Here is a 72,089-nt window from a genome sequence, read left to right as displayed (position 1 = left end):
AACATTCTCGACCTTTCTCGCCCTGCTCCTATTGTGCATATCCTACAACCAATGCATTCCCATACTTTGCATCCCTTGAAAATAGCCTAGATATTTTTGGAGATGTTGCTCTTGCACACATCTTGCAATCATTGCATTTCAAGAGACAACATTCTGGATAGGAAGCTCCTTGAGCATTTTTTGTGCTTTCTCAACTGCACAACATTTGGCATACATCTTGACCAAAACAGTCACAAGCATGACATCTTTGCTCAGCAGCCTCTGGAGCTTCTCTTCTTGCGCACATCCCGCAATCAATGTTGGAAGACAACAAGCTCATCAAGCACTTTTTGTGCTTTCTCAAGCGGCATACGTACTGACGAAGAGAGTGTTAAGCACGACATCTTTTTTCAATAGCCTCTGACTATTAACAATATAATTGTGAATTTTGTGCCCGTATCAGCATCTTGCGTAGATCCACATGCCTTCAAGATGCATGTGTAGGTGATTGCAGCTGTGGAGAGGCCCTCGCTTCACATACATATCAACCAAGGCAGTTCCAAGCCCAACATCTCTTTTCAAGAGCCTCTCACTAACAATATAATTGTGAATTTTTGTGCCAATATCAGAATCTTGTGTAGAACCGCATGCCTTCAAGATGCATGTTAAGGTGATTGCATATGGAGAAAGGACCTCACTTCACATACATATCAACCAAGACAGTGCCAAGCATGACATCTCTTTTCAAGAGCCTTTTACTACCAATATAGTTGTGAATTCTTGTGCCCATATCAACATCTTGCATAGAGCCACATCTTTCAAGATGCATGCTTATGTGATTCCATTTGCAGAGTGTCCCTTGATCCTTCGCTTCACATACATATCAACCAAGACAATGGCAAGCACGACAGCTTTTCTCAACAGCCTCTAGTGTTTCTCTTGTTGCGCACCTTCCACAATCAGTGCATTCCAAGAGGCGACAATGCTGAAAATAGACAAGAGCTTTTTGGCCATGACATTGTGGGGAAAATCTTGCAATCAGCGCATTCCAAGAGTCCATACTCCGTACAAGAAGCTCCTACAGCACTTGTGAGAGCCACATGCCCAAAATGTAAGCATGGCCTTGAAGACAAAAGTATAGGTGATTGAATTTATGGAGATACACTTGCTTTGCATCCGCTAAAAAAATCTCGAGATTTCTGGCCCTGCTCTTGTTGTGCACGTCCCGCAATCAGTGCATTTCAAGAGGCAACATTTAGCATTCATATCGACCAAGACAATGCCAAAGACGACATCTTTTTTTAATAGACTCTAACTAACAATATAATTGTGATTTTTTTGTCCATACCATCATCTTGCATAGAGCCACATGCCTTCAAGATGAATACGTAGGTGATTGCATGTGGCGAAAACAAATTGGAGCTTTCTCCTATGGGGCAAATCCCACAATCAGTACATTCCAAGAGTCCACACTCCAGATAGGAAGCTGAAAATAGCCTAGAGCTTTTTGGCACTGCTCATGTTGTGTGTATCCTAGGACCATAGCAATCCAATGCTTTGTATCCATTGAAAACATCCTAGAGCTTTTTGGCCCTGCTCCTATTGCACACATCCCACAATCAGGGATTTCCAAGAGGTGACATTTTGTGACAATGCCACATTTGGCATACATATCAACCAAGCACTACCAAGCATGACATCCCTTACCAACAACGTCAGACTAGGTATCTTCTCATTGATTATCTCACCCATGTCAACAACTTGCATAAGGTCACTAGCCTTCAAGGTGCAAGCATAGGTGAATGCATTTGTAGAAACGCCTTCCACTTGCATCTGCTTCATGTTGTGTGTAGTATGGGACAAGTGCATTCCAATGCTTTGCATCCACTAAAAATATCCTAGCGTTTTTTGGCCTTGATCTTGTTGCACACATCCCACAATCAGTGCATTTAAAGAGGCGAAATTCCTGGCAAGAAGCTCCTCAAGGACTTTTTGTGCTTTCTCAAGCGCACCACATCTAGCATACATATCGCCCAAGGCATTGCCAAGCACCACATGACTAACAATATCAGTCTCAATTTTTGTGTTCATAAGAGCATCTTGGGTAGAGCTACATGCCTTCAAGATGCACGCATAGGTAATTGCATAGGTGATCAACAACCCGTGACTAACAATATCAATCTCAATTTTTGTGTCCATAAGAGCATCTTGCGTAGAGCTACATGCCTTCAAGATGCACGCGTACGCGATTGCAATTGGTGTAAAAACACTAGAGTTTTCTCCTGTGGAAAATACTACAATCAGTGGATTCCAGAGTCCACACTATGCGTAGGAAGTGGAAAACATTCTAGAGCTTTCTGGACCTGCAACCAATGCATTTCAATGCTTTTCTTTTGTTGAAAAGAGCAGCCTAGAGATTTTTGGCACTGCTCTTCTTGCGCACACCCCACAATCAATGCATTCCAAGAGACAAATTTAGGACAGGAAGTTGCTCAAGCACTTTTTGTACTTTCTCAAGCACATCACATTTGGCATACATCTCGACCAAGAAACTGCCAAGCATGAGAGCCTATGGGGCTGCTCTTCTTGCACACATCCCACAATCAGTGCTGGACAGGAATCTCATCAAACACTTTTTGTGCTTTCTCAAGTGCTTCACATTTGGCATACATATTGACCAAGATAGTGCCAAGCACGACATCATTTTTCAATAGCCTCTGAATAACAATTTTGTTGTGAATTCTTGTGCCCATATCAGCATCTTGCGTAGAGCCACATGCCAAGGTTCATGCATAGGTGATATGAACCAAGATAGTGATAAGCATGACATCTCTTTTCAACAGAATTGTTAGCAACGGCTAACAGTTGCACCAAGTAGGGGATATGCTATGGATGTACACAATATTTTCTATTCACATTGTATAAGGTCTTGGGCTTACTTGGGAGTTCCAAAGTTGTATATGCTAGCCACAAAGCTCAACTTAATCCCATAATAGGAGGGTTTGTGGTGCATGCCTTTATAAGGAACCCTCTTATGCAAAGAGGTCATTCTGGAGTGGTCCTTTTGAGAACTCTCTTCATAGAGTAGGTCTTGATGGCCTAGCCTTTGAGCTTAATGTCCATGCTTGGAAGGCTAGTGCTAGTCACATGTAATTAGTTTTATCCTCTCTTAATTAATCTAGTTTTCATTATGTTGTCAATCATGTTTCTCTACTTTCCGTCATTGTTTTCAAGTGTTGATCTTTTCTAATCTAACTCTTACTTATGCTAAGCTACTCCGATTAGTGGAGTCCTTATCTAACTCTCTCGATTAAGTAGAGTGGGCGTACTCATGGTTGAGGGATTAGAGTTGTCCTCTAATGGTGTGCTTGTGTGTGTGTAGGTTTAAGAAGACTTGAGCTTAATTTGATTATGTGTGACTTGATTTGGACACCATGATTGGCATGGTTGGGGTGGCCGACTTGAATGTGATCTTGTGTGCTTAATCGTCAATGCATGTAATTAGAGTTGTGCTTGAGAGACTCCAAGATTAGTGTGTTTCACTTCGTTGCTTGATGTGTGTAGATGATTGCTTGTATTGATGCTTGATGTGTGATTAGCATTAGTTGATTTGAGATGATTTCTATTTGAATTGGAGGATGCACGCTCTTGAATCCTTTCAACCTTTGCATCCAATGATGCTCTCGCACATTCTTTGTGTGATGCCTCCAAGCCCTAGCCGGGTCATACTCTCTCTCTCCGGATTGATAGATTTTATGGGAGATTGCATATGCTATGGCGAGCCTCCAACATTGGCGCCGTTGCCGGGGAACGGGTTGCCTATGCTAGTGTAGTTGAGGTTGCAAAAGATAAGAGTAATTTGATTACCGATTTCTTGTAATTAGGTAGGATTTGATTTGTGTGTAGTGTAATTAGGTTAAATTAGATGTGTATAGAGTCATTTCACTCCAAAAACCCCTAAATTCTCTTTTGATTTTGCTAATTTTTCACTAACCTTCACTAATTTTGCATCCCATTCATGCTAAATTCGTGCTAATTGTACTAATTTCATGCTAATTATGATAACCTAACCACTAATTTTGATTTGAAATGTATGCTAAATCCCCTTAATTGAGGAGGATCATCACTCTTAATTGCTCTAATCTATGCCTAATCATGTGATTGAGTGTTGATTTTGGTCAATTTTTTGATCAATTTTGGACCGAATAGGAGTTGCACACATGTGTGTGCAATGGAGTGTCTACACGAGGAGCAAGGACTAAGCGAGCAAGCAATCAATTGTAAGTGGATTGACCTACTCCGTTCAATTTTTGATTGATTAAGTTGATCCCATTGAGTTGCTAAATCATTGCTAAAATTAGGTGTGTGTGCCTAATTGATGGAATTTATGCCTAATTTGATGAAATTGTAATCAAATTGAACACCTAAATGCTTGTAGATTGATGATTTTGCAAGAAATGTGTGTGCAAACATTAAGAATTGTCTTATTTTCGTTGCTAATTGAGCAAAAAATTGGATTTGTGCACCTAATTTTTTGTGTGTGCAATGCCAAATTGAATTAAAATTTGATCAATTTTTGATTAAAATTGAGTTAATTTAGCATGTATATACTCATTGTGTGATCAAGTGTGCAATTGATGAAATGCAAGGAGTGTTTAATGACATTTTTGCACAAATCGACGGCTTAAATTTAGGTGTGTGTGCCTAATTAATGGCCAATTATGCCTAAATTGTGAATGATTAATTGGTATTTTACTATTTATGATGAATAATTTGGCCAAATAGTTAATGTACCCATCACAAATTGGCTTCGAGAATTGAGATTCATCACTTAATTAATGCTCAATTGTAGATATTTTTCACTCATGAGTAGCCATACAAGCCAAATGAAAAATTCAATTGAACTTGAATGATATGGGATATTGGAATTGAGCAACCCAAGTTGCAATGATGATAATAGGGGATGGGTTGGCAAACGAGAGAATGTATCGACTTGTACACTTAATTTGTGTATGTACATTGCATTGGTTTCAAATTGGAAATTGGGTAGTTGTACATTCGATTTCACATAAGTGATCAAGCTGGGCATAAAAGTGCATTGAAATTGAATACATGACCATGATCTGTAGAGTTTTCAAATCAATTTTTAACCAAAAATATGAAAACAGTTGGGCTTAGTCTGTTTCTTACCAATCGTTTATGTATATGGAGAACAAAATTGCAAAAATCCATGTTGGTTTCGTGATTTCCTAATGTAAGCAAGGGTTACATATTGTCTAGGGAGCAAATTCCGTAGCCTTGTATACCTCTCCATCGAAGATTCTCTTTCTTACTCTCCCACTAGATGGCCACGCTTGCCCCTCGATCTCCATCTCTTGCGGTAATCCCAAAGGCTCAAGATCAAACACACAAACACAATCTTGAGTTCCACCGCGGGAATTCCTCCTAAGTGAGTCTTTTTTCAAACAAAAAAAAAGACAAAAAGGTTAAGTCTTTCCCGCCTCTCTGTCGTGTAAGGTTTAAGCCCAGTCAAATCTCCCACTCACTATCCATTTGCTCGACTTCTCCGGCCCGTTATTCACTGACCTGCTCACCACTTTCAGCTTGAACTACACACACACACACACACGGGCATTGGGCCCTCGAGGCCCTCGTTTAATGAAACTAATGGCGGGAACGATCTGCTTCTTCTACCAACCTACCGAATATGGCGGTTTCTTAAAAGTACACATGCCTACCGGCTCCCTCAGGTCATGCTGATTCGCTGAATCCTATTCATGCACACGCACTGCCTTCGAGCAAGAATCCCGCTTATCTGAGCCAGGCACAAGCACACCTTTTCTCTCCTATTCATTGCTGATCCACGCATCTCCTACAGCCTACTGCAGTACAAGACAAAATGGCATGTGATACACTGCTTTGGCTCGTACTCCACACACACACAGTGCCCTGTTGACCTGGAGCCGACCCATGCACCCGCTTTGGCTTGACCCCAGCACAAGCACACACACTCCTTTTTCTATAAAGGCAAACACAACACACACACACACACACACTCGCGGACCCCGCCAACCTTGGCTCGCGCTAGCAGCGCTACTGACCCACTTGACATGCTTGGCGGTTTTCGCCACACACACACACACACACACACACACACACACACACACACTTTTCTGCAGGCCTGCAATGCCCTCCGTGATTGACCATGGCTCATCACCCAGCAACAATCTCTTCAGCTTCCTGCATGCTTCTTCCTGGATCATAATTTATGTGTAGATATAATTTTTTCTTAGTGGAGGTGATTCCCACACGATCATCCGCTTTTCCCTAAAAACTTGAGTCATGAACACTCATTGTCGTCGAGTAAATCCTACTCTCCAGAAATGTGCTCAAAGGGACTTAGGAATTGATCAAAAAGTCATAAATCTCCTCTTACATAAAAGAAGCAATATGAAATTTTTACAAATGATTAACAATTTGACTGCCTAACAATCTTGCATTAAAGGGATCTGCCTGCACTTGATGGAGTTTATTTTTTGTCGTTACGGCTAGCATTTGCAAGCATCGATAGCCATATGAGGCTTGATTGGCCATTGATGACGAGATACAATTGTGAAGATCTTCTTTGATGACATTATCTATTTTTCAGGTATCATAAAATTGATTCATGAGTGCAAACATACTCATCTTGTGAGAATTCCTTGAACAATGTTGTTTTCTCACTTCGGCTTTGTATGTCAAATTTAACTAAGAGAGCAAGCAAGCAAAGCATCAATTGTGCGTGTTAATTTTGAAAATTTTCCATGCATAATAAGTGTCATTGCACAAATATTCCTGGCTTATGCATGACCTAATGAAGAAAATGAAAAGATTCTTTTGGGCATTACATGTGAGCTTTGTTTGAGAGGTTACATTGATAGTGCAAGGTCGAGACAAGAACTTCAAATTGGAGTTTAATGTTACATTTTTAAGTGCTTGAATTGATTGCAAATTATTTCATAGCACTCTAATTGAAATTCTGTGAATGACCAGAGGATAGTAAAATTTCGGGCTTGTGATTGAGCATACTTTTAGTGCTTGTACTGGATGTTTATGCTAAAAAGCACTAATAATTGAGCTTCATTTTGAAGGATGTGACAGGTGTGTGATTCAAAATGATCCAAAAATGGGTCATCATTGCAATGTATTGCAAAATGTGGCTAATTAGAGCCATTCCAATTGTTTGGATTAAAGTTGTAACGCTAGCTCGTAGCTTGGCCTAAAAATGCAAGTTTTTTCATTGTGAGCTAGTATTTACCCAACTTTTTTGAAGCTTTCAAGTAAAAATTTGGCTATTGAGAGCCATTCATTTCATTACATCAAGTTGCAGTCATCTCTAGCTCATAGATTGCTCTAAAGAATTGAAAATTTCATGTGAGATAGTTGTTAGCCAACTTTTTGGAAAGCTTTTATGTAAAATTCTACTTTAAAGAGCCACTTCATTTCATTCAAAAGTTGCATTATTTTTAGCTCTTAGCTTGTTTTTCCATATTTCAAGTTGGGCTAGAAATTAATCAAACTTTTGAATCATGCATGAGAGGACTTTAAATTGCAAAATTTGCTTATTTAGAAGTATTTTATCTCTCTCATTGTTGCTATGTATGGATAAATTTGCTACTTAAGAGCATCATGTACATAACCAAAGGCATTTTATTTCCCTTGGGTTTTTTTCCCTTTGGCAAGTTCGAGTATGCAAGACCCTAGCTTTAGGTTTTCATTAATTTTTTTTGTGTGCTTTTGGCTTTCAATAATTGCCTTTTGAAGCTTGTGGTCACACTTAGCTTCAAGTCAGCTTCTTTTGCAAATAAAAAGATCAAGAGACTTCTCTACACAAAAGATGCTTGTTCAAGGATGCTCAAAGAGCATGAATAGTTGTAATCCTTCCATGATTTTTCTCTTTTTATCTCTTCATTCTCTTGCTTGGTTTAAGTGAAATTTTGCTTCTAAGCTATGGTTTTTTCATGTTAGAAAGCTAGGCATTTTAAAGTTTCAACACTTTGCTTTGTGAAAATTAACTCATAAAAAAAAATAGGTTTTATGTGTGCTAATCATAGGTAATTGGCCTTGACTTTAGGTTAATGTAGGTTCATTTCTTGCTAGTCCTAGATTCTTAGTGATAGTCTTAATACTCCACTCATTTTTGTCATGACCTAGGGCTATGATTAGGCTTTAGAATTTTTTAGTCCACTTGCCATTAGTATCTCATAAAGGAAGCAATAAAAATGTGCTAAAAAATGAACCATGAAGCAAAGAAGTGTCCAAAAAAGTAGCAAAAATGCTACTAAAGCACATGAAAATAAAAATTCTATGTTATGTTGTGTCTATGTGAGGCCTAGCGCCTTATTGGCACTTGGTAGGTGAGGGGAATCACCTTGGCTCACTTGGTCAAGGCCCTAAACCGATGCCTTGGGTTGATAGGGGTTAGCCATCACCTTGGTAAGCTAGTAGGATTTTGGAACACCTTCTTGAGGGTTCAAGGAGCTGAGAGTTGCACCTAGACTTTCCTTGGGGTGGTAGACTTGTGATTGTGCTTTAATTTTTCAATGAATGACTAAATCAAAACTTCCATGAGCTTCAAAAAACTTTGACAATGTACTAATAGATTAGGAGTTTTTTTATAGCCCATAGACATGATAGACTTGAATGATTTATTAAGATTGTTCACATAGTTCTTAGGCTAGTAGGTTTATTAACTTTCATTAGCCTAGGGTCATAATTGATTGCTTGTGTTTCATGCATAAGCTGAAATTTCAAGTGGTTTAATCTTCACAATAGTTTGAGTATTTTTTTGCTTTATGTTGTCTAGTTTTTGACTATGATTGACCCATCTTTTAGAAGCAAAAAATCACTTTGCATGAGTGTTCATTTATGCTTCAATTTTTATTCATTCTTGGTGGCCTTTGATGCTCATTACTTGTTTTTATGTTTTGCAGCTCAACATTTCTTCCATGGACTTGCTTTCTACCATGTCACCGTGTCTTGCTTCATCGGCACACGAGGACGTGCACCAAATTAGGAAGGGGGGAGTGTTAGCAGCGGCTAACAGTTGCACCAAGCATGCACCCAGCAGGGGATATGCTATGGATGTACACAATATTTTCTATTCACATTGTATAAGATCTTGGGATCATTTGGGAGTTCCAAAGTTGTATATGCTAGCCACAAAGCTCAACTTAATCCCATAATAGGAGGATTTGTGGTGCATGCCTTTATAAAGAACCCTTTTATGCAAAGAGGTCATTCTGGAGTGGTCCTTTTGAGAACTCTCTTCCTAGAGTAGGTCTTGATGGCCTAGCCTTTGAGCTTAATGCCCATGCTTGGAAGGCTAGTGCTAATCACATGTAATTAGTGTAATCCCCTTTAAATAATATAGTTTTCATTATGTTGTCAATCATGTTTCTCTACTTTCCGTCATTGTTTTCAAGTGTGGATCTTTTCTAATCTAACTCTTACTTATGCTAAGCTACTCCGATTAGTGGAGTCCTTATCTAACTCTCTCGATTAAGTGGAGTGGGTGTACGCGTGATTGAGGGATTAGAGTTGTCCTCTAATGGTGTGCTTGTGTGTGTGTAGGTTTAAGAAGCCTTGAGCTTAATTTGATTATGTGTGAACACCATGATTGGCATGGTTGGGGTGGCCGACTTGAATGCGATCTTGTGTGCTTAATCGTCAATGCATGTAATTAGAGTTGTGCTTGAGAGACTCCAAGATTAGTGTGTTTCACTTCGTTGCTTGATGTGTGTAGATGATTGCTTGTATTGATGCTTGATGTGCGATTAGCATTAGTTGATTTGGGATGATTTCTATTTGCATTGAGGATGCACGCTCTTGAATCCTCTCAATCTTTGCATCCGATGACGCTCTCGCACATTCTTTGTGTGATGCCTCCAAGCCCTAGCCGGGTCATTCTCTCTCTCTCTCTCCGGATTGATAGATTTTGTGGGAGATTGCCTATGCTATGGCGAGCCTCCAACAAGAATGTGACTAACAATATAATTGTGAATTTTTGTTCCCCATATCAGCATCTTGCATAGAGCCACATGCCTTCAAGATGCATGCGTAGGGGATTACATCTGAAGAAAAAACCTCTATTTGCATACATATCGATGAAGACAGTGCCAATCATGACACCTTTTATCAAGATCCTTTGACTAACAACATAGTTGTGAATTCTTGTGAAACTGGAAAGAGACCCTCGTGTCGCATCAACCAAAAACAACCTAGAGCTTTTTGGCATGCTCTCGTTTACGCACATGCATACCGCAATTAGTGCATTCCAATTGTTTGTGAACTGCTTGTGGAGAAGATCAATTGCTTGTGGGAACCTGCGAACTGCTTGTGGCTGCTTCTGGGAACCTGCAAACTGCTTGTGGAGAAGATCGAATTGCTTGTGGGAACTTGCGAACTGCTTGTGGAGAAGATCGAATTGCTGCTGAGAGAGATGCAGAATGCTTTTTTTATTTTATTCACTTGGCGTAGTTTTTTTTGAGCTTTTCATCGCAGTGGTTTTTGTTTAAAACAGAGCAGCCACATGGGTTAACGAGAGGCTAGGGATTAAAAATTTGCTTCTATGCTAACGAAGTAATCAATGCTCAATGGCATCAGCAATCACTACCCTATCCATTGATAAAGGTGGAGCTATTGAACATTAAGAAAATAATTTATAAGGACATGCAAGCAAAAGGCTTCGATGATATCCACCCCAAATGGAGAAAGAACTGGTTGAACAAGAACTCTAGATACCTAACAAGAGAACCTGTAGCCATGCAAAAGGGCCCTACATTTTGTCTTGTACCAAGGGTAAGGACATGGCAAGCACGTGATGCATTAAAGAAGAGACACCAACATGGCTAAATTACCCAAGACTACCATCTCCAGAGTAGGGACCAGCAACGGAAGAATACATGGTGAAAACACTAACGGGTGCCATGACCTTCTTCAAGAGCCTCCTTGACCTCTCATGTGCAATGCTTTGTAAGATCTGCAGAATGCTGCATACCTGCATTCAAACTTTTCACGAGCCTGAGCAAGCAAGAGCACCATGGATGTCTTTCCTCTAAGGCAACAAAGGTCTATGCTATGATTTAAGTAGATAGCCTTCAGAAGAAGTCCTCTAAGGCTTTTATGTCAAATGTCTGTTTCTACCATCTAGCAATATGTTGTCATTTTAAGAGGCATTCTATACAGGTTTCTTCACATGGTGGACGAAGATATTTGGGCCAGTGATCAACAACCTTACATTAAGGTTTGTTGTCTATTCAATCATTGAACTTAAAAACAGAGTCACCATGTGTGTTTGCAAGTCCCTGACAAACAAAGACAAATCAGATATGAAAGAGCCCTACATGTGCTTAAAGACCGCGTCGCTAGCCGTCAACCCAAAGACTACTTCAATCCATGAAGCTATTGTTAAGGTATGCCCACGCTTGTGGCACCACGTGGGAAAAGCCCCTAGCACGTGCATGGCCATTAAGCTACCACACCTCTTCACAAAGAGCATTCCACCTAGCCAGCTATGTGGCACACTCCCATGGCTTATTCTACTTCTATATCTATAGCCTTCTTGTACACAATTTCAAAAAATCGCCTTTTTTTGAATTCTACTCTAGTATCACTTTTGTACAAGCTCGTGTCTATTGTCTATATCCTAATTAAGTGACTATTAGCATAATCATATAATTATGAATGCTACTAATGTACATCCTCCAGAGCTATTAACCTTACAACTGGTACCAGAGCTTAATGTAGGGGTTTATTTATTACCATTAATTAGGATTATTAATAAAGATATCTATTTTCTTCTTTTATTGTAAATATCTTTTTGCCTTTTTAGGTGTCTCGTTGCACTCCTGATAAGTGTCAAAGGGAAGTCAGAAAGTTTTAGCCAAGTGTCAAGACTCATTCAATGACTGAGCCTTGAATTTGAAAGCCCGGGAAAAAAACTTGCATCTGCGAATTTCTCTTTGGTGGCACCATCTTCAACTTTACACAGAACCGCTAGGTGCTCTCACTTGTCTCTTTTAGTTCAAACAAGTCTCTTTTGGGCTTGCCTCGTTTGTGAGCTGACGGCTATAGTTTATCTTTGAGATCCAAGTGCTACCACAACTTTACATCATCGACTCGCCATCAGCATACAACTCGGTTTTTGGGGTCTGTTGTCATCAACGACCTCATGCTGCAACCTCAAGGTGCCTTGCTACGTCTGCTTCCTACCTTCAACTTCACACATACACCGTTTCCTGTAGCACACAACCTTGCAAGCCCATGCCATTATACAAGTTGCCTGGCTCATCTCAATCTAGTCACGCCCGCTGTGCTACCTGCTCAAAAACTCACCTATCAAGGACGTACAAGCCCTGCTACTCGTTTTTCCATCGGCCACCAGCCCCTGCCAACTTTGAGAGCTCGTCAACAGAAGCCGGTCGTCATCAGCTGCTGGAAACCCACTCGTCTTGCAGTTCCCTGGTCGACGACCTGACCGGTGATGGTGCAACCCACTTGCTTTGCCTGGTATTCAACCTCGCACAGAGGCGTGCTTCCCTCGGCGGTCACTCGCTCTACACGCGGCTCCAGAGACCCTACTTGGTCGTCGATGCTCTACACGTGCAATCTCATTGTTCATTGAAATTTTGGCATTGTTCCCACAAAACCTCGCAGTCAGCAGTGCTCCAACGGTTAAGGACACTTTCCCACTACCTACAAATCTCGTCCACCAAAAGCTTCAAGGCAAGGTCACTTTTTCATTGCACACATAGGCACGACACCAAGCACTTGTATGTATCAAAAATTTCAGAGCCTTTCTCACAATAAACATTATGTATCGAACATAAGTGCACCAAGGCACACGGGTTCTAGACATTGCCTATATATGATGTATACGATAAGACTGTCCGTCAACATAAGCACACACAAAAGCATATTCCTTGGAATGTATGTGTACTTCATGATGTTAGCCATGAAGGCCACATCCTCAACAAGATGGACCAATGAAGATCAAGATCTATATCAACATGATGATCATGAAGAAGCCATTGACACATGACGAAGCTCTCGACATGAAGACAAAGACGGTGAAGGGGGCGATATTGACAATCCTTCAAACTAAAACCCATGAATAAATTTTGTATCACCCTAGGTCATTAGAGAACCTATCTTAAGTCTCTTTTGAACCATAGTGATGAATCCAGTAGAGAACCTCTATGATGTGTCATGAGGCATTGAACCATGGTTGTTGAATCCACAGCGAATCGCCACGATGTATCTAGTTGGGAACCGTGAAGTGTTAAATCCAATTAGAACCAACATGATGAATCAAGGTAGCTGAATCCTATAAACCTAGGAGTGTTTTATGAGAAAAACAAAACTACTTGTATTTTGTCCCAAGCTTTGGCTTAAGGGGGTGATTTTTAGGGTAAGCCCACGCTTGTGGCACCACGCGGGAAAAGCCCCTAGCACTTGCATGGCTATTAAGCTGCCACACCTCTTCACAAAGAGCATTCCACCTAGCAGGCTGTGTGGCACACTCCCATGGCTTATTCTACTTCTATATCTAAAGCCTTCTTGTACACAATTTCAAAAAATCACCTTTTTTTGAATGCTACTCTATCACTTTTGTACAAACTCTTGTCTATTGTCTATATCCTAATTAAGTGACTATTAACAGAATCATATAATTATGAATGCTACTAACGTACATCCTCCATAGCTATTAACCTTACAGCTATGTCAAGGGATGACACAGTCGAGGAGGGGGGAATGTTAGCAACAAGCTAACTCGGATAACATTTTTCGGACTTTTTATTGTAAAAACACTTATTACTTTGATAAATTGGGAATGTTGTAACTCCTACTTTTTAGATAAACGGTGTAATTGATGATTTGGGGCTACAAGCTTTCAGATTGTATCAACCTGTCTTTAGTTAGAGCTCCCAAATTATTAGTTTTGACCATAGAAACCTTGGCTAAGGTATAAAAGCAAATTTTTGTAAGTTTTGGATAATAGAAACACAACGTGAGCTAACGGCACTCACTTGTCCCCTTCTTGGGCTTCCTACTCCCTCCTCGGTTATCACATTGTAGTGTCGTCTGTTGTGTTGCAACCGCAGGTAAGAGCTCTACACGTTGACGTAAGCATTTCATGGTAATCCGTAGCCTTTGGTGTCACCGATGCACGGTTTAATTTCATCATAAGTAAGAATTTAAGCTAGAAAGTCATAAAATAAGTATAGGCGGGGTATTGGGACATCATTGCTAAGCATTTAGATGCATTCTGAGTCGAAAATGACTAAGTGTAAAACTTACTGCTGTTAATAATCGCGAATTTTTCACGTGACCTAAAGTGAGATTTGAAATCATAAGAATGTGTGCTTCGGTCTTATAAACATGTCCGAGAAGTTTCGTAACGTTTGGATGTCATTTGATGTTATAACGGTTATGATTTGTTTGCCGATTAGTGACTAGCTTTTGGTGATTTCTTTCATTTGAGTGTAGCTTGAGTTAGATACGAGTTGTCTGTTGTTTTCCAAGAGATTGACAACCTCTTGTAACCTCTATGCACTAGTTGAGTCAGCTTCGTCCCATGGATTGACAATGATATTCGTGGTTCTCACGCTATGTCTGCAATAAGATAGGAGTGAGGTTAGACACCTGTCCCATAATATGTGTGTGATGAATTGGTGTATGCATGTCCGGAAAATACAAAAGAAGAAGTACACCAAGGGGATGTTTTCTCAGAGAAAAGAATCACTTTGCAAAGAAGTGAGTTTGAAGGGAGGGCCCAATTCTCCTAAAGAGGGAAATGTAGCATGATAAGGCTAAAGGACTTTCAAGTTAGATTTAGAGTTTGAAGAGACATTTGCAAAAGAAGAAGAGAGTACAATAATCCTAACAGAGGAGTCATTTTGCTAGCAAAGCAAAAACCAGTGGGGATGTATAAAACCTGAACATGAGAAGTGCTTAGCAATTCATGCAAATTAAATTTTTGGAGATTTATGGCGTTCAATTTTTCACACGTAAGCCATGTTTTAAATATTGCATATCAATTCTCAATTTTAGCAATATAATATGTGTAAGCAACTAGATGTTGGGTTTGATGTGGATCCAGGCATTGTATCCTATGCATTCCACTTCAAGTAAAATCAAGTTTGGTGTTTTTGACTACTCTGATTTCCAAAACTCATTTCTATTTGGAAGTTTTCTCCATGCTACATTGCAAGAAGGAAGAAAGAAGAATAATGAAGACAAAAATGTTGATTTGTTTCAAATTGAAGATTAGACTGTTGTTTTTTTTTAATATCTAAAAGTTAATTTTGAAGAAATAGAAGCTATTTTAGAGTTTTCTGAAGCTTTGATGGAGTTGTAGAGGTTTGAAAATGGTTCAAAAGATGTTCAATTGGGAGAAAATTTCTCTAACATGATTATTTTACAGGTGAAAGCATGCTTTTGTGATGATTTTGAGAAGAAGCATGAGAAACCTAATGTTTTCCAAGATGATTAAGATTTTTCTAAAGTATTTATGAAATTCTTAGAGGTTGAATATGATTCAAACTTAAAGAATTTCTTTGTCATAAAATCTAGTATCTAATATCTAACCAACCCAAATGATTTTCTCATATTAATTTGGTCACTTAATGTGGGAGAATAAACGGGAACAAGTGTTAAGATATGGACATGTGCTTATAGATCTATCTCAACACGGGGCCAATGGTAAAGGGGCCCAAATGAGAGATGGTCTATCAAGGAGAAAGGCTAAAAAATGGAGCATAATACCTTAGGGTTAGCTTCATTGAAGACCTCCAATAATGTGTGTGAAAGTCCTTTGACCTTAGGTAAGCTACGGCTGAGCTTGAGGCGCGGGAACCCGACCCAGCTCGAGGTGCTTGTCCTGCTTGATGGCTAAGGTTCTTGAGGTGCTTGATGATTGAGGTGCTTGAGATGCTTGAGGTGCTTGACATGCTTGAGATGCTAGGGTTGCACTTGAGGTGAGAACCCAACCCAAGCTTAAAGTGCTTATGAGCCAAGCTTGTGGTAGGAACTAGGCCTATGCATGAGGGGCTTGAGGTGTCAAAAAGTCAAATATTCAATCCCTACAAGGAGGGGACGAGCCCTACATGAGGGGGGATGAGAGAGAACACCCACACACTCACACAAGGCATGCATGGTACAAAGAAAGCAAAAGAGATACTTGTCAAGTTCCTCCTCATGTTGCGCTCATGGTGTGCCTGAAGCCTATTGGTTGGCCACCCAAGGGGTCCAATGATAATTTAGGAGATTTAATTAATTGATTTAGCATTTATCTAGCCCTCTCTCTCAAAGGGGAAAGGGGGACACTTGTCTCAAGGATACCCTTGCTGCTTGTAATGCCTCCTGCGTGCTTATGATTGGCTTGGCCTGGAGGTCCAATGAGCTTCAAACATGAGCTACGGCCGGGGGGGGGGTCGACCCAAGCAAGCTAGGGGGTTGCTTAGGGGGTATACTCACCCACACACACTCACAAAAACTCTCATTGTGTGCTATGCAAAGTGCAAGAGCTCCCTCTCCTTCTCCAAGCAAGTAGAGGTTGAGAGCCTACACCAACACTCTTGGATATGGAGTGCAAATCCAACCAAGAGCCATGCTTCAATACTTAAGCTTGACATCTCCTTCTTCTTCATTACTATGCTATTATGTATGCTAGCAACAAGAGTTATGATAAGTGACAAACTAATTTTTTCTCCTACGAAATGTTTCTTCTTCCACTTCCCTACCCTCATTCCCTGCTAGCTCTCTCCACCTTCGAAGGTGTTTGAGGTCTTGGGACTGAGGCTTGGGATAGTTAAATATTTCTTCAAGTTTATGTTATGTTTGTGATGCATGAAGCTTTCCATCTTCATTGCATCACCTCGGTCACAAGGAACACAAAGATTGTATTGTAACAAGTCTCTCTTAATGGGAGAAATCATAATACAAATGCCTATTGGAGGGGGGACTGGCTCCACATAAATCCAGTCCTCAACTGTTGTCATGTTCTCTAAATTCTCTCTCTGGCAAAAGTATTGTTCATACCAAGTTAACTAATTGCTATGATTATGTTGATATCTTCAATTATGTTCACCTGCTATGCTCATAAAGTCATTTCTTAAAAGTACTCTCGATCATTAATTTTGTCTACTCTCAAATTAAATAGGCCAATTCCATTACATTAGTATCAGAGCATTTGGTTTCCTTCTCTTGCTTAAGAAGAGAGGTCCTTAAGTAGCCTATAAATGGTTGATGTTGTTAATTATATTAGGATAAGTCATTAGGAAAATTATGAACCCTCTAGGGGCCCTTTGGGATTAAGGTTGATTAGAGGCCAGCCAATAGAAAGAGGGTGGTGGACACACTCTATATCCTCAAAAAATTAAAGTAGGGGGACAAGGTAGCCTTACACCTCTTAATGGCCTCTTACCTAGTGAGAAGGTAAGAGAGGTGGCTAGGGGAAAGGGAGGGAGGGGACCACTTTTACCTCTTTTCCATCACTTTTTCGCCCGGACTTAAAAATACACTAAAAATTTCAAATTTTCAAAAAATTTCAAATTTCAAGTTTTCCCTCCTTAAAAATTTCATGGTCAAAAAAGTATTTTTGACCTCCAAAAGTAAAAAACGTGCACTAAAAAATTCCAAAAAATTATTTTTTTTCCAAAAAAATTCAAAACATCATTTTCCATCCTTCAAAGTCTTTCCAAACCTATTCTATAGCTAAAAAGTGGTTTTCTCTCTCTACAAACCCTTTTCCAAGCTCTCCATGGCTGCAACAACTACATGCACCCCCTATAGTCCAGCATTATCTCTCTACTAGCTTTCTCCCATCTCCATTGTAGCACCAAGCAAGCTTCTCTCCCATCTCTTCCCCTTGCCCATCACATAGTTCCACACCAAGCTAGCTCCTCTCCCTTCTCTCACCTCCATTACAACATGAAACAAGATTATTCTCCTTCTACTTTCATTCACTCGCACTACATGGAAACCTCTACTCTCGAAGGTGGAAAAAGCATCAACTCACATGACTTGCATACCACAAGAATAGGAGGTGTGAATAGTGCATGGGCATTGCAAGGATTCATCTCCAACATAAAGATAGAATGGTGAGAAAACTACCCTTGTAGCTTACATTCAGAGCTTAAGATCATCTCCATCTTTAAGTTTATCATGCTGGAGGGAATTAACCTCTTTATGGCTTTCAATGTTTAGGCTTCACACCTCATAAGATTGGGTGGTGCTATTTTGTTGATGACTTTGGTGCGCCATCTATAGTTTTGTAGCATGTGATTGAGTCTCACAATGTAAGTAAGTTGTGTTATCTATGGAGAGTCATCAAAGATTTTTCTTATAATTTATTCTTTGTATAGTTGTCATTAGATTATTAGAATGATATCATTTTGTACTTTATAACTTTGTGCTCACATAATCTGTTGTTTACCTACAGAGTCAACTTGTTTTGAGAGGACATGAGCAAGCAACTATGTGTAGAGATGGAAAATCACCCTATTTTTGTTCCGTGAGGAACCTTTCACTACCATGTTAAAAGATTTTGATAAGAATAGTAGGATTTTTGTAGAATCTTGAACCAATAGGTACTCTCTAGGAGCTCTTAGAAAAGCCATCCCTATAGTACTACTATCTTCCCTAGTGTCATAGACACACAAATACTCGTGTATATGAATCTCTAGATGAGAAAGACAAATACTTGTAAGAGAAGCCTAACAGCAACAACATTGTCTCCGTTTGTAATTATTTTTATGAGGCTGGATTCCTCTGTAAATGCAATATAAATATTTCTTTTTGTTAAATGGTATCGCACTGAGTGAGAGTATTTAATTTAGATTACTGGAGTTTCATATAGATTTGAGAAATATTGTTGATTTTTATGGATATTCTAATTTGCCTATAAGATGTTTGAAGTCTCAAGTCTTAATCATTCCACCATGAAGAAATTCATACAATATTTTGATTTCACTTTAATCACTAATGGTTATTCTTATTAAAGTGGATCATAACCTTTGTCAAGATGTCCTCATTTGGGGATATTGAATATATATCAATAGCAACATTTCAAAAGTTGATAAAGCTAAATTCTTGCTTTCCAAAATGTTATTGTTTCCATACTATGCCTATGCCAAGCTTGACTTAGAGAAATGACAACTTGAGATGGAAGTGTAGATATATAGGGGTGACTTATTATTAATTCTTGTTTCATCATATATATTATAAAGCCTTTGAGTTTCCACCTTTTTGAGTAGTGTTGACAAGTTTTTGGTATCAAATCTTCTTAAATATCCCTATTCATTCGCCATTGGTAGCTATTTATTCGGTATTGCTAAAGATCATATCAATAGCTATCACCTTGTGAACTTAATTGTTGAATTGCGGATTTGATTTTTACTATGTAGCTCATTTGGATAGAGAAAGTGTAAACATAAATTATAGATACATGCATTGTTAACATAGAAGATATGTATCACTCGAACCTATATAACTGCTAATCAAGAAACCTTTGGTTGGATACTATAATAATAGGGGTCACATGTGGTTTCAAATACCAAAGAAATGGCTTAACCAAAACATTCCCAAGAACACGAGGTGAACACAAGGAAGTAAAAATTGGCTCCTTGTTAATTGGTTGATTTCTAGTGCTAAATGTTCTGAGTGCACAAAGTTTGTGAGGCCTTTGACCTTGGGAGTTCACTAAAGTATATGTAACATAGCACATGTGTTCAACGGAAGGGAATTTATATTCTTGTAAAGTTACAGAAACATGTGTAGGTAAGGCCTATAAGGGATACTTTCAATCCATTGTGGTGAACGCACATGATATAGGAAAATTTTACATAGTGAATACTCCGGACATCAAACACTACACCTCTATCTCATGGCCATACATTAAAACAAAGTCCCTATTTGTCATTTTGAAGCCCCAGGGACCCTCAACAAGAGGGACCACAAGGGCCCACAAGATGGCCATCCAGGGACAAATAGGGACCAAGATATTTCCAAGAATAGGGGATGGACACAAAGAAGTAAAAAATGGTTGATAAGCATGATACAAGGTTTAGGTATCTGCCATTTGGGGGGGGGAGTTTGCTATGAATACATTAAATTGCCCAGTTGTATCTCATGGCCATGCATTAAAAAAATCATATACTTGTCATTTTAGGGCCCCAAGGACCCTCAGCAAGAGGGGCCACAAGGGCGCGCAAACTGGCCATCCAAAAATTTTGGATGGCCAGTTTGCGCGCCCTTGTGGCCCCTCTTGCTGAGGGTCCCTGGGGCCTTAAAATGGCAAGTACAAGCTTTTTGTTAATGCATGGCATGATACAAGGTTTAGCTATTTACCATTGGGGGCGGGGGGGGGGGGGAGTTTGCTATGAATACATTAAACTGCCTAGTTCTATCTCATGGCCATGCATAAGAAAAAGCCTATACTTGTCATTTTAGGGCCCCATGGACCCTCAACATGAGGAGCCACAAGGGCGCGCAAATTGACCATCCAAAATTACAAGATTTTTTTTGATGCATGGCCATAATTAGAGTAATCAATTTTTATTTTTTTTGTAAGTGTTGAACTTTTAGGCTATTTTCAAGAGCTTCTAGTGTTCAATTGGCTCTGAATCTGTCTGGGCTTGTCTCACATAAATTTTTTCATCTCGTCGCGCTCTTCGACCATCGTGTGATGCAAAAAAATCATTTCCTACATGGCTTCTCCAAAAATCAACGTGCAAGTTGGCAATTTCTTTAAAAATGATGTAAAACAGGCATTTCTTACTTTTTCCTTAATCTACGGGCTCGAGCGAGCATTAAAACCATGGAATCTGAAAATACTCAAAGAATCAATGTTTTTTATTGTGTTAAGGACTGTATTTCTTAGATACAAAACTTTCTAAAAATCTCACCCTAACACCGTTAAAAGTGGCTTCCAAGGAGTGCCCTCGATAAAAAATTGAAACTGAAGGAAAACAATCAGAATGAACTCCTAGACTGTGTACAAACTTTAAAATAACCAAAATTTCCTTTTAAAGAAATTTATTGCTAAAAATATGAAAATAGACCACCCTTGGACTTCCCACAACGATAGAAATCAAAGGGTTCAAGGAGAGGTTTGGTGTCACAAGTGCATGGTAGGAATCTAATTGAGGTTTATTCCGTCAAGATCTCTTATACTTTATCATGTCTTCTCATGTACAATCTTACCAAACAAAAACAAACTTACACTTTAAATGACTACAAATCTTATTTAACTTATCAAACAATCTAAAATATGGTAGACCTAGAGTGCTCTTACACATCAACAAACAAAAAAGTCCAAATTTCTTCTCATTAACTTTGATAAACATACATCTATGAACAACTTCCAAGGAGTAGTGCGGTCATAGTTCTTACATCCATTCCGTGACATGGTATGCTCATGGGGTGACCTATCACATAAAAATATCTTTGGTAGGAGTGCCCTCGTGTTAGGAAAGGGTGTGTTGCTGCTGATGAAAAGTTTTTGCATTGTCCTACTAGGGATCTCTCCATGTTAGCATTGCCACTGAGAAGAGCTTTGTGCCACCATAAAAGCTTCATGTTATGCCAGTTCCTTGAGCCATTCTTGCAAACAACACCACTCAACTAGCATAGCAAGAGGTCACCTTGTAACAAAAACATGTGTTGATTCAACATTTGCAAGTTAATAATAAAGACACTTGTTAAGTATATGTTGTATAAATTTGCAAGTATTTCTATCTAACTGGAAATAAACAATCCTAAAATATACATTAGGATGAGATTACCACCCCTAATAAGCATGGATTGAAGCACCTACCTGCAAGATGTAACAAAGAAGATTGTTTTAGAGGAAAAGTGGTGACACTTGGCCTCTCTAACCTGCAGTCTTTCACTATTTGTGCATAAAAGCAACCTTTGTGCCAAGCACTACAAAACAAGTAGAGGCAACACCTTAGACTTCAAAGTTTATGATAAGAAGAACACACTCAAAAGTAAGAAGTATATTGTTACCTTGCATAAAGGGGTGTTTTATTCAAATATGTGATGGTATTGGCAAGATATTGAACAACCATCAACATTCATCTCATTGATGGTATGAAGATCCTGGGATGACCTCTGCTCATCCTCACATGCGGCCTTCCGTGCAAATGTTGCGAACAAACAAATATGTATGCATACGATTTGTGATTTCCTTGAGCACCATGGTAGCTGTTGCGTGAGGAAGCAAAGGATGAAAAGAGAGAGGGAGGAGGGAGAGAGAGGAACATGGGAGGAGACAAGGGGGTAGTGGGGGGGGGGGGGGGGGGGGGGAGAGAGAGAGAGAGAGAGAGAGAGAGAGAGTGAGTGGAGAAGGAGGAGAGAAGGGGGCAGGGAGAGAGAGGGAGGAACATGGGAGAAGAAAAGGGGACAGTGGGGGAGAGGGAGAGAGAGGGGAGGAGGAGGAGAGAAGGGGGCAGGGAGGGAGAGGAGAGGGAGAAAGGAGGGAGGAGGAAGAGAGAACAAAGGTTTTTTTTTGGGGGGAGTTTTTTTTTAAAAAAATTGGACTTTTAGTGCTTGTAAGTTTAAAAAAAGGTCAAAAACTACTTTTTTGACATGGATATATGTTGGGGGGAGTTTTAAGTCAACAATAAGTAAATTTTTTAAAAGTCAAATTTTGGCTCTTAGTGATCCACGTTTTTGATGATGTGGACACACCTCTTTACTCCCTTCACTTTCAAAAAGCTAGAGAGAGAAGACCTCCTAGGTTCACATCCTACATGTGTCTAAAAAAAAGGCTAGAAAAGCCTACTCAAAACTAGCTTCTTGAATGCCCTTGTCCCCTTAACCCTACACACCATTAGACTTAATCCCTAAAAATTAGGATTTCTTACAAGGCCCATGCAAGGTCCATATTTCTCCTAATGTGGAACTGGGATCTATCATCGGTTTTGTTGAGCCCACTATGTGGGGGATGGCGCACACCTCGGGAGCTTTGGACTTAATAATGGAGTCTTTTTAGACTTGCCTACGGCTTTACCATTATTGAGCCATAAGAAGTCCGAAAGGAGCTAGCCCTCGGCAACTCTGCTATGTTAGACCTACTCCTCTACTCTCTATAATTAACCACTTTGAGCCATGGGTGTAGATACTTAAGAGACGATTTTCAAAGGCTAAGAGGAGTGGCAACTAAGGTTTTGAATTACCAAAGCATACACTAAGTACATACATAAATTTTGTTAACATGGCTGACAATAATCAAGAGAGTAGAATGAACATTGATAGCTTTGATTTTGCACATGAAGGTGCTAATGATGATGCTACCATGTTTGTGAATTATCTCGCCACTAGGTTGCAGCAAGCTATGGGCAGCCCTGCTTTGCAAGCCGAAGTTACTCAACAACTTCGTGCTTATGGAATTTCCCTTCCTCTCCAAGAGGAGAGAGAGCTTAGGAGGCCTCTTGAAAAAAAGACTCTCTCCCATACGAGATGAGGAATCCAAAGAGCAAGAAAGCAATGAAAGTTTAAGTTCCTCTGAAGATGTGGCTCCACGAAGACGACGGTCTAGACGATCGCCCACTCCTCCCAAGAGGAAAAGATCAACACATAGTCCTTCTCCTCATCACTCTGAAAGACAAGAGAGGAAACAAAGGAAGAAAAGGGCTATGAAGAGGTCACCCTCTTCTCCTTCTTCTTCACCTTCCTCCTCTTCCGACAAAAGTTATGGATATTCTCCTAGAGAATACAAGAGAGGAGGACATCACAAATCATATCCTGCATGGCGAACGTCACAAAAGCTATAGAAGTTCAAGGAGGGAGGAAAGAGTATCTCTTTTCTCACCTATGATGGCACCTTTGGTGCTACCGACAAAGTGTTGGCCTTCATCCAGCGATTTGATGCGGCCTTTGGAGACGAGGTCTTCACAAAGTCCTCCAAGCTACGCCATGTAGCTATGCACTTCCAAAAATCAGCTCGTCAATGGTGGGCTAGCCTTCATGGCAATGGTGAAGCCCCAAAGACATGGAAAACTCTACGAGTTTCCATCATGAAGAAATTCCTTGCAAGCGATGAAAAAGACAAAGTGCTTACTGAATGGCGCAGCTTGAAGCTTCTCTCTCATGAGTCTATCCACAAGTACGTAGTTTTGGGATTTACATCTCAAGGCTAGTGTCTTTGAAAAGATAGACTTTGTCGAGCAAAGGCAGCAATTCTGTGTGGGATTACCTGAAGAGATGGCCGAATACATCAACTCTCAATGGCCTAGCACTATTAGCAAAGTAATTCATCACACCATGGTTGCTTCACGCATCAATTTCCATCAAGGGGCTAGACGTAATGTCAAGCCCATGGCAATCAAAGACAAAAATGATGCAAAGGGGAAAACCAATGTTCAAAATACTTCCCAAGTCACTTCCAACAACAACAACAATCGGTCCAAGGAGAAGGGAGTTTGCAAAGGTGAAAAAAAACTCTCTCCTAAAGAGCTTGAAGCTTTTCGTAAGGACCATAAGTGTTTCAAGTGTGGGGAGAAAGGACATGGCTATCGTTCTTGCCCCAAGAAGGATACTCGCAATGAGACTCCTAGGGCTTCCACCATCGAAGCTTCAAAAGAGGATGCTCATTGCAAAGGATCATCACTTTCCTATGCTTGGGGAAAGGTAAGAGAGCATGATGCCTTCATCTTGTTTGACCCTGTCTCTACTTTGAACTTCATATCAATGGATTTGGCCACCAAGTTGGGCATTCAAGCTTTTGAGATGGGAGATATGGTAATGGCTAACGCAACTTTCAAGGGACAACAAGCTTCTATTACTCCCTTGATTGGGAAGTTGAGGCTTCATGTCCAAAGCTATGTCGACAAAGAAGACTTCTTCATCTCTCCTCTCGAGCGTGACGATGCTGGCTGCCAACATGAAGTTCCCTGAAAGGAGAATCTACTTCACCTCCCTACCGGGGAAAGAACATGTATATAGATGCTAGTGAGCGTGGTTACCTCCAACACGAGGGGATGATGACCATCGCATTGAGCTCCTTCCAGGAAGCTCACCGCCTAACAAACCTCCTTATCGAGTCTCACAAGCTCAACAAGAGGAGATCATGAGGCAAGTACAGGAATTGGTAGACAAAGGGATGGTGAGGCCTAGTTCCTCTCCCTTTTGTTCTCCAGTCCTTTTAGTGCAAAAGAAAGATGGTACATACCGTATGTGTGTGGACTATCAAGCACTAAACCATATCACTATCGAAAACAGATTTTCCGTGCCTCGGGTAAAAGATCTGTTTGATAAGATACAAGGCTCTACCTACTTTAGTAGGATATCATCAAATAAGGCTAGTGGATGAAGATATCTTGAAGACCGTGTTTTGCACAACGTTTGGTCTTTATGAATATCTAATCATGCCTTTTGGCTTGACTAATGCACCAGTGAGGTTCAATCGTCTGATGGAGAAAATTTTTAGACCATACCACAAATTCACTGGAGTGTTCTTTGATGATATCATCATCTACTCCAAGTCTTTGGAGGAACATAAGCAACATCTCTAAGTGATTTTCCAAGCATTGAGGGAGAACAAGCTTTTTCTCAACAAAAAGAAAATAACACATATTAAGGAAAAATAGGAAAAAATGCACAAATTTGGGACAATTCTTTGATCCACATGGACTTGAGGTGAGATTTCCTTGTGCTAGGTTGTTGCACAGAATATAGCTATGGTATAATGTTTAGTAAATGCTAATGACTCTATACAAGATCTAATATTGTGTGTTGTCAACAACCATACTATACACTAGGGTGTGTCCGCACACGATAGTTCATTGCCAAAACAATTGAAATATACATTGCAAGAGAGGCTTGGGCGATTAAATTGAAAAGTATACCATTCATATTGATGAGATTTCTTGAAGATTATAATGTTGATAATGAGTCTAACTACGAGTCTACTAACTTGAAACATTGTCAGAAGATTACAAAACTACAATGTCAATGCTAAGCAACCATTCCTCCTCATTTGCGTTTAAATTTGGTGCCTTAGCTCATCAAGTTCCATCTGATTGTATTTTGGTCTTGAGGATTATTGCCTTTGGCATCTTAATTTTTTCAAGGATGATTCCTCGACCATTGGTCTTCAATGCCCAAGTGATGCACTCACTTTCTTCCCCACAATAAGGATCATTTATTTTCTCACATCAGTACTTGTTCCAAAAAATCCTTGTAAACCTTCATATCACTTTCATTTTTGTTCTTTGAAATTGGTACCTAGTATTATACCTTGACTTGTAGGTAGTTTTTTGACTCGTTGTTCTTATAAAAAACTATTGTTGTCACTCCTAACCAAGTTTGATAATTTTCATCACAAGGTTACACAGTCTCCCTTTGCCACATCAAGAGTGGGGTTGAGCTCCTCAATAGGTTTTTTGTGCATTAGACCATGACAGTGGCCATCAATTACATTAAGGCCTGCATCTTGATTATCTTTCAATGGAAGGTTAAAAGAATGAGCTTGTTTACATATACTTACTAATTCTTTAGCAAAATTCATCAAAGAAAGTGTATTCTCTTGCATCAGATGTTTGCATAGCTTGCATAAGATTCTTCTAGTACATGAGTACCAGGTTGAATCACCTACGAGACCACCTAGCATACTCACTTTTGTCTACTTCCTCTTGCTACTAGGAATCTTTCCACCAACTAACATACTTCTTTAATCCCTCCACAAATTTCTCATTGTGTTTAACGTAGTCAAAGGGTGATAATACTTTTGAAACGCCTTCATGAATCTTGGGTTTTCTTGGGTGATTTCGTTTATATAACTCTATACAACTTTTGGGTAACCAATCAATATTTTTACAATGAACTTTGTACTATATAAAAGATGTGCCATCACTTATACATAACTTAAATTGCAATGGCTTTGAATGGCCCACTAAGCTATCTAGTTTCAAACTACCTAATGTCACGATCTTGGCCTTGTCTAGGTAGATATAGGGATGGAGCTCAAGATGTCAAAATGGTTTTGAATGACACACTGAGCCATCTAATGTCAAACTACCTAATGTCAGAATCTAGTAATTAAAATCATTAGATTTTTTCATAATATTTGACATAGAGCTCAAATTTCTAGGTAGATATAGGGTCGATGGAGCTCAATATGCTAGGAGAAAAAGGCATGGAGCTCAACTTAGCTGCTAGGTTTGACCTCCATGTCAATATCTACCATAGAGTTCAAAATTGGGTTTGAGCTTCAAGTCTTTATCTACCTAATAGCTCGAACTTAAGTTTGACCTCCATGACTCAATCTACCTATAGCAGCTCAATCGAGCTCCATGCCTCCTCAATATACCTTAATTTGCATAGGATTTGAATGACCTACTAAGCTATCTCACTTCAAACTAACTAATGTCAAAACCTACTAAGACAAGTCATCCATTTATTTCAAAATATTTGATATGAGGTTCAAATTTCTAGGTAGATGTCTGGATTGAGCTCAAGCTGGTAGGAGGAAAATCCATAGAACTTGGGCTTCATGGTGGATTGAGGTGTGGAGGTCTACTGAGCTGCTAGGTAGATATAGGCATGGAGCTCAAACTTAAGTTCAAACCTAGGCCTTTATCTACCTAACAACTCGAACTTAAGATTGAGCTCCATGACTCAATCTACCTAGCAGCTCAGCCGAGCTCCATGACTCCTCTTAAATTGCAATGGCTTTGAATGACCCTTTAAGCTATCTAATGTCAAACTCAATAATGTCAAAATCTACTAATAAAATTCATTAATTCATTTCAAAACATTTGACATGGAGCTCAATTTTTTAGGTAGATACAGGGATGGAGATTAAGCTGCTAGGTGGAAAAGACATGGAGATTGGGTTTGAAGGTAGATTGAGGTAAGGAGCTCAATTGAGTTGCTAGGTAGATATAGAAATGGAGCTCAAAGTTAAGATCAAGCTACATGTCAATATCTACCTCAGAGCTCAAACTTACGTTTGAGCTATAGGCGTTTATCTACCTAACAGCTCGAACTTAAGTTTTAGCTCCATGACTCAATCTACCTACCAGCTCAGCCGAGGTGCATGCCTCCTTAATCTACCTTAAATTGCAATGGATTTGAATGAACTACCAAGCTATATATCGAATGTCAAAATCTACTAATAAAATTCATTCATTTATTCAAAATATCTGACATGGTGCTCAAATTTCTAGGTAGATATGGGAATGGAGCTCAAGTTGCTAGGAGGAAAAGGCATGGAGCTTGGGCTTCAAGCAAGATTGAGGCATGGAGCTAAACTGAGCTGATAGATAGATATAGACATGGAGCTCAAACTTAAGTTTAAAATGCTAGATAGATTAGGTAGATAAAGGCCTCGAGCTCAAACATAAGTTCGAGCTCCTAGGTAGATATTGACATGGAGCTCGAACTTAAGTTTGAGCTTCTAGCTTGATAAAGACATGGAGCTCTAACTTCAGTTCTAGTTGCTAGAGAGAGAGAGAGAGAGAGAGAGAGAGAGAGAGAGAGAGAGAGAGAGAGAGAGCTCTAAATCCAAGGGACATGTGCCACTTAGAACACGTGTGCACGTAGGAGATGGCAACAAGGCCAGAAAACAAGGCTGACAAAGAGCTTCAGCCAACAAAAACTTGACGAGAAGCTTCACCCTGATTAGAGATCTTGTGCATGGTACGAGTGCTCTTAGACAGCTATCAGAGTCCTGCACGGCACCCACAAGCACATTTGGTCTTCAATGAACCCTCCTCCCGATCTAGTCTCCACTGCCAAGATTGTATTATCAAGCTGCCCCGTCATACTACTGACGTGAACGACGGTAGGTCTAATGCAGTAGCTCCCCCTCCCCGTCTAGATTTGAGAGTCCCTTCCTTCATGTTAATGATAACGTGGATGTCTGTACATGTAGATAAGCTCCTTCTCCCCGTCCAACTTCGACAATCCCAACTCCCTTTGTGTGCGCGCTGGCAAACAACGGCAAGATAGAGGAAACCTGCGTTGGGGCATTGCACAAGTGCAAGCACTGGGGTGAACCTCTATTCTCGTGTGTCATGTGGTCCATGCAGACAATCTGCCAAGATTTTCCGACTGCACGGTTCAAGGGTGAAAAGGGTCCAAGGTAAGCTAAGGCGGTAGATTGAGCAAAGGAAGCAGCTTGTCCAAGATCAGTATGCCCTCTACGTATGGTTGTCTCCCAGCAAAGCAAACAAACAAAAAATTCTTTCTGCTTCTGCTTGCACATCCCATTCCTAGATTTTACAGTTGTCGTGGTTTTATGCATGCGCCGCCCTCCTCGTGGCTCTGTTTAAGAAGGAGAAGAAAAAACCCACCCTTACTGCAGACAGGTATGGAAAAGAGTAGAGCGTTTTTGAAAAAGAGAGAAGGTTGCCAACACTTGCGCATGAGGGAGACTGAAGGAGGAGATCATGGCTATGAGGGAGCCTTGCCCATTAGGAGTTGTAGACTCATGGATCGACGAACGGCATGCCCCATTCCCCTGCCGTCTTCTTTGACATCCGTTATGTTTGAATTTCAAATTAAAGTGCACTTTTTGTAGCGTGACGTGTGCTATTCCATTAATACAATTTGTTTTATGTTTTCTTTAGGTTAGGATCAGGGCTAAAAAAATACATTTTTCCTAACCGACAAAAATAAGCGGAAACTTGAAATTCTCCCGGTTTTTAGGTCAAAATTTGAAGCTTTAGCTGTAATTACACTAAAACTTGTGTAAATTTGCCGGTTTTCTTAAAGGCAAACTCAAAATCTAACCGGGACTTTATAATTTTAGTTGGTTAAAATACACTAGACCCCGATTTTTTTCTAACACTGGTTAGGATAGAAGTCATTTGAAAACACGCTTGGCCTTTGCTTTGGACTCTCGCTTAAAGCGTTCAAACATGACAGTTGGACGTCAACGTCAAGTTCGAGCTTGAGTCAAGTTTACGTAACTCAACATTGAGTTCAAGATAAAGTATGCATGCTTTAGGACTTGGACCTCAACTTTCAACCTCGAGCTCAAGCTGGAGAACCAAAATTTGGACGTCAAGGCCGTCATGGATGCAGATGTCTACAAACGTATGGCCTCATTTGTAAGTCTTGTGTAAACTTTTTTTATTGTTTTTGTAGAACGAAAAGGCTAGCCACATGGTGGGAAAATATGCATGCAAGCACAATGTTTCGAGAGAAGAATGCTTGACATCCAAGGGTAGGTGAAATGTTTAGTTCCTATATGCAAACAACTACCCTCAAGAATTCATAGTATAGAACAATATATGGCATCGAAAATAATGAATGAAGCTTGAAATACATTTGCTCATCATTGATGCACATACATTCAAGACAATAAGCTTTTAGCCAAAAATATGCATACATCATTCAACCATCAACCTTCTTGCATAAGCGTACATCATTCAAACACCAACCTTCATGCATGTGGCTACATCATGCAAAAAAGAACCTTCATTTAGAGCTTTAGGAAAACACAAAATGCATCTTACACCGATGTTTATTTCCTCAAGGAAACATGAAAGCTTATGTCTTTTTTTGCACATTTTCCCTCAAACATCTTCTCACCTTAAGTTAGTCTCTTGAACTCCTTACAGCTAGCAAAAATTTGACTTAACCTCATGACATATTTGTGCCTACCAAGGATATAAAATAACATCGTCAGGCTCGAACTTAAGTTTGAGCCTCGACTACATATAGTCGTGTAACACTAACCATGCAAGGCTACCTTGTGGGGACCAATGGCAAAAGGCTTGAACTTAAGTTTGAGCCTTGCCTACTAATGCTAGTGTAGCACTACCATGCTATGCCATTTTCATGACATCCTTGTGGCTACCAAGGACATAGAACAACACCATTAAGCTTGAACTTTAATTTGAGCCTCACGGGCATATGGTAGTGTAACACTAGGGTGCAAGGCTAGCCTCATGACATCCTTGTGGATACCAAAGGCCTAGAATAACACCTTTAAGCTCACACTCATTTTCAAGCGTAAACTACATATGCTTGTGTATTAGTAGGTTGTAAGCCTAGCCTCATGACATCCTACCAAAGGCATTATATAACACCTTTAGCCTCAAACTCAAGTTCGAGCCTAAACTGTATATGCTTGTGTATGAGTAGGGTGCCCGGGGCGGTCACTTTTTAGAATGTGTATGCTATCACGTGAGTTAACCGGAGAGGATTATTAAAAGATCAAAATGTATCAAAATGTATACATACAGAGGGGGGTGGGGTTTTTTCAAATAGGCACGTAGTGTAAATATAGTATGTATATTGAGGTATTATTAATAACCTCTTGAACGCACGTGATATAGGAAGATTTTGATAAGTGACCGCCCCAGGGTAGGGTGCAAGGATGACCTCATGATATCTTTTGAGGGTGCCAAGGAGGGAAAGAAGCTCAAATGTCCCCTGCATATGCTAGTACAACACTATTTTGCAAGGCTAGGATCATGAAATCCCCATGGGCTACCAAGGGCATAGAACAACACCTTTAAGTTAGATCTTAAGTTCACCCCTTAAGAGCATATGCTAGTGTATGGCTAGCATTGAGGATGGTGCTCATGATATCCTTGTGACTACCAAAGGCAAGAGGCTTGAACTTAAGTTTGAGACTCACATACGTATGCTAGTGTAGCACTAACATGCAAGACTAGATTCATGATATCCTCTTGGCTAGATTCATAACATCCTCCTGGCTACCAAGGGCACATATTCAGGGATTTAATATTCACGTGATCATGTGAAATTTTTTGTGATCACAATGTTTATAATCACATTCACATAATCACAATTAATGTGATCACAAAAAAGCCGATAAATGGTGACATGGCAACCCACCAAAATCCCACCGAGATATGTGTTTTTCCAAATGAGCTTAGTAGCAAACTATGTGAACCCTAAACCGAGTATGTTAAGAAATGAAAAAATCCCAGTGGCCTTACCAAATTGGATTATTCCTATCGGTTAAGGGAAAGTCACATGAATATTTAACGCGATCACGTGTTTAGAAACATGATTACTGAAAGTTATTAACATGTTCACATGTTTGTGATCAAGTTAATGAAATCCCTGCACATATTAGCACATTTAGGCTTGAGCTTAAGTTTGAGCATACATTGGATATGCTAATGTAGCACTAGGGTTCAATCCTAGCCTCATGACATTGTTGAGGCTACTAGCAAGGGCATAGAGAAACCGCTTTAGGCTAAAACTTAAGTCCTAAGCCTCACATACATATGCTAGAAATCACTAGATTGCAAGGCTATATTCCTCATGACATCCTTGTGGCTACCAAAGATATAGAATAACACCTTTAGGCTCAAAATTAAGTTCAAACTTCAATTGCATATGCTAGTGTAGCACTATCATGCAAGATTAGCCTCATGAAATACTTGTCACTACCAATGGTAAGAGGCTTGACTTCAGTTTGAGCATTGCCTACATATGCTAGTGTAGCACTACCATGAAATGTGAGCCTCTTGATATCCTTGTTGTTACTAGGATCATAGAACAACACATTTGGGCTCGAACTTAAGTTTGAGCCTCGTCGACATATGCTAGTGTAGCACTATGGTGAAAGGCTAGCCTGATGACATCCATGTGGCTACCAAGGGCATAGAATATTACCTTTAGGCTCAAACTTAAGTTCAAGCCTCAACTACGTATGCTAGTATAGCACTAGGATGCAAGGCTAGGCTCATGGTATCCTTGTGGCTACCAATGGCAAGAGGATCAAAATTAGGTTTGAGCCTCTCCTTCCTATGCGAGTGGTCCACTAACATGCAAGTCTATCCTCATGACATCGTTGAGATTACTACCAAGGGCATAGAGCCACACCTTTAGGCTCAAACTTAAGTTCAAACCCTATCTGCATATGTTTGTGTAGCACTAGTGTGCAAGGCTAACCTCATGAAATCCTTATGGCTATAGAGGGCATGCAGAATAAAACCTTCATGCTCAAACTTAGGTTGGATCCCTAGTTGCATATGCTAATGTAGAACTACCATGTAAGGCTAGCCTCATGACATCCTTGCATGTGGTGACAAGTGGCAAGAGGCTCAAAATCAATTACAAGCCTTGCCTACATATGCTAGTGTAGTACTATCATGCAAGGCTAGCATCATGGCATCCTTGTGGCTACCAATGGAAAGAGGTTCAAATGTAAGTTTGATCCTACCCTACATATGCTAGTGTATCACTACCATGCAAGGAAATCCTTAGAACATATGCTAATGTATCACTAGCATGCCTACATATACTAGTGTATCCCTACAGTGCAAGGCGAGCCTCATGAAATTCTTGTGGCGACCAAGGGCATAGAACAACACCTTTAGGCTTGAACCTAAGTTTGAGCTTGGCAAGCATATGCTAGTGTAGCACTAGGGTGCAAGAGTAGCCTCATGACATACTTGAGGCTACCAAGGACATAGAATAACACTTTTAGGCATGAGCTCAAGGTTGAGAATCAATTACATGTGCTAGTCTATCAGTAAGCTGCAAGGATAAACTCATGATATCTTTGTGGCTACCAAGGAGAGCAAGAGGTTCGCATGTCACCTTCATATGCTAGTACAACACTATTGTGCAAGGCTAGCATCATGACATCATTGTGACTACCAAGGGCATAGAACAACACCTTTAAGATTGAACTTTGGTTCAAACCTCGGGTGCATACGATGGGCCTCATGAAAGCCTTGTGGCTACCAAAGACAAGAGGTTCACACTTAAAAGTTCAAGCCTTTCTTGTATATAGAAGTGAAGTCCTGGAACTAGAAAATGCAGTCCTAGACAAAACCATCTTGCTAAAGAAGGGCAAGCATACCCTCATACAATGGCCATGGATGAGATGGCTTGGAAATGTCAAGTGTTAAAGGAAGAAATAATCTCATTCTTCCTTGATTTAACAAGTGAAAAGTTATCCTCAAAACAAGTTTGCAAGAAGTACAAGTTGGGAGAGCACGACAATAGTCAAATGACAAGCTATAACTAGTGCTACATCATGTACTCACTCAATAGAGTAAACAAGACTTCATCTATTCCAAAAAATTGTAGTAACCCTCCTCAAGCACCTTTCTAGAGCCAATGTAGGCATAATATCTCAAGATGAGTCTAATCCTTTGAAAATCAATGGAGTGGGCTTTGATATGAGGAAGATCAAAGGCCCACCCCTTGATTTTCCAAGGATAGACTCATCTTGAGATATTATGCGACAAATTTGTTAGAGTTACAAGCTAAGATATCATGAGTACAATGGAATGAGGAGCTATAGCTAGTACTATGTCAAAGACTCCAACAAAGCAAAGAAGACTCCATTGCCTTTAAAAAAATGTACTAACTCTACTCAATCACCTTTATAATGATAAAATGTGCATAATATATCAAGATGAGTCTATTCCTTAGAGAATAAAGGGAGTGGGCTTTAATATGAAAAAGATCAAAGTTTTTTGCAATGTATAACATGTACCATTTCAAGTAGTAGTCTTGGTTTTTCATGGTACAAAAGAGCAACTCTATAAATTATTTTTTTGCAAACTTGGCACTCAATCTAAACACATTGAATGCATAATATGAATACATGTTGGTGTGCTTCATTGACTTTGTGCATCATATTGAAATCAAGCAAGAGTCACTGCAAAACAAAAAGTGAAGTTTGATGATGCAAGAAAAGAAAATCTCAACAATCTTGAGATCAATAAGCAACAAAGCAGTGGAGAGGATGGTGATGAAAGTGAAGAAAATGGTAATGTAGACAACATGGATGATAGTAGAGGTTAAAGAAGCTAAGGATTTTGACCACGAGGAGGGCAGACAATGCTAGAAAAACTAGTTTATTTGTGGATGTTGGATGTGCGAAAGAAAATGTCAGAGCTAATGAGGATCATGGTTCATGGTATAGGTGATGAGGATGCACAAGATGATGATGGAAACACTCAGAACATTGTAGATGATGAAAAATGTGGGAATGCTTCTTAGAGTATTTTCAATACCAAGTTTAATTATACATGCCATTCTCATGTACCAACAACAAACTCCCAAAGTTTCAAAGGTAGAAAAGTGTATTGACTTGATCGATTGTGAAACTTAGGGTCCTTCAAACACAATTGTAGCTATAGTATCTTGAAACTTTCTCTAAAAGAATATTGTAAATATAATTGTAGAACATTTTGTTAAATTGGTTATTTGCGTTAAAGTTATGGCACCTAAAGCAAACTGCCCAGTGTGATCCAAATATTTATTTTGGCTTTTAGGTATTTATTTTACTTATTTGTCAAAGTCTAGTTAGGGAAAATTATTTAGATGATTATATATGTAAAAATTTCCCCCATCGTATGATCATCAATTCATTGCCAAGGTTGATTGGTTCAATAGTCTCTCTCTCTCTCTCTCTCTCTCTCTCTCTCTCTCTCTCTCTCTCTCTCTCTCTCTCTCTCTCTCTCTCTCTCTGTATTCTAGCTCCCCAATGCTTCATAATTTAGCATCATTGACTTTGACATGGTATCAGAGCTTTGTCCTCATTGATCACAAGGGAGAGGATCAACACATGGTGAAGAAGGAAAATAACCACAAAGAGGAACCTTGGGTGCAATAGAGTTCAAAAATGCAAGGCACTAGAATCATCCCCTAGTAGCATGCTTGGTAGCATTTTGTAATGGTATTTTTGGCAGTCTCCCAAGCTAGTGGCAATGCTAGGAACTTGATTTGAGATCATATTGAATTGTAGTCAATGTTAAGATGCACAACTTGTGAAGCATAAATGTAGGCAATGATCCACACCAGGCATTCAACGATGTAGAGAGGGAAAGCTCTAGCGTTTTGAAATGCTAATCCAATATTGCACTTGGAATTAGCTCTCAAGGCAATGTCTGATGGGCTAGATTTCAACGTTTTGAGATGCTTTTGTAACTTGGGGTGGCCATTTTTTGCTTGGCATGAACAAGAATTTTGATATGCTGTAGGAATCGAAAACCTTTCCTAGGCACTCCCTTACAAACATTTTGAAACACTCTAATGGGATGTCCCCTAGAGATTGGATTTTTCTTTCAGCTTTGAAGTGGCATTTATGAGACGTGTGGCCTTGATATTAAGGCAAGTGGACCATGATGAAATCTTCCTCCTCAAATCATCAACATCAACCACTGGGTATGCAGATCAATTGGCATCTAGTCATCAAACTGTGTTCAAGAAGAGTTTCCAAGAGAGCCATTAGTTTGTTTTGGCTCCTCATTATGAATCAAAATGCAAATGCATGAGCTTCCTACACGAAAAATGAAAAGGCAATCTTGGAACAAATAACATAACCAATACTCACTTAGCCGCTACCCATGAGAACAAAGAACCGTTGTTGTAAATGTGACACAATGCTTTGTTTGACTTGGGAGTTTGAAGCCAAAGACAAAATCAAGAACTCACAAATGGAAAGAGGGAAAGTCCATTTGAACATAGATAATGATGATAAAGATTTGTTAGATGAGATCGACGTGGCACATGTGATGACAAACACAGTGGCCACCACAGCAGATTTCCATTCAAGAGGTAGTTGTCGCCACTATCTTCAGGCAGAGAGAGGCTTGTGACTAAGTGAGAGGCAAGCAGTTCTCCTTATAATTTATTTGGACCCTTGTGTTGGAGATCAAGCTATCATTTTTTGAACCCATTGGTCGAAGTTCAAGGAACATGCATATGACAAGTTCATTGGTATCTAAAACACTATGGATGAGTGCACCAATTGGATATCATGTGAATATGTTAATTGGATTGATGTTTTTAAACACCACACTCTTCTGAGGTCCCTTCAGTTCTCAAATTCATATTGGAGTATTTTAGAGTTTTCCTAGTGTTGATATAGCCAAAGCTTTAACCTTAATGTCACAAAATTGAGATGTTAATTAAAATCCCTTCTTTCATTATGTACCTATGTCTTTAAGTACATATGCCCCAAAAGATATGTACCAATTTTAATGGAACATAGGGTGTGTTTGAAAATAGATGATATCTCAAACTACACAAAAATACTAAGTTTTTTAGTAGTATTATAATAAATGGGACTCGAATAATTCCCAATATTCCTAAATAGGAGTTATTTAAAGTGAATTCTTCCTTCAAGAGATTCAATACCTAGGTCATATTATCTCTCATGATGGTATCCGTATGGATCCATCAAAGTTAGAGGTAATAAAATCATGGCCTAACCCAAGAAATCTACATGAGCTAAGAAGATTTATTGGTACGTGTGCATACTATAGACGCTTCATAGCAAAATTCTCTCAAGTAGCAGGACCACTACACGACTTAACTAAGAAGAACTTTAAGTATGTATGGACTGCTAAGGAGAAAAATGATTTTGATAAGCTCAAAGAGAAGCTTACTTCCCAACCAGTCCTTGTGCTTTATGATCTCTCAAAACCATTTGAGGTCCAATGTGATTCTTGTGGTGATTGCCTTGGAACAGTTTTGCTTCAAGTAGGGCATGCCATAGCATATGAGAGCCGAAGGCTCAATACTAATAAACGAGTTTTGGGCATTTATGAGAAAGAGCTTTTAGTTGTTCTACATGTCCTAGACACATGGAAGCACTACCTATTGGGGACTCCATTTATCCTACGAACCAACCAACAAAGTCTCAAGTATTTCATGATGCAAACCAAGCTTTCTGACAAACAAATGAGGTGGGCAAATTTTCTTTCGCAATTTAATTTCCATATTGCTCACATAGCTAGTAAGCACAATCAAGTGGCTGATGCACTTTCACGACAACCAAAAGTTAATGCCGTGTCTATAGCTACTCACAATGATCTATCCTCTATGATAGATGAGTATGCTATTGAGCCTGACTTTAGAGACATAATGTTAGCCCTTGCTTTGGGGAAGAAAGAGGAACCATTCACCTTTCAGGATGGTTATCTTCTCCACGGCAATAGGCTATGTGTTACCCATTCCCTTCGTGAGAAAGTTATGTATGAATCCCATGCTCCTCCATATGCGGGGCATAGAGGTATTCAACCTACTCTCTGAGGAGTAGAGATGTACTTCTATTGGCCTACCATGAAAGTGGACATACAAGAGTATGTTTCAAAAAGTGTTGTATGCCAAAAGACCAAGTATGATAGAGGGAAGCAACCTGGATTTCTCCAGTCATTGCCTATCCCAAATTCACCATGGGAGAGTATATCCATGGATTTCATCTTTGGATTACCCAAGTCTATCCATGGGAATACAGGAATATGGACAATAGTTGAGAGGTTTAGAAAGCAAGCACATTTTATTCCTGTCAAAAATACTATTAAGGCACATCAAATGGCAACTCTCTTCATATCTCAGATTTTCGAGCACCATGGATTACCCACATCCATCGTGTCAGATAGAGATCCTAGAATGACCAATAATTTCTGGAAAGGTCTCTTTGAAAATCTAGGAAGAAGATTGAATTTCTCTTCGGCCTATCACCCACAAACGGATGGCCAAAGTGAGATAGCCAATCTTACGATACTCGATCTACTCAAGACTTATGTTACCAAAGTAGATCAACGCTCACAATGGGAAAATTACTTACCTCTTGTAGAGTATGCCTACAATAATACTGTACATACTTCTACGCGAAAAGCACCTTTTGAGATCATTGAGGAAAGACCTAAAAGTCCCTTGCTACTCAAAGTACTTGGGAAGATCTTCGCTGCCGATGAGTATAGTCGTGACCTACAAGAATATTTTCAAAAGATTAAGGAGGCTATATCCATCTCTCAACAAAGGCAAAAAGCTGCTGCTGATAAGCACAAAAGAGCCTTAATGTTCAAAGAAAATGATTGGGTCTTACTCAAGTTTCCTAAGGCTCGATTAAGGCAAACGACGAGCAAAAGTCCTGTAACATTTAATGGCCTATAAACTTGTGTAGCGGAAATTAACATGAACATAGTGGGCATTTCATCAGAATAGATTCCTAATGAGAATTACAAGAGTGCTTGGGTGGAGAGAGCAACAAAAATCATAACACCTAGTTAGATAGCATAAACAATACTTTCAAAAGAGAGAGAAATTAAGCTATTGACAACAATTGAGGACCGGATTTGCATGGAGCCGGTCCCCCCTCCAAAAGGCTTTGTATTATGGTTTCTCCCATCAAGAGAGACATTGTACAATACAATTCTTTGTGTTCCTTCAAGACTAGCTAGTGCAATGAAGATGTAAACGTCGTGCACTAAGCAAAACACTAAGCAAACACAACTTAAATTATCCCCGATCTCAGACCCAAGACCTCACACACCTTCGAAGATGGTGAGAGCTAGCAGGGTATGAGAGTAGATTGAGAGGAAGAAGGAGTATCTTACGAGAAAGATGTACATCTCCTCACATAGTCACTCATATTAGCATAGATTAGCTTAGTAATTAGCATGGTAGAGGAGATGAGCATGCATTGAAGCTTGGCTCTTGGTTGGATTTGCATCACAAAGCCAAGAGTTGTTGGTGTAGGCCTCCCTTCTCACAAGCTTGGAGTAGGTGGTAAGCTTTCCATTAAAGCTTGAGAAGGAGAGAGAGTCTTCTTTACTTCACACATGAGATTGTGTGAGTGTGTGTGTGTGATAATTCCTTGCAAAAATTAGCCCCCTCTCTCTCTTGGGCGAGCCCCCTTGCTATTTGCTCTTGCTGTCCTCCCATTGGACCTTCCTAGAGCTAGCCAATGACAATTAAGCAGCATAAGTGATAGCCTTCTGACATGTGTCTCCATTTGCCCTTTTGTGAGAGCTTAAGGTAATTTAATAATTCAACTAAACTCTCATTGGACCCCTTTGCCTCTTGGCCAATAGGAATCAGGAAAGCCATTGGGATGTTGAATGCTCATTGGACCACTTGGGAGACTGTCCAATAGTATTCTAGAGGACTTAATTCTCATTGGTTCTTTTATTAAGTGTTTTTTAATTAATTAAACTAGATTTACTCTAGCCTAATTCTTATTGGTCCACCTCCAAGGCTATCCAATAGGAATTGGGTACACCTTGTGGGCATCAGGGCTAGGGAGCTGACATGTGTCCCTCATTCCCTTTGTGTAAAGGGAGCCTGTGTGTGTGTGTGTGTGTGTGTGTGTGACTTTCTCTCTCTTCTCCTACTCCCAAGGCTCGCCCCCTCCTATGTAGGGATTTGTAAAGACTTTTTTGGGTCACCCACAAAGCATCCAATTCCCCTAGGATTGACCTTTGGACACAACCTTTAAATTTTGGAACCTTAGCATTTTGGAAGTCTTAATGGGATGAACCTTAGGGTCTTTCTAGCCCATTGTTTCACATGGATCTTTTGCAGATGGCCCCCCTTTTGGATCCCTATTTTCCCTCCTTTGGATCCCTACAGTGGCCGATCTGCTAGCTTAACGAATATTCTAGCTTTTTCTCCCCTGGCACTTCCCCACATTAAATGATCAGTTTAATATGAGAAAATCATTTAGGAGAATTAGATATTGATTATTATGACATTACTTCTCTCTTCAAATCATAGTCTTCCTCGACTATGGTGTAGAGAAGATAAAGCATATTCATGAGTCCTTTTCTTAGCGGGTAGAGGATCCCTACAACATCATTCCACAATGGATGACTAGTCCATTTGGCGCTTGAGAGCCTGAGGCTGATGCAAGCATGTCTGCACATTAGTCCTATCAGTCTTCTGTAGAAGAGTGACAAGCTCTACTTGGTGTTTGGGAGACGTCGTCTCCGCAAACTTGATCTAAGCATGCATACTACTTCATTTTTGTGCACAATAAAGAAAAAGAGAGTCTTATAAGACAAAAAAAACTTTGTTCATTTTTAACATTTTGTACATTTTCTTACTCTTGGAAAGCATTGTAAGCATTGACAAGGTTTAGGTTATCCTTTAATTGTATGCCTTGCATCCATCTAGCATCTTCAAAAGGATAATTCTTAAACTTAATAAGATATCATCGGATAGTCTTACCGCCTCTTAATACCTTGTCTTCATGTCGGAGAATGGACTCGGGCTACAACACCTCCTCTTGGTCCTCGATCTCCGGTGGGTCTTCAATAGTTGGTTCTTGAGGTGGCTCTCCTTTTTAAGGCTTTAATAGGCTCACATGGAAAGCATTTTTTATGAGCCAATGATTGGGCAACTTGAGTTGATAGGCCATCTCATTGATTGGCCTAAGAATCTGGAAGGGACCATAGTACCTTTTTGCTAGTTTAGCATAGTACTTTTGGTGGCCCGTAGGATTCTTGCCCGTCGTGTGCCTTAATCGAGCCTTGGGAAACTTTAATAAGACCCAATCATTTTATTTAAAGGCTTGGGCTCTTCTGTGTTTGTCAGCAGCAGCCTTTTGCCTTTGCTGTGAGATAGAGATAGCATCCTTAATCTTTTGAAAAGATTCTTGTAGGTTTCGTCGGCTATACTTATCTGCAGCAAAGATCTTTCCATGTACTTTAAGTAGCAAGGGACTTTTTGATCTCCCCTCAATTACCTCGAAAGGTGCTTTTCCCGTGGAAGTATGTACAGTGTTATTGTAAGCATACTCCACTAAGGGTAAGTACTTCTCCCATTGGGATCTTTGATCTACTTCTGTTACATAGGCTTTTAGTAGATCAATAATGGTTAGGTTAGCTATTTCACTTTGGCCATCCGTTTGTGGATGATAGGCTGAAGAGAAGTTTAGCCTTCTCCCTAAATTCTCAAAGAGACCCTTCCAGAAATTACTGGTCATTCTAGGATCTCTATCCGACACTATGGACATTGGCAAGCCATGGTACTTGAAAATTTGTGAAATGAAGAGGGTTGCCATTTGATGGGCTTTGATAGTCTTTTTGACAGGTATAAAATGAGCTTGTTTACTGAACCTGTCTACTATCGTCCATATTCTCGTATTCCCATGGATAGATTTAGGCAATCGAAAGATAAAATCCATGGATATGCTCTCCCATGGTGAATTAGGGATTGGCAAGGATTGAAGCAATCCAAGTTGCTTCCCTCTATCAAATTTTGTCTTTTGGCATACCACACATTTAGAAACATACTCTTGTATGTTCACTTTCATGGTAGGCCAATAGAAATATGTTTCAATTCCCTTTAAGGTAGACTGAATCCCTCTATGCCCCGCATAAGGTGGAGCATGTGATTCATACATTACTTTCTCACGTAGTGAGTTAGTAACACATAGTCTATTGCCGTAGAGAAGATAACCATCTTGTAAAGTAAATGGTTCTTCTTTCTTCCCTAATGCAAGGGCTGAAATCACATCTCTAAAATCGGGATCAATAGCGTACTCATCTATCATTGAAGATAGATCATTGTGAGTGGCTATGGAAACCGCATTCACTCTCGGTCGTCTTGAGAGTGCATCAGCTACTTGATTATGCTTGCCAGCAATGTGAGCAATATGAAAATGAAATTGAGAAAGGAAATTTGCCCACCTCATTTGTTTGTCGGAGAGCTTGGTCTGCGTCATGAAGTACTTAAGACTTTGGTGATCTGTTCGCAGAATGAAAGGAGTCCCCAATAAATAGTGCTTCCATGAGTCTAAGGCATGTAGAACTGCAAGGAGTTCCTTTTCATATATGCCTAGAGCTTGCTCAACAGGGTCGAGCATTTGACTCTCATAGCCTATGGCGTGCCCTTCTTGGAGCAAAACAGCTCCAAGGCAATCACCACCCACAAGCATCACATTGGAGCTCAAATGGTTTTGAGAGATCCGGTAGTGTAAGCATAGGTTGAGAGATAAGCTTTTCGAAAGCATTGTTCTCCTTAGCAGACCATGTATACCTAATGATTTTCTTTGTTAGGTCATGTAATGGTCCCGCAATTTGTGAGAACTTTTCTACGAAGCGTCTATAGTGTGCACACATACCTATAAAGCTTCTTAGTTCATGAAGATTCTTTGGTTTAGGCCATCCTTTTATTACCTCCAACTTTGATGGATCCATTTGGATGCAATCTTGAGAGATAATGTGACCTAAATACTGAATCTCTTGCAAGAAAAATTCACTTTTCTTTCGATTAACATAAAGTTTATTCTCTCTTAAAACTTGAAATATTACCTGGAGGTGTTGCTTGTGTTCATATAATGAATTAGAGTAGATGATAATATCATCAAAGAACACTCTAGAGAAGGTTCAATGAGGCCTGAACAGCTTCTCCATCAAGAGGTTGAATGTGGCTGGTGCATTGGTCAAACCAAAAGGCATGACAATGTATTCATAAAGACCAAATGTGGTGCGAAATGCGGTCTTTACAATGTGTTGATCAACTATCCTTATTTGATGATAGCCACTTTTTAGGTCAATCCTACTAAAGTAGGTCGATCCTTGTAGCTTATCAAATAGGTCTTCTACCCGTGGAACGGGAAACCTATTCTTGATAGTGATCCTATTTAGTGCTCTATAGTCGACACACATACGATATGTGCCGTCTTTCTTTTGCACTAATAGCATAGGTGAGAAAAATGGAGATGAGCTAGGCCTAATTACCATGCCCTTCTCAACTAACTCATGCACTTGCCGCATAATCTCCTCTTGTTGAGCTTGAGAAACTCTATAAGGAGGTTTGTTAGGCGATGAACTTCCTGGAAGAAGTTCAATTGCATGGTCATCATTACCTCGTTTAGGAGGTAGCTCACAAGGGATGTCGTCAATAAAAACATCTTGAAACCCCTTGAGAAAATTGGATAACTCTAATTCCTTTTGGTTGCTTTTATTTTCTTTTGCTAAAGCATTAGGTTCATTTTGAGAATCTTTAACAAAAATCATGTACACGGAAATAGAGATCTTTATTGACTTGTTGAAAGCTGGTGTATGTACAATGGGGATAGTGTTACCCATTTCCTTAGCATCTATATACATGTATTTTTCCCTGAACTTGAAGGAGATTCTCCTTTCAGGAAATTTAACATTGGTCAAACCATGGTGCCCCTAGGATTACATCCTCATGCTTGAGAGGAGAGATAAAGAAGTCCTCTTTGTCCACATAGCCTTGGACATGAAGCCTCAATTTCCCGATTAAGGGAGTGAATGAAGCTTCTTGCCCCTTGAAGGCACTGTATGTAGGTAGGACATCTCCCATCTCGTAGGCTTGTATGCCTAGCTTGGTGGCCAACTCTATAGATATAAAATTGTGAGTAGAACCAGGGTCAAAGAGAATAAAAGCATCATGTTCTCTTACCTTTCCCCAAGCATGGCATAGAGGAGATCCTTTGTGGTGAGTTTGGTGAGTCTTCTCCTCTTGGATTTCAACCAAGGAAACTCTAGGAGGATCTTGGCGGTTGTTCTTTTGGGGACAAGAATGGTACACATACTCTTGTTCGCCGCACTTGAAACACCGGTTATCCTTGCGATAACACTCAAGCTCTTCAGGAGAGAGTTTTATTTTACCTTTGTAAACTCCCTTCTCTTTAGTTTTGTTGGTGTAATGGAAATGGCCTATGAATTTAGAGAATAGCGGAATTAAGAGAATTAGAGTGAGCAACTTTGAGAGCATAGATGGTGGACTTAATTGGTAGTAGAAACTTAATTATAACACTTAATTAACTAGGCATGAGCAATACCTTTGCGAGAGAGAGAGAGAGAGAGAGAGAGAGAGAGAGAGAGAGAGAGAGAGAGAGAGAGAGAGAGAGAGAGAGAGAGATTTTAGAGAGATTTTAGAGAATATGACAACAGTTGAGGACCGGATTTATGTGGAGCCGGTCCCCCCTCCAAAAGGCATTTGTATTATAGATTCTCTCATTAAGAGAGACTTGGTACAATATAATCTTTGTGTTCCTTGAGACCTCTTTGGCATACTGGAGATGGAAGCTTCATATACCAAGCTTTTGCATAATATCAACAATCAATGTTAGCTTGAAAACAATCAAGAACTCGTGAACATCATTAGTCTTTGTGTTCCCTAAATCATTTGAGTGCATGAATATGTATACTTTTATGCATCAACTTGTACCTAAAGCAACAATTAATCTACCTTGCAATACAATTAATCTACTTTCATTAAGTAACTAATCTACTTGAAAAAAACCATTAGCCTTCTTGCAATAAGCATAACATGCACTTTGTTGAAAGCATTAAATATCCCAAGCCTCAGTCCCAAGACCTCAAACACCTTCGAAGGTGGAGAGAGCTAGAAGGGAATGAGGGTAGGGAAGAGGAAGAAGAAGTATTCCATAGGAGAAAGAAATAATTCCTCACTTATCATCACTCTTCTTTCTTAGCATACATAATAGCATAGTCATCCTCAACTATGAGGTAGATATGGTAAAGTCTCACCCATTAGTCCATTGGTCTTAGCGGGTAGAGGATCCATTTTTACCCTACGACATCATTCGAGAGTGGATGACTAATCCACTTGGTGCTTGAGATACATTGTCTGCCACAAGCATGTCTGCTCTTTTTAGTCGATATCATACTTCCAAAGTAGAGTGACAAGTTCTACTTGGTGTTTGGGAGGCGTAGTCACCACAAACATGATCCTAAGTATGCATACTTCTTAAAATTTGTGCACGAAACATAAAAAGAGAGTCTTATAAGACAAAAACATGGATTATTGAAAATGCATTTCTTTTACATTTTCTTACTCTTTTGTGTCATTGTAAGCATGATTAACAAGGTTCATATTATCCTTAAGCTATGTTCTTTGCATGCATTTAGCATCTTTGAAAGGATAATTCTTAACTTAAATAAGATACTGTCAGTAATCTTACCATTTCTTAATACCTTGTGTTCCTGTCGAAGGATGAACTTGGGTTGGAGCTCGTTTGCTTCATTCTCAATCTCTAATGGGTCTACATTTATAGCCTCTATTGGTGGCTCTCCTTAATAAGGCTCGAATAGGCTCTCATGAAAAATGATATATATGAGCCAGTAGTTGGGCAACTTTAATTGTTTAGTAAGACCCAAAAAGAGATTTCTTTTTCTTTAAAGGATAAGGCTCTTTTATGCCTAATGGCAAGAGCGTCTTTTGCCTAGCTAATAGATGGATATAGCCCGTTTAATCTTCTAAAAATATTTGTTTTGATCTCGGCTATACTCCTTTTCAATGAAGATCTTCCCAGGTACCTTAAGCTACAAGGGACATTTGGATCTTCCGTCTTTAGCCTCGAAAGGTACTTTTTCCCTTAGAAGTATGTTCATGTTATTAGAGACATATTGTTGTTAGGGTAAGTACTTCTCCCATTTTGAGCATTGATCTACCTCGAATCACAAGCTTTTAGTAGATCAAGGATCTTTAGTTTTGTGATTTTCCTTTTGGCCATCCATTGGAATAGTAGGCCAACATAAGAGGGTTACTCTAGTTCTGATAGAGACTCTATCAGAAATTAGTGGTCATGGTAGGGTTTCTATCCGACACAATTAGATGTTGGCAAGCCATGGTCCTTATATCATACTTCATCTTTTGGTATACCATACATTTTGAAACATACTCTTGTATGTTCTTGTTTCTTGGTAAGCCAATACAAGTATTCTTTTATTCCTAAAAGAATAAATTCGAATTCCTCTTTGCCCCGCATATGGGAGGAGCATGGGAAGTGAGGAAGATATAGCCTATTGAGGTATGGAAGATAACCATCCTCTAACGTGAGTGGTTCTTTTTCTTACATTTGTAAAGGCTATTATCATATCCCTAAAGCCTGGGTTAGAAGCATTTTTAACTATTATAAAACATAGTTCATTGTAAGTTGCTATTGATACCCTATCTACCCTTGGCCATTGGGAAAGTGCATTGGCTACATGTTGTGCTTGCCAGCAATGTGAGCAATGTAAAATTTAAATTGCAAAAAGAAATTTGCCCACCTCATTTGATTGTCTAAGAGCTTGGTTCGTATCATGGATGGAGTCCGCAAGAAGTACTTCCATGTGTCAACGGCATGTAAAACAGCTCGTAGTTCCTTTTGTATATGTCCAACATTCGCTCATTGGACTTGAGTCTTTGAATCTTGTATTCTATGGTATTCCCTTCTTGAGGAAAATTTTTTCTTGAAGGCATGCATCCAGGCATTACATTGGACCTCAAATAGCTTTGAGAGATCCCGTAGTGTAAGCATAAGTTGAGAGATAAGTTTCTCTTTGAACTTTTCAAAAGTATTTTTCTCTCTTTGTAGTCCATGTACACTTAATGTTCTTTTTTGTTAAGTCATATATTGGACCTGCTATAAGCATGGATTTTTCCTATGAAGCATCTCTAGTATGCACTCATACCTTTAGAGCTTCGCAACTCATGTAGACTCCTTGGATTAGGACATCTTTTTATTACCTCTACCTTTTGTGGTTCCATACAAATACCACCTTTAGAGATAATGTGACCTAATTATTGAATCTCTTTAAAAAAATCCACTTTTCTTTTGGTTAGAGGAAAGCCTAATCTCTCTCAAAACTTACCAGTTCATGCTATTGCCTTTTGAACTCCTCTTGTGGAGCTTATAAAGCTCAATAAGGAGGCTTATTAGGCAGTGAGCTTCGTGGTAAAAGCTCCAGTGCACGGTCATTGTCCCCTCATTGTGGAGATAGCTCACGGGGGTATCATCAATAAAAAAATTTGGGAATCCATTTAGGAATGTAGAAAATTCTAATTCCTCTTGATTCCGTCTTTTTTTATTTATTGTTATTGGTTGAAACATTGAATTCATTTACAGACTTTCTAACAAAAATCATGTATATGAATATATAGATTTTCATTAACTTGTGAAAAGCATGCATATTTACAAGGGATAGGATGCTACCCGACTGAAAAACATGTATGTACATATCCCTAGCATAGGAAAAACAAAAGCCTTTTGCTATGAGCATCCTCTTTTGGAGTTTCCAGCATAGAAACTCAAGGCGGGTTGTTGCTTGCATTTCTTTGGGGACAAGCACAAGAGACATTCCCTTGCTATCCACACTTGTAGCATTTCTTATCCTTATGATAACACTCTAGCTCTGTTGGAGAGAGTCTATTCTTACCTTTGTAGACTCCTTTGTCCTTAGCTTTGTTATTGGTGTTGCTAGAGTTGCCTTTGGAGGAAGTTTGAGCATTATTCCTCCCTCTAGGCTCATTTTGATCCTTCACTTCCATGGGCTTAGAGTTTCTCTAAACCTCTTGTTGGAAATTGATTTGAGATGCGACCACAGTATGGTGTATGACTGCCGATATGGCATTAGGCCTTTGTGAGTTAATATACTCGGCCACCTCTTCAAAAAGACCCGCACAAAATTGTTGCTTTTTCTCCTCAAAACCTATCTTTTTGTAGACACTAGCTTTGAGAAGTAAATCCCAAAACTTATCTATATACTTCTAGATAGGCTCATAGGGAGAGAGTTTCAAGCTTTGCCATTCTGTGAGGACATTGTCTTTAGTGTTGTTTGCCAGAAATTGTTTCATGATGGAGGCTCTTAAAGCCTTCCATGTCCTTGGAGCTTTCCTTTGGGCTTGTAGGCTAGCCCACCATTGACGAGCGGAGCTTTGAAAATGCATAGATACCATACGTAGTTTACAGGACTCTGTGAAGTCCTCATCACCAAAGGCCACATCAAACTGTTGGATGAAGGCCAAGATCTTGTCCGTAGCACCAAAGGTGCCATCATAGGTAAGAAAAGTGGTGTCCTTTCCTCCCTCCTTGAACTTCTTCAGCTTCTTGGACCTTCTCCATACCGGATAGGACTTGCGATGGCCTTTCCTTTCAGGATCTTTGAGAGAAGAGCCGCTACCTTCATTGGAATATGAGGAAGGTGATGAAGATGGAGAAGAGGGTGACCTCTTTCTCTCCTTTTCCTTCTTTTGGTACCTCTCTTCCTTTTTGTGATAACAAGGAGGAGGACTTTCCAACAATCTTTCTCTCTTGGGGGGAGTTGAATATCGTTGAGGCTGCCGTCTTCTTGGAGCCACATCTTCAGATAGTATTGGGAGACTTGCTTCTTTCTCCTTCTCTTGGGGAAGGCTCTATAGTAGAGACTTCACCTTTCTTCTTGGATGGAGGTAAGGCCCCTATTAATCGTTTCAGCGCTTCATATGGGTTCTCCTCTGCTCTCACCGTAGAGATCCCTCTCTTGGAAATCTCTTCATCTCAGGTGCTCTCTCTTTTGGGGGAGTTTGGAGAATCCCATAACTATAAGGTTGTTGGAAAACGTCACCTTGTAGGGCTGGGTTTCCCATAGCTTGTTGCAGCTTAGAAACAAGACACTTGATAAACATGGGAGCATCATCATTAGCATCTTCATGTGAAAAATCAAAGTTATCAATGTTCGTTCTACTCTCTTGATTATTGTCAGCCATGTTAACAAAATTTATGTATGTAGTTAATGTATGCTTTGGCAATTCAAAACCTTAGTTGCCACTCCTCTTAGACTTTGAAAATCGGCTCTTAAGTATCTACACCCCCGGCTCAAAGTGGTTAATTATAGAGAGTAGAGGAGTAGGTCTAACATAGCAGAGTTGCTGAGGGCTAGCTTCTTTCGGACTTCTTATGGCTCAATAATGGTAAAGCCGTAGGCAAGTCTAAAAAGACTCCATTATTAAGTCCAAAGCTCCCGAGGTGTGCACCATATCCCACATAATGGGCTCAACAAAACCGATAATAAATCCTAGTTCCACTTACCCTAATATAATTAACAACATCAACCATTTATAGGCTACTTAAGGACCTCTCTTCTTAAGCAAGAAAAGAGAAACCAAATGCTCTGATACCAATGTAATGGTAATGGCCTATGAACTTAGAGAATAGCGGAATTAAGAGAATTAGAGTGAGCAACTTTGAGAGCATAGATGGTGGACTTAATTGGTAGTAGCAACTTAATCATAACACTTAATTAACTAGGTATGAGCAATACCTTTGCGAGAGAGAGAGAGAGAGAGAGAGAGAGAGAGAGAGATTTTAGAGAATATGACAACAGTTGAGGACCTGATTTATGTGGAGACGGTCCCCCCTCCAAAAGGAATTTGTATTATAGATTCTCTCATTAAGAGAGACTTGGTATAATACAATCTTTGTGTTCCTTGAGACCTCTTTGGCATTATGGAGATGGAAGCTTCATATACCAAGCTTTTGCATAATATCAACAATCAATCTTAGCTTGAAAACAGTCAAGAACTCGTGAACATCATTAGTCTTTGTGTTCCCTAAATCATTTGAGTGCATGAATATGTATACTTTTATGCATCAACTTGTGCCTAAAGCAGCAATTAATCTACCTTGCAATACAATTAATCTACTTGCATTAAGTAACTAATCTACTTGCAATAAACCATTAGCCTTCTTGCAATAAGCATAACATGCACTTTTTGGAAATCATTAACTATCCCAAGACCTCAAACACCTTCCAAGGTGGAGAGAGCTAGCAGGGAATGAGGGTAGGGAAGAGGAAGAAGAAGTATTCCATAGGAGAAAGAAATAATTCCTCACTTATCATCACTCTTCTTGCTTAGCATACATAATAGCATAGTAATGAAGATGGAGAAGATGGAAAGCTTAAGCATTGAAGCATAGCTCTTGGTTGGATTTAAATTCCATAGCCAAGAGTGTTGGTGTAGGCTCTCAACTTCTCAAGGAGCTTGGAGAAGGAGATGGAGCTCTTGCACCTTGCCTAGCACACAATGAGAGTGTTTGTGAGTGTGTGTGGGTGATTATACCCCCTAAGAAAACCCCTAGCTTTCTTGGGTCGACCCCCTCTTGTAGCTCATGCTTGAAGCTTATTGGACCCCTCCAGGCCTAGCCAATCATAAGCAGGAGGAATTACAAGCAGCAAGGGTATCCTTGAGACAAGTGTCCCCCTTTCCCCTTTGAGAGAGAGGACTTGATAAATGCAAAATAAATTAATTAAATCCCCTAAATTATCATTGGTTCCCTTGGGTGGCCAACCAATAGGCTTTAGGCACACCATGAGGGCAACATGAGGAGGAAATTGACAAGTGTCCCTTTTGCTTTCTTTGTACCATGCATGCCTTGTGTGAGTGTGTGGGTGTTCTCTCTCATCCCCCCTCATGTAGGGCTTGCCCCCTCCTTGTAGGGATTGAATATTTGACTTTTTGACACCTCAACCTCTCATGCATAGGCCCAGTTCCCACCACAAGCTTGGCCCTTAAGCATTTTAAGCTTGGCCTAGGTTCTCACCTGAAGTGCAACCCTAACATCTCAAGCATGTCAAGCACCTCAATCATCAAGCACCTCAAGCACCTTAGTCATCAAGCATGACAAGCAGGACAAGCACCTCGAGCTGGGTCGGGTTCCCGCGCCTCAAGCTCAGCCCTAGCTTACCTAAGGTCAAAGAACTTTTACACACATTATTGGAGGTCTTCAATGATGTTAACCCTAAGGTCTATGCTCCATTGGTTAGCCTTGCTCTTTGATAGACCATCTCTCATTTGGGCCCCTTTACCAATGGCCCCGTGTTGAGATAGATCTAAAAGCACATGTCTATATCTTAACCCTTGTTCCCGTTTATTCTCCCACATTAAGTGATCAGTTTAATATGAGAAAATCATTTGGGTTGGTTAGATATTAGTTTTTATGACAGTTGGAGTTGCCCTTAGGAGACTTTTGGACATTGTCCTTCCCCTTAGGCTCGTTGGAACCCTTGTTTTCCGTGGGCTTATTATTTCTTTTAGCCCCCGTTTGGAAATTGATTCGAGAGGCCACCATAGTATGGTGTATTACCGTTGATATGTTATGTGGACTTTGGGAGTTGACATACTCCGCCATTTCTTCGGTTAAGCCCGCACAAAATTGTTTCTTTTTCTCTCCAAAATCCAACTTTTTGAAGACAGTGGCTTTGAGTTGTAGGTCCCAAAACTTGTCGACATATTTGTGGATGGATTCATAGGGAGAAATCTTTAAGCTTCGCCATTTGGTGAGTACTTTGTCTTTGGCATGGGTGGCCAAAAACTGCTTCATAATGGAAGCTCTTAAAGCTTTCCATGTTCGTGGAGCTTCACCGTTGGCTCGTAGGCTAGACCACCATTGCCTGGAGGACTTTTGAAAGTGCATACGTACATGGCGTAGCTTAGAGGACTCCGTGAAGCCCTCATCTCCAAACACCGCATCGAACTGTTGGATAAAGGCCAAGACTTGTCCGTAGCACCAAAGGTGCCATCATAGGTAAGGAAAGAGATGCTCTTCCCTCCCTCTTTGAACTTCTTCAGCTTGGATGAACTTTTCCATGCGGCATAGGATTTCCTATGGCCTCTTCTTTTTTATGGTTCAAAGATTGCACCATCACTTTCTTCAGAAGGTGAAGAATTTGAAGAAGGTGGAGAAGAGGGTGACCTCTTTCTCGCCTTTTTTTTTCCTTGATCTTCGTCGTCTTCACCATCACTTTCATAAGAGGAAGAGGATGAAGAAGATGGAGAAGAGGGTGTCCTCTTTCTCTCCTTTTTCCTCTCTTTCTTTTTATCATCCCTCTTTGAATTATGGTGTGGGGAAGAGTGCGATGGTCTTCTCCGCTTTGGTGGTGATGGAGAGCATTTAGCCCGCCGTCTTCGTGGATCCATCTCCTCCGAGGTGGCGGGAGACTCACTTCTTTCTCGTTCCTTCGGTGAAGGCTCTTAAGCTCTCCTTTGGGAAGGAGATGCATCATCAAGAAGTGAATTCTTGAGCCCTTCGTATAGATTATCTTCTTCTTCCCGAATCGGAGAGAGACCTCTTTTGGGAGTCTCACAAGGAGGCTTCCTAGGTGATGAGCTTGGAGAATCCCGTGAGCACGGAGTTGCCGTTGCACTTCACTTTGGAGAGATGGATTGCCCATGGCTTGTTGAAGCCTAGAAACAAGATAGTTAACAAGCATCGGGGCATCATTAGTAGCTTGCTTATTAGAAAAATCAAAGTTATCAACATTAATTTCACTCTCGTTACTATTTTCAGCCATTCTAGGGTGAAAGCATGTATAGGTTTTTGTTGGGCTGGTCATCAACCTAGTAAAAATCCCCTACAGCAGCAACAGGTATGTGTCATGTAGCTTGAAGCATTCTATCTCGAATGTTGGCTGAATTTGAATGTGGCTGGTTTTCCTAGGTAGCATTTCCAGGTAGCATTGATCCATGTTTTAACATGCTTCATGCAGATGTAGAAGCGTTGTATGCTTGTCTCTGAATGTGTGGCAAGATAACCAAAGGGGGCTTGGCCTAGTGGTTAAAGTGAATGGGTGGGTGCGTAAGTACCCAGGTTCAACCCCTGGCGATATGGTCTGCCCTCTGTTGGGTGCCAAGATAATCATGGATTGTAACTATTAATGATGCATGTGTAAGTTTAGAATTTATTTTTGGAATGTATATGCATTGTGCACATCTAATTGATCACCCTTGTGAATGCTTTATAAAAATGCATCATGCAGCTTGAAGCATGAATGCAGATTTTATCAACTGTGTGTGCATGCTTATACAAATGCATCATGCAGGTTCAAGCATGAATGCATTTAACTATTGATCTTGTATCTATGTGGCATTTGTGATTTTTTCAAGATGAAGAACTAGGCTACAAAAGGACCTTCAGACTCTGACAAGGGTACACCTAGGAAGGGAAAGAGCTCTATGCAGAAGTCGCCTATCAAAACACGTTAGATGCATCATGCATGCATTTCTAAAATTGGTTTTATGTCTTGTAAAATTTTTGAATTTTTTGCACATGCATGCTACAAAAAGAACTTCCGAGTCCCCCAAGGGTACACCTAAGAAGAAAAATGTTCAGTAGGTTAGATGCAGGTATTTCCCCCATGGATTCAATTAAAGTGTTGCTTTATTAGGAAAAAGTAGTGTGCACACCACTAGTAAATATCAAGTGGGTGAAGCCCACTTTTTATGGGTAAAACGCCACTGATAGGCTGTGTTGAAGTGGTGCACCTGCAACACCCTTTAATGTTGGGCCACTTTAAAGTGCTGGGAAGCACTAAAAAGAGGTAAGGTTCTAGTAAAAACTGGAGATACAATGGGTGCATCACTTTCCAGTGGAAAACCCTAACTATTTTGTGGTGAAGCATCACTTTTAAGCGAAGCATCGCGATGGTGCACCACTTTTCAGTGGTTTTACACACTTTTAAGGTACCGAATAACGTTCTAGTTAAGAAGTACCACTTTCTAGTGGTAAACACAACTATAAAGTGGTGCTTCTTAACTAGAACGTTATTCGGTACCTTAAAAGTGTGTAAAACCACTGAAAAGTGCTGCTTTTTAACCTAAATGTTATTTGGTTTAAAGTGGTAAACACCAATAAAGTGGTGCTCACCACTTTTTGTGGTTCAAATCACATTTAAGTGGTGTTTATAATGGTGAAGACCACTATAAAGTGGTGAACATCACTATAAAGTGGTGCTTCTTAACTAGAACGTTATTCGGTACCTTAAAAGTGTGTAGGACCACTGAAAAGTGGTGCTTCTTAACCTGAACGTTATTTGGTATAAAGTGGTAAACACCACTTTTTGTTGTTCAAATCACATTTAAGTGGTGGTGCGTGATGGTCAACCACTTTCAGTGCTGTAGAACCACTTTTTAGTGATGCTTTACAAAAGTGCAATAATCGTTAGTTCTGCATCTTTGCTAAAAGTGGTGGTAAAGTGCTTTTAAGTGGTGAAGAATTGAACAGTGGTTCAACCCACTTTTATGTGTTGGAGCACCACTTTAAAGTGGTGAAGAAACACCAAAAGGGGATGTATCACTAGAAAATAGTGGTGTAGCAGGATTTTTTAGTGTTACCTAACCAGTTTTAAGTGGTTGAGAACCATTTAGTGGTACACCACCACTTAAAAATTTTGCAGTACCACTGAGAATGGTGCAGAAATCATTTCAACCACTTCTTATTGTTGATAAAACAACTTTAATTATGGCTCATTACATATTAACATGCATTCTTATATGTTTTTACAGGGAGGTGGACAGTACCACGAGTAACCTTACCCACTCAAAAAAATTTTTGCTTCACCAAGAAAGATTTTCATACCGAATATGGGCTATGCTTGGTTCGCCAGGATCCGAAGCTCCTATGTGATGATGATTTCTCAGATGAGGAGTGGCTTAGTGTATGGCTTTACAAGTGCCACCAAAAGGAGAAGATGCATTTAAAGGGGCTAAGGCCTGAAATGTATGAAGAATGTCTCCTGTTATACTACAACGTATATCAGGGAGCTCCCCCAAACAATGAGGTAGGCGTGCATTTGGCAGAAGTGCAAGGCCGCTGAAGATTCTGAAGGTTTAGTTGCATGGGCTATGTATGCTGAAGGTGTTATCAAAATGTTACGCCAACAGAAAACTTTAAATAGGAAATTGGAGAAATGGAGGTCCACAAACGGTCCATGTCTTGGAAGCGAGTGGAAATTTAATGCAAAAAATATGCCTAATTACACTGTCAGTACTGGCACAAGCTTTGACTGGCAGACATACTCAGGTGGACATCAATTTTTAGGGCAGGCTAAGGAGGAATTTCTAAAGAAGCGGGCCTTTGGCTCGATGGGAACATTTGGAATGTCAAATGTTTCCTGGTCTACATTTTTTGCGTCAACGGCTGATGTAGCAGCTATTTCTAACATGAAGGCTAATGCTACTGAAAAGTTAAAAGAGAAGCAACAATGTCTCGAAGCAATAAAAATTGCTTTAGATCAATCAAAGACAAAGAGAGATGAGCAGGTTGGTTTGATGCAAGGCGCCACCAAGATCGTAGAGAGACTGAACAAGGATATGGAGGAACTCAAGTTGCATAAGGATGGGCTTGTACCAAACGAGAGCAATGGCAAAGCTTGAGACCTTGATTTAAATCAGAAAGGAGGCTCTCAAAGACATGGGACTTGATATTGAAGTGCACAATCTCGATAACCTAGGTGAAGAAGCATCACAATTATAGGTATGTAAGCTTGATTGATTCACCTAGTAGTAGTTGATATTACTTAAAAGTGGTTAAACTCTAATTAGGAAAAATGGTTAGAGACCATTTTATATGCTAAAAGACCACTTAAATGTGTTTATATAACACTCTTAAGTGGTACCACATAAAGTGATGAAGACTCTTGAAAGTAATGCACAAACACTTCTACTATTTTATAAAGTACGCAGTGCTATTTTTTTACAGGGTCAGCATGACACTTTGTTATTGGAAGTAGAAGTGGCGATAGGGCATCTTCAATTTGTGGAAACGATTATTAATTTGTTCAAGTCAAGAATGCCTATCCTTCCTGTCAGGCCGCTTGTTCATTTGGGATCGGACAATAGCTGTGTGCAATTAGGTGATTGTGTTGCTTGTGGGATGTCTATCATGCAGACTGTTGTTACCGGTGTCTACAGGCTCCAGTGTCAACATCCGTATCACCCACTTTGTTTTGTAACTGCCTGTAAGTCTGCCGGCCAGTGTCTATTTCATGGATGTGAGGAACCTTTAAAAGATGCTTCGAAGCTGCGGGCACCTGGAGAGGCAAACATGGATGAGCATGTTGGTACAGGTAATCGATGTTTTTATACCTTATGATATGAAGCTGATTGTAGATTCATGTCTTGACCATTTTGTTTCTTTTTGCCATGTAATTGCAAAGAAAGATCCAATGGAAGGCATCTTTGGATCTCCTGTTGATGGAATTGGTAATATTATGTGGAACATTCTTCTCTTTGAATGTTCACATAACTTAATATTGAGTATTATTACATTGTCTTTTATGTAGCACACTCCCAAGCTGGGTCATCATGCAAGCCCAATATTGATAGCATGTGTGGTGGGTGCGGGGATAAGAATACATCCCAGAAACAAGTAGGTGAAGACACTCCGGACCAACAAAAGGCTGAAAAAAGAGCAAATGTAGTGGGAGCTCAAGGTGACGCATCCAAGGAGTCAGCCGAGCTGCCTCTGAAGCCAGAACCTCCAATGAACAAGGGCGTAGAGGACGCTGAAAAATCATCTGAGAAGCCAATTGAAAAGGATACAACAGTGAACTTGTCTGATGAGGACTCAGAACTTCTTATTTCAGAGGTTTGTGCAGAGATTTTGGGGCGTAGGAAAAAGAGGAGCAACACTGAAGAGCACGCCACACCAAAGAAAAAAGCTAAGGTTGCATCCGAGCCTCCAGAGCCTACTCCAGGAGGTAAAAAATCCAAGGAGCCTTCATCTGCTCGGAAAAAGACTAACCTCCAAGTACCCAACCTTAAACCTCCCAAACCAAAGTCCTGCAAGAAACTTCTGTAGCCCCTATTAACCTTTTGTGCTTTGTAGCCTCTTTGTAATTTTGTCTTTGTACCCTCATTTTGATGATAATGAAACGACGGCTTTATTTTTCGTTCACTAGTTGTTTATTTCTCATTGATTGTCTATTTATTCTACTCATATTTTTCATTGACTGTCTATTTATTGTACTCGTATTGTTCTTTTCGACATCATCATGAGCATCTTCAAGTAGAGCTTATTTTTTCTCTCCAGCATCTCTTGCCAAGTGGACTGTTGCCATAGAAGTTCAGGTAATTAATGAAATGGAAATCAATAGCTTGGAAGGTATACTTTTCAAGTTTATTTTGAAAAGGTTAATATGTCAGTCTAATTGAGGTTTTTAAGGCATGGTACTTGTCTATGGCAGAACTTAGCTGGATTGGAGATGTTCAAGAACCAGATGAGAAGGTTGAAGAAATAGCAACTAAGCAGGATGCAGATGTAACACCAGATAAAGTAGAGGAAGACCAGGAATCAGCAGTTTGCCCTGAAATTGAGGAGATTTCGCCAAACTGCCCTAGATGGGGATATCTTGTTTTGAATTTCTGCAAGATCAAAAAGCTCATCATCCTTGATCTCGATGGACCATTCGTGAAACGAGATGTAGCCAAACATGATCCAAAGACTGGACAACTTAAACACCCTCCACGTCCAACTTCCAACAAAGTTAAACTAAAAAGAGTGGACGAGAAGTTGTGGATATACTACCGTAGAGATGTTGAGCAATTTGTTTGGGATTTGAGGCAAATAGTAGATGCAATGATTTGGAGCACTTGTACTGCTGCTAACATTGAGCATATCCTCAGTACATGTTAGCCATACATATGGGAACATAGGACTTATTACTTTAGGGATCTCTTCTCAAACTAGCAATGTGAAAAGTGGTCGTATTTTGAAGAGATTGCTGGAGCTCCAAGAGACCTTCCAGGTGAACCTATGTCTTTCAAGCCCCTTTACCATGTTTGGAACAAGTTTCCAAAATACGACTCCTCTCGGACATTGCTGGTAGATGACTCCAGATATACAAATCTGCGCAATGTCTGGGACAACTGTATATGTCCACCCACCTTTGATCCTCTTGATGAAGAACAAGACCCTAATTACCTCACGCGCACATTGTTCCCATGGCTGTGCAGATGGGCACTAACCCCCAATACCCTAGAGTATACAAAGGCAAACCCCATTAGCAATCCCAAAGATGAACTTTCAAGTCTAGTCTCTGAGCACTTTGTTATAAATGGAGATGAATGAGATTGTACATCCGGAAGTGCCAGAAACGTTATATATTGTACATTCTTGGTGGATATATAGACGTTTCTAGATAATTGTTGTAATATAATTTTTGTAATATACAGAAGTTCTGGCACTTTACTGTCTCTGCACTATATATGTCTCTACACTTCTGAATGTCTCAGAACTACTTTTTAGTGGTGCTAAACCCCTAAAATGTGGTTAAATTTTTATTATGTTATTGCAACAGTTTTTCTAGAACTACAACACCATTTAATGGTGATGTTTGGGGGGAGTGGTGAAGCATTCTTAACCACTTTTCAGTGGGGCTAAACCACTTTTTAGTGGTGCTAAACCACTTTAGTACCACTAAAAAGTGGTAAATTTTTATTGATTTTTTTTGAAACTGCAACACTTTTTAGTGGTGATGTTTGGGGGGGGAGGGGGGAGTGGTGAAGCATTCTCAAAAACCAACATGTCTATTCCATCGTACGTTTACACCAATTCCATCTTGTTCAATCTTTCACTAGATGATATAAAATCATATTTGATTTACAATTCAAAGGGTATGCTATTGTATATTGCCTCATGGTTTTCATTGGAAAGTTCGAACACTTCTCCTATGCCATTGAGCACTATAGGCTCCATAGGGAACTTTATTGCCCTTATCAAGAGGGAATATATGAAAACTACTAGCTTGTTATCCCACAACTCATACAAGTTTTCTTGTAGGGATTTATACCAATGGCCCGTGACCATATAAATATGCTTCTCTATCTTGTTGCCCCATGCATCAATTTGCTCGTTAGTTGTTAGGCCCTTAGCTACTACACACTTCAAAATGTAGAAGTCAACAGCCTCCTCATTCTTCTCTTCAGAAGTGACAACAAAATTGTCTCCAAGTGTGAGAGCATCGCTTAAGGAGTCATAATGACCTGCATAAGTGGCACCATGGAACTCCTCATTGTCTGAGTCTCCGTATGACTAGGAATCATTAGCAAGTGGCTCCAAAGTGTGATATTGCCACGTCTCCACATGTGATCTGTTCATACACTTTCTCCAATGGCCAAGCCTGCAAGGAAAACAAAAGCATGACAACAGTTTTGATCGAAATGCACAAGTGTTGTTCTCACAATACCCATTCACACAGTGCATTGCTCTTGAGCCCTTCAATGGTTTGCAGTCCCATTGATGGGATCGCTGAACATTGCCTAGCTTGACCTCCCAGAACACCCTACTGACCTCCCTCTTTTGCTTGTCATACATAGTAGTTGCTCCAGTATTGAGATGCATTCTCAAAAAAAGACAACTTCAACTGCACAAGTCAACCGCACGCTATTTTGCTTCAATTTCTCATGAGTTAGAGCCCTTTTAATGACAGCCCCAGCCCCATCATGTTCCCCCTTTCCATGTCCTGAGAAAAAAAATTTCCAATTCATTTCCATGCCAGTAAGGCTTCAATATCTAGCAACAAAGTAAAACGGTCGCTTTGCTTTAAATTGTGAAGCTGCGCCATCTGATCAACCCCAATGTTTTTTAAAGCTTAGCCCTTGATCTCTCAACCATTGAGCATGTAAGATAAAAGCATGCTGCACAAATAAGGTGTCATGTTGTTTATCATCTGAGACAAAAAAGTGCATTGTCTTCTTTATTGCACCTAATGCGATGCGAAAATAAGTAATCAGGACAAAGATAGTGACCTGCTTACTGTACCAATGCATTGACTCGATCTCATTTTTCTCCTTGAAGGAGTAGTTCTCTGCAAAGTCAATGACGGAGAAAACCACATCATCTAGAAACAAAGAAATGCAGTCCTTGAACTGTTGTGCTTGCCACCTAAATATAAAATTGTCAGTGACATACTTCTTCAAGTGGTCTTGGTACACTCGCAAAAGTTCTTTAGGCAGTCATTTTCTTGAGGACAATGTCTTTCACAGTGCTCTTTCCAGCTTCATTGTTTAATCCAGTAGCACCCACTATATTTTCAAAAAACTTCACAGATACTTGCTTACTCTACTCAACTTCTTCTCTTGGACAGATCTGAATATTACCTACACCACATGCATTGCATGTTCCCATTAAGCATTGGTAGCTATGGAAACTATGTTCTGCAAGTATAGGGCAGAGTATAAACTCCAACAGTGAAGCGGTACTCATACTTGCATTTTTGTATGCAAGACATCCATGGTTGACAACTTCATCATGATGAAAGCATATAGGGCAACTGTACATGCAGCAAGAACCATGAAGATCAAAACTTCGAGTCCGCATGTGATTTACTGCCTCTTTAAGGAAAATCATTTGTACATGTACAATACAACAGCAAGTGTAGCGATCCCTCAATTTTCGGACAAAGAATGGTTTCATAGACTCGAAGCAACGTTGAAAAATCTGAATATCTGCAAACTTTGTCTTGAATCTTAAATAAAGCTCCACGTGCAATATACATGTATACAAATGTTAAAAATAAACTTAGCATTCGAAACTGGTTAAATTGTTTCAAAACATTAAAAAGTGATTCTTTATCACTAAAAACTAGTGTGCACCACTAAAAACTAGTAATGATACATTCAGTAGTATTGTTTTACCTGTGAAAATAATGCACCACAAATACAAATTAGTGTAGAAAATAGTGAGGCGGTCCGGGGCGGGCAACAAGAAGAGTGGCCTCTAGACACCCTTCAAGGCTCCCGTGCTGCTCAATGGGGCTGGGGCACAACACAACACAAACCAAAACAACAAACCCACAGCCAAATCCCAACGACACAAGGGGCACCACCTAGTTTAAGAACGAACTAGGACGCAAAAGAGGAGAATCGTTAGAGCAACCCACAAACAAGAAAGGAATTTACACTAACCGTAACACCAATGGAATACTCTCACACCCTAAAACACGAGAGAGAGAGAGAGAGAGAGAGAGAGAGAGAGAGAGAGAGAGAGAGAGAGAGAGAGAGAGAGAGAGAGAGAGAGATAGTGCTCGGGCTGGTTTGAAACGTATCGGCAATGATCAAGCAAACACAACTATATATTTAAGAAAGAGAGAGAAAGGGGGAGGGGGTGCTTGTTGCATTAATACCTTCTTACAAATCTGTCATGACAAATCAAAGTGAGATTAGTATTTGTTCAACATAGCTTGCGTAAATTTCACCACAACACATCACAAGAAAAGCCACCCCAATCACTGTCTTAAGGCCAAGGGAGTCCTCTCCACCCTGTCGCCCTCTTACAGTATGTGGGATTTATGGCTAGATTGATGACAACACCAAAGACAAGCTATCAAGAACTTAACAAAAAACACCAAGACACTTACGCATCATTGTTGTCCATTACTTCACGTTGGAAGGGAGACAAAGTATCCAAGCTTAGTCCAAGTCCACCCTCCTTGATTCAGCAAATGTTGGGCTTACACTAGTAGGAGAAATGATAGATTTCCCACTCTCAATTGAATGATCACTCTCTCTCTTACAATGGCATATAGTTCCCTTGCTAATCCCCTATTACAACACATGCACGTGCATAAGACAATGAGCTTCCACTCAAGAGCTCCTTCTAGAGAGGTTGAGCTTGGCTTCTCAAGCTATAGCATAGTGCTCTTGCTTATGGCTCTCTCTTTTGTGCTAGCTACACCCTCCTTTTATAGCAATTTTGAAGGCTAGGGTTACTCCTCTAACCATGGTTGGGTTAGATTTTCAGCAATTTATCTAATTTCTTTTGCTTGGAATTATCAAGAAGTTGGTGGGGAAAGAGAGAGGAGAGAAATGGAGGTGATAGGACTTTTCATAGTGGGTTAGTGTTAATAGAGTTAGTATTAATTTACAAATGGAATTGGATATTTACAATGGGAGTATCCATGTAGGATACAAATAAGGAAGAAAAACTCTTAAGAGGTAAGAAAAGGTGGATTTCTTACAAGGTTGATGCTCCAAGTGTCTTGAGTAGGGCCAATTTTGACACTTGTTGACGGCCACTAGCTTTGACGGTACATTTTTTCTCCACTCTTGACCTTCCTTGAGAGACAAGGTAATTGAAGCTGAGTAATCAACCACCATGATGCTGTCTTTTAAGAGAAGAGGCTGAATTTTGTGGTTTTTTTTATAGATATGGGTAATTTGGAGGAGGAAAAATGAGACTAGGTGGTCAATTTTGGAATGCAATTGTGTGTGGGAGGTATGAGTTCACCATGGTTTCTCTTATTCTTCAAGGTTGAGGAGAAGGTGAGTAGGGTGCAGAGAGGAGTGGTGAGAGAGATGGGGATGATGAGTGGAGAAGTGTGTGTGAAAGAGGAAAATGATAAAGTGGAAGAGAGAGTGTAGCTGCATAGCATGGGAAAACTGGGGTCCACTAAAAAAATCATAGCTCACAGCTCGTAGCTCAAACAAATATGAAAAAATTTGAGGCAAAGGTTCAGCCCACGAGCTACAACTTTTGTTTGTATCACCTTTTCAAATTCGGAGAGCAAGTGAACTTTAAAAATTCAGCAAAATCGACCGTTTTTTTCCACTGCAAGGTCCTTGTGGGGTCCTTCTTTGGATGATTCTTTTGAATACCTCCAAGAGTGAGCCCTCCATAGTCCATGTATGCATGCCACCTACCCTTGACCTTATTTGGTAGGTCTATAATTGAAGATATTGTTGAGATTAGGATATAAGTGAATAGTACAACTAAGAAAATCAAATATTGAGGGGTCTAAAAAATATGTACATGTCAAATATAAATAATATAAGTGGAAAAAATATAAAGGGGTCAAAAGAAATCTCTCTCATTATGAGGCTACCATAAAAAGATAAATATTTTTGGTGTTCTAATTTTTTAGAAAAAAACAAGATAGATGTAGGAAGGGAAAAATCAAAATAGTGAAAAAATATACACATAAATAAAACTAGTTTTTTTGAATTTTTGTTGGGGTGGAGTTACACCAAATATAAGAGAAGCTTACATGAAAATATTTCTATATGGAATAAAGAGTATGAAAAATGGTAAGAAAAAATTGTGGTAATGGTGAGGCAATGTACAGAGCATAAATAACACACACCTAGGTAGAAATATTTAAATAAATACCAAAATAATTATGAAAAAAATCTTTTATTTAGGCCCTATATATAAAGAAATATTTACATACGCATGGGCCATAATATACTTATTTTTTTTATATTTTTTATATTTTTTATTTTTTTGGCTCAACTAGCCCAATGACTAGCTAATTGAGGGTTTTTTAAGAAGATATGGGAAAAGTCCCGTGACTCACGCACGCCTATGTACAGTGAAATGGTAGGGATGGCCACAGTGTTTGGGTGATTTTGGTAGGGTGAGGTAACTCACTGTGGTAATTACAAAGAGCCGAAAAACGGCTATCATTAGCCCTCTCCCTGGATGATGGTATATTCATGTACCATCATAAAGCATCTTTTCCAAAGAGAGTGCTTCCGAGTCCTTGACGAGATTTTTATTGTTTGGCCCCTCAGAATTTTGGCTAGAGTTACACTCATGCTTCATGTAACAATACTTACATGAGACAATGGCCTTTTGACAGATCTTTGGTAGATCCTTTGGTAGAAGGCGACTCAAATAGGGCTTCAAGCGATACCCGTTTACTTTCCTGGAGTGCTCTTTACCATTCAAGTCCATAAGCTGATAGTAACTTGAATTGAAAGCCTTCTTGGCTATGTATGTCCCTTGCCATCTAGTTTCAAACTTGGCATCAAAACGATTATCGAGTCGATTGTCATACCTTAGCACCAGATCTCCTTCATTGATGCCTTTGTCCTTTAGTTTCTTGTCAAGCTTCTCCTTCGCCTGCGTAGCTTTCCTCTTGTAGCACTCGTATGCTGCTTCTCTTTTCCACTCAAGCTAGCTCAGCTAAGGTAAGAAGTCGATCCATCCATGCTTCTTGATCATCTTGTGCTGATTTGCCATGAAGTCGCATTGTTGGAAGGTTTAGTTCAATTGGCTGTAAAGCCTCTTGACCATAGACTAAGTGAAATGGTGTGAACTCCGTGGCTTCCCTATAAGTGGTTCGATATGCCCACAAGGCACCATCCAAGAAGTCATCCCACAACTTTGTCTTGTTTTTCACCATCTTTCTAATGATGCTTGCAATGACACCATTAGCTTTTTCTACCAAACCATTTGATTGGGGATAGTAGGGTGTACTGTGACGATGTAGAATGTGAAGTTCTTCACAGACTTCTATGAGCAATCCCTTTCTAAACCCTGGACCATTATCAGAAACAATCTCCAAAGGTGTGCCAAATCTACAACAAATGTGAGTGTAGACGAATTTGCTCACTGTCTTCTCATTTACCTTTGCCACACTTTGTGCTTCCACCCACCTAGTCATATAGTCTACAACCACTAGAATGTAGAGTTTACCATTTTTTGTCCTAGGCAGAGGACCCATGGCATCAATGCCCCACTTTTCAAAGGGTCCATTTGCCATCACTATTTGCCTCGGGCCATGCACCAACCTTCTATTTCCATTTATCTGACAATTGTGACAGCTTTTACACCAATGTTGAACATCCACATGCAAGCTTGGCCAAACATACCCCGCAAGCAAAATCTTCTTCACAGTTAATTCTTGGGCAAAATGACCACCACATGCTTCTTCATGCAAAACTTTTAGAATGGCTGGAATTTCCTCAATAGTTGGTACTCTTCTGCATACTTGATCCCTCCCTCTTTGATAGAGGGAGCCTTCTAGGAAGAGATACATGCTTGCCTTCTTCATGAGTCTCCTCTTCTGAGCTTTTGTGAAGTCTGGTGGAAACTCACCCTCCAAAATGTAGCCAATGATGGGAGCCAATGACTCCAATCCCTGGTACCTCGGTTGATTCACAGCAGCCGCCACCATGATGACCTGCACTTCTTTATTTACACATGCAACGGCTTGTTGTGCAAGTAAATCAGCATCTTCATTTTGTTTCCTAGGAATATGATATAATTGCACCTCCTCAAATTGATTAAATAGCCTACGAATGGCATGAACTTTTGTCCTTAAGCTTTCATTCTTGCATGCCCAAATGCCTAAATTCTGTTTATCAATGAGAAGTGCATCTCCTTTTACCATGAGACGTTGTATCCCTTGGCCAATGCACATCTTCAAACCATGAAGTAGAGTGTCATATTCTGCTTCATTGTTGCTAGCTGAACTTGTTAGATTGAACTTCTCTTTCATGACCACCTCTCCACTTGGGTTGAGCAACACTAGCCCTCCCCCTGCTTTTCCTGTGGCTCGACGAAAAGCTCCATCAAAGAACAAGGTAAAAGCATTAGGAATACTTTTTGGTGGTGGCAATGGTAGGGTCTTTACTTCAGGCACCTTAATCTCCTTTTCGTGCACCCTATAAGTGAGAATCCCTGCCAATTGTGCACGCACACTATCTTCTACCTTGAAAGAGTATTGAAACTCTTGCAACTCCATAATCCACTTTGAGATCCTAGTACTAAGATTCATTTGAGATGACACCCAAGGGAACAAATTTTCTGCAGTGAGAATTATAAAAGGTTTTGGTAGCAGGTAGGATCTAAACTTTCTCACCGCAAACATGAGAGAAAGCATCATGAGTTCTGCTTCTGTGTAGTCTCTCTCCAAAGCATTCATGACCCTACTAGCAAAGTAGATGGGTCGCATCCTTGTACTGTGGGGATCTTGTTGTAGCAACACAGCACCAATTGTTTCTTTCCCAGCACTAGAGCTAACAAAGAATGTGTACTCCCAACAAGGAGGCATGAGTGTTGGTAGCTCTGACAAAATGACTTTAATGTTACAAAAATACTCTTCAAGCTCATCAGACCATGCAAATTCTACTTGTTGTGTCAACTTTTGCAAAGGATGAAGCAACTCCGAAGCTAAGTGAATAAAGCGTGACATATACTTCACTTTTTTCATTCTCAATAGTTCATGTATCTCATGGTTGAGCAAGAAGCAACCTACTGTGGCCACTTGAATGAATGATATGACCTCTTTGAGATTCTTGGGTGATGGGAGCTCAATAAGAGCCTTTGCCTTTGAAGGATCCACCTCAATGCCTTTATAGGAAACCTTGTGACCAAGCAAGATCACTTCATCCTCAGCTATGTGACACTTGTCGGGGTTGAGTTGACCTCCCATGTCATAGAGCTTCTTTAAACCTTCTTCTACCCTTTGTAGATGCAATGATTTTGAGCTATAAATGCAAAAATCATCAATGAACACCCTAATTGACTTTCCAAAGAATGCTTGAAACACCATGTTCATGAAACGTTGGAATGTTGCAGGAGCATTTGTCAGACCAAATGGCATGACTCTAAAAGCATAACAACCCCAAGGAGTGATAAAGGTTGTTTTCAATTGATCCTCCAATGCGATACCTATTTGAAAGTAACCCGAGTAGCCATCACACACAGTGTACTTCTCATGACCAGCTACTTCATTTAGTATCTCATCCTGAAATGGGAGGGGAAAGTGATCTCTTTTTGTTGCCTCATTGAGTGGAAGGTAATCCACACACACCCTCCACTTGCCATTTTTCTTAGGAGTGACAACAACAGGAGAGACCCACTCTGAATTCTCCACTGGATAAATGAAACCTGCTGCCAGAAGCTTTCTTACCTCCTTGAGTAAAGCCTGCTCCTTGATGACTCCTAGCCTTCGTAGCTTCTGAGCCTTAGGTGTGGCCTCTGGCTTCAACTCAATTTTGTGTTGAACAGCATCTACTCCACGCACATCGGTGTAGTCTTTAGCAAAAAGCCTAGGAAACTTCCTTAGCACACATTTGAACTCCTCTCTTTCATCCTTTGTAAGTGTTGTTGATAGCATACCTTCCAGCATCCCTTCATCTTGAACACCTTCGTTCTCTTGAGGACCTACCTCCTCCAAGCCTTGACAACAGGTCTCTTGGTTTCTTGGCTTAAACCTTACCCCCATGACTTCGATGGAAGACTCCTCTTCAGTAATGCTGCCGCTACTTTCTTCTTCTGAAGTGCTATCGGTCCAACCTTCTTCCGTCTCACTTTGAGATGATTCTTCATGGAGCTCCTCTTGGCGTTGCTCCTTCATGTCAAAGACAACCTTCTTGTGATTGTCATTCCTGCAAATTAGCTTTCCACTCTCCCAATCCTGCAAAGCTCGCATTTTCATTATCCATGGTCTTCCTAGGATAAATGGGTAACCATTTCCCTTGGTCGACATAACATAAAAATCCACCGCTTTCTTAATGCCAAAGGCCTCTACAAAGACATTTTTACAAATGCCTACACACCTAGCCTTGCTATTGTTTGCCATTTTCACTTTGATTTCAGGTGTCTCATGGATGTGCATGCCTAGTCTTTGCATGAGCCCTTCTGTCATGATGCAAATTTGTGCACCCCCATCCACTAGACCTTTCCTAACCAATCTTCCTTTTATGTAACAATCTAGCACAGGTGTAATATCCTCGTTCATTTCAGCATGTGCAATTTTTACAACAGGGAAACTCTCTTTTACCTTTCTCCTAGTGCTAACTGCCTTTGTTAAATCCCTCCTAGCTTGTGGGCATAATGCAAGAAACTGAGGCCATGAGATATCAGGACCCTTACCTCGCATGTCTTCCAACAGGTTGTATGGAGCCATACCATGTCCAAGAGGAAAGTCTTGGAGATTGATACGACGTCGAGTCCTCTTAGCCTCCTTGGTTTCCTTTGCCTTCTTGCCTTGTCCATGGTCACTCTGTGATGGGACACCCTCTTTCTCTTTACCTTTTCCTCGGCCACGCTTAATGCCATTGGCTTCCATGTCAACCTCATTTGAATTTGTCACCTCTACCACATGCACATTTGGATCTGGCAAAGGTGGAACTCCTTCTACCCCTTGTGGAGGTGGTCTTGGTCCATTTGGCCTTTGTAGAAGCCTTGGTTGTTGACCAGCTCCTTCTCCTGCATTCATCACTGGGTAATTCAAGTTAGGTCTCCCTGGCTCCCCACGGGGCCAAGGAAAATTATACATCCCATGTCTAGACTCTCCGCAATTCCAACATTGCAAAACTCTCCTAGGTCGTGGATCTCGGTCTTCAGACTTCTTTGCTTGTCCCTTTGGACCTACAGCTTGTGCAAGGTGAATTGACAGGCTGCTTAAAGATTCGTTTAACTTCTCAATTACTTCCGCCGTTACCTCAGGAAGCTCCCTCGATGTTGATGCTTGTGACTTACCTTTGGGTCTAAGACCTTCTATTGGAACCTCTCCCCTTAAGCACTTGAGTTTCCTATATTTCTCAGTAGCCCTAGTTTCCGCTGCATCAAAAGTAGCAGGTGCACCCGCCTCAACTTTTACCTTAAGGTCAGGAAAGAGTCCGGCTATGAACCTCTCCTTCTTTAAAAATTTTGCACCATCACCAGGGTTAGCAACATTTCGTATCCATAGAACCCAAAGACGTAGAAACTCTTGCTTGTACAAGTAGTAGCCATCTAAGTCTTTTTGCTTATGAGAAACAATGTCTTGCCATAGTTTTTGAGTGTTTTGGGGATCAAAGAAGTATCTCTTAAAACGATTCAAAACTTCTGTGTAATTCCCCTTAACTTCCTCAGGCAAAGAGTCAAACCAAGTACTAGCATCTTTCCTAAGGACCACCTCAAACATTTCTACACGTTCTTGATCGGTTACTATCCTCTTGATACGGCAAGACATCTTGAAATTTGCTAAAAATAATTATGCATCCTCTCCAGGCTCTCCAAAGAAAAGAGGATATCCAGACATTTGGCGTTGGCTCTCCATTATTATGAAAGATTACAACACGAGTTACAATAAGGGATACAATAGAGATTTAGAACCACTCGCCTGCAAATGAAGAAGTAAGAAAATACCACTCTAGGTTTTCTTCTTCAGCTATCCAAGCTTCAATAAGGTCTCGATTTGTTTGATCAAAACAAAAAGGTAGACTATTGATGAGCTCTAAGAAGGGTTGAAATTCTTCAAAGCTAAGGCGATAAACAAAAATCTCTAGAACTTCATTTTCTGGATCCAAAAGAGCAACCACGTCCCAAGTGATAAATTGCACTTGCTCTACAATTCCCAACGCACAAGCGGTTTGTATAAAAACTAGATCTTCATGCTCGTCGAAGGCCGTGAGAAAGTAGCAATTGATTAGGAGCTCCTTTCCTTCGAGTTCCACACAGTCGGAGTGAGGCAACCTTCTCACAATTTCATAAAGAACATCCTCATCAAGTCCAATCAAGTTTGCAAGATTTAAAGACTCCACTTGTGCTACAAAATTCCTGGACAAAAACTCCTTAGGATTATGGTTAAATCATTCAAAAGCATAAAGAGATTTACAATGCCTCTATGAACAAAGTGTCATAGAAAGTAGAGAAGGATGAGAATTTATACAAATTTGCAATCTTCTCTATGCTCTCTTTATTAAGACAAGCTCTGAATAGCTCCCTATCTCCTTTGTTGAAAGCGAAAGGAAGACTATTAATACGACGCAAATGAGGGAAAAATTCACCAAATGTGAGTCTATGAAGCATGAACTCTGGCCGCAAGTTTCCTGAAGAGTCTTCCTCAATGGTGAAATGCACTCGCCAAACGCCAAATTTCACTCTATTTACCAATCTTAGGGCACACACTAGTTGGATGAATGCGCGGTCTTCCTTAGTGCCCAACAACAAGAGGAAAATGGAATCCACGCGTAGGACCTTCCGTCTTAACTTCACCACCCTCTTGTTATGAGGGAGACGCCTTACTACTTGCTCCTGCAACTCAATTGGTAATAGAGCTAGATCTCTAAGGATTGAACTTTCACTGCACACACATTCCCAGTTAGAACAAATGATCGTTTTTTTGTTTCTTGTAACAACTTGGACAAAGAAAAAACAAACATACACACTATTTTGCCGGGCTGCACTTCATTTTAAAATAAAATGAACACATGTACATCAAAAGAAGTGTGGTAGTTGATGAGAGGTAGAATGACAGGGTTTGGTGATACAAGAATTTCTCCTGCTCTTTGGGCACCAAACATGAACACCATTCGTTGTTGAAAATGGATCTTTCTACTAATTGCAACGTTTATTCTAATGTGTGGAGAAAAATGAAAGGAAAAAACCTCTATTCCTGGGCCATTATCCATGGCCTATGCATGTCCTAATGCTTAAAATAACACAAAAATATAGACGTCCAAGCTAATATCGTACCTAATGAGAGGCAAAATAAAAGGATTTACCGAAGTGTTTATCTCTGCTAACCTAAGAGGACCTAAAATTCTATGAATTACTCGCTGAAATTGCAACTAAGTACTAACAATTATGTGTACCTTTTGCCTTGCAATGGGAATGAAGGGATCATACAAATTCTCGTGATTCATGCAAACTACTTGATTGTGCTAAAGGTTGAGCCTTCACAAAACATACACAAGCTTCTCCTCAGTGGGGGCACCAATTTGAGGCGGTCCGGGGCGGGCAACAAGAAGAGTGGCCTCTAGACACCCTTCAAGGCTCCCGTGCTGCTCAATGGGGCTGGGGCACAACACAACACAAACCAAAACAACAAACCCACAGCCAAATCCCAACTACACAAGGGGCACCACCTAGTTTAAGAGCGAACTAGGACGCAAAAGAGGAGAATCGTTAGAGCAACCCACAAACAAGCAAGGAATTTACACTAACCTTAACACCAATGGAATACTCTCACACCCTAAAACACGAGAGAGAGAGAGAGAGAGAGAGAGAGAGATAGTGCTCGGGCTGCTTTGAAACGTATCGGCAATGATCAAGCAAACACAACTATATATTTAAGAAAGAGAGAGAAAGGGGGAGGGGGTGCTTGTTGCATTAATACCTTCTTACAAATCTGTCATGACAAATCAAAGTGAGATTAGTATTTGTTCAACATAGCTTGCGTAAATTTCACCACAACACATCACAAGAAAAGCCACCCCAATCACTGTCTTAAGGCCAGGGGAGTCCTCTCCACCCTGTCGCCCTCTTACAGTATGTGGGATTTATGGCTAGATTGATGACAACACCAGAGACAAGCTATCAAGAACTTAACAAAAAACACCAAGACACTTACGCATCATTGTTGTCCATTACTTCACGTTGGAAGGGAGACAAAGTATCCAAGCTTAGTCCAAGTCCACCCTCCTTGATTCAGCAAATGTTGGGCTTACACTAGTAGGAGAAATGATAGATTTCCTACTCTCAATTGAATGATCACTCTCTCTCTTACAATGGCATATAGTTCCCTTGCTAATCCCCTATTACAACACATGCACGTGCATAAGACAATGAGCTTCCACTCAAGAGCTCCTTCTAGAGAGGTTGAGCTTGGCTTCTCAAGCTATAGCATAGTGCTCTTGCTTATGGCTCTCTCTTTTGTGCTAGCTACACCCTCCTTTTATAGCAATTTTGAAGGCTAGGGTTACTCCTCTAACCATGGTTGGGTTAGATTTTCAGCAATTTATCTAATTTCTTTTTCTTGGAATTATCAAGAAGTTGGTGGGGAAAGAGAGAGGAGAGAAATGGAGGTGATAGGACTTTTCATAGTGGGTTAGTGTTAGTAGAGTTAGTATTAATTTACAAATGGAATTGGATATTTACAATGGGAGTATCCATGTAGGATACAAATAAGGAAGAAAAACTCTTAAGAGGTAAGAAAAGGTGGATTTCTTACAAGGTTGATGCTCCAAGTGTCTTGAGTAGGGCCAATTTTGACGCTTGTTGACAGCCACTAGCTTTGACGGTTTATTTTTTCTCCACTCTTGACCTTCCTTGAGAGACAAGGTAATTGAAGCTGAGTAAT

This window comes from Adiantum capillus-veneris, chromosome 4 (genome assembly GCF_014529385.1).
Source record: "Adiantum capillus-veneris isolate H3 chromosome 4, ASM1452938v2, whole genome shotgun sequence".
Lineage (NCBI taxonomy): Eukaryota > Viridiplantae > Streptophyta > Polypodiopsida > Polypodiales > Pteridaceae > Adiantum > Adiantum capillus-veneris.
The sequence above is the reverse complement of the archived record's forward strand: the minus strand, read 5'-3'. Positions refer to the sequence as shown.